The sequence below is a fragment of the Amaranthus tricolor genome, chromosome 5 (assembly GCF_026212465.1).
Source record: "Amaranthus tricolor cultivar Red isolate AtriRed21 chromosome 5, ASM2621246v1, whole genome shotgun sequence".
NCBI lineage: Eukaryota > Viridiplantae > Streptophyta > Magnoliopsida > Caryophyllales > Amaranthaceae > Amaranthus > Amaranthus tricolor.
The window spans coordinates 21,832,985-21,905,073 of NC_080051.1; the positions used below are offsets into that span (position 1 = coordinate 21,832,985).

General features: G+C 31.2%; 2 protein-coding genes and 3 non-coding genes across 5 annotated transcripts in view; 3 read left to right on the top strand and 2 right to left on the bottom strand.

Moving 5' to 3' along the window:
• The first annotated feature begins 16,424 nt into the window (after positions 1-16,424).
• Positions 16,425-16,539, top strand: LOC130814366 (U5 spliceosomal RNA). Its single transcript, XR_009042393.1, has one exon. It is a non-coding gene; the product is annotated as a U5 spliceosomal RNA (small nuclear RNA).
• A 12,711-nt stretch (positions 16,540-29,250) lies between these two features.
• On the top strand, positions 29,251-29,365 carry LOC130814368 (U5 spliceosomal RNA). Its single transcript, XR_009042395.1, has one exon. It is a non-coding gene; the product is annotated as a U5 spliceosomal RNA (small nuclear RNA).
• A 13,185-nt stretch (positions 29,366-42,550) lies between these two features.
• Positions 42,551-42,665, top strand: LOC130814363 (U5 spliceosomal RNA). The gene has a single exon (XR_009042390.1). It is a non-coding gene; the product is annotated as a U5 spliceosomal RNA (small nuclear RNA).
• Positions 42,666-51,621: 8,956 nt separating this feature from the next.
• LOC130813734 (nuclear transcription factor Y subunit A-3) lies at positions 51,622-60,976 on the bottom strand. The gene is made up of 6 exons (XM_057679591.1): positions 60,473-60,976; positions 58,026-58,268; positions 57,158-57,270; positions 57,010-57,081; positions 53,019-53,174; positions 51,622-52,437 (listed from the first exon to the last, which is right to left on the bottom strand). Exons 2-6 carry the CDS (start codon positions 58,186-58,188, stop codon positions 52,093-52,095), a joined length of 849 nt encoding a protein of 282 aa, XP_057535574.1. The 5' UTR covers positions 58,189-58,268; positions 60,473-60,976; the 3' UTR covers positions 51,622-52,092.
• Positions 60,977-69,529: 8,553 nt separating this feature from the next.
• Positions 69,530-72,089, bottom strand: part of LOC130813735 (phospholipid:diacylglycerol acyltransferase 1-like) — a 14,019-nt gene continuing 11,459 nt past the window's right edge. Inside the window, exons 5-6 of the mRNA XM_057679592.1 lie at positions 70,488-70,747; positions 69,530-70,395 (exon numbers count right to left, since the gene is read on the bottom strand). Of these exons, the coding sequence (XP_057535575.1) occupies positions 69,912-70,395; positions 70,488-70,747 (744 nt within the window). The 3' untranslated portion in view covers positions 69,530-69,911. The remainder of the gene's footprint in view (positions 70,396-70,487; positions 70,748-72,089) is intronic.

Consider the following 72,089-nt stretch of genomic DNA (forward strand, 5'->3'; position numbering starts at 1 on the left):
TATTTATTTTAAAATATTTCGTGTCGATTTCGATCCTAAGAAAATTAATTATTCATGTACAAAATTTAAAAATAAGTTATTAAGAAAATAATAAAGCATAATTGAAATTTATCTATAAATAAATACTAAAGGCCCATTTTAGTTTTGATTTAGTTTAATAAATGAATATTTATATGCAAGATGTTATGAATTTATTTCTATTGTATGGTATTATAATGTTGCATTTATATGAAAACAGTAACATAATAATAAAAAGGCTTGATAGTAAGGAAATGCCGAACCATGCTTCCGGCATGTAAAAAACATACCCCACCCTAAACCCCTATCCTACCCCACCCTAAACCCCTACCCTATCCTACCCTAAACCCCTATTCTATCCTACCCTACCCTAAATCCCTATTCTATCCTACCCTAGCCTAAACCCCTATTCTATCCTACCCTAGCCTAAACCCCTATTCTATCCTACCCTAGCCTAAACCCCTATCCTATCCTACCCCACCCTAAACCCCTATCCTATCCTACCCTAACCCTCCCCTAAGCACTATCCTAACCTAAACATATACCTTCTATTCTAAGCCCCTACCCTATCCTACCCTAAGTTAGTCCCCCTCCCTTATGGCTCTAAAGCCTTCTATCCTAATCCTAACCCCTCACCCGACCCTAGAAACCCAAACCTCCCTACACACTATTCTATAGTATGCCCATATAGCCCAACCTTCTAAAGTAAGAAGATAGCCAATGGGAACACTTAAGCAAAACCATTGGAATTCACATGAGACTATTTATAAGAAAGTAGGAGCTTCCCATCTTTCATTTTAGGATGTGGGATCGGATGTGTTGCAATTCACCCATGAATTGAAATGTTTCATACATGCTATCCCACATCGCCTTTGTAACAGACCGTTTTTCTTAATCTTAAATATTTTGACAAATTCAATAATCGTTTCGTTTTATTATTTTCTTTTTAATGCCGTTTCGAAATTTTATTCCAATCGTTTTTAAGTTCTCGTTTTTCTTTTATATATAATTTATTTCTCTTAAAATAAATTATCTAAATATTAAGTCTAGCTAAATCTTTTTATTTCCCATATTAATTTATTAAAAATAAAGATATATATTATAATAATAATTAAAAAAAAAAGGTAAAATTCTAAAAAGTTGGCGGCAAGACTAAAACTAGGTGACAAAAAATTTTAATGTAGTCTTATCCTTATGATAAAATATCTTGGAGTAATTATATTTGCTTGCACATGAAGAAAAATTAAAACAACAAAAAAATTACAATCCTTAGCCTATAAATAGAACAAGCATACCGTGGGTAAAAGGAAAGGAGGAGAAAAAAAAATCAGAAAATTTATTCCTAAAAGCAAATTTCTAAAGAAAAATTCTAAAAACCCTAGAAAAATTCCTAAAAATTCTCAAAAATTTTCTAATAATAGTATTTAGTGTTAATTATAGAAATTCAAGGGGAGGAAGCTAATTTTGTGGTTAGAAATTCTACAACAAAGGGAATTAATTAATAGTGATATTAGTAAAGGTATAAATTCTTACATATATTTATTTACATGAAATTATGCCCATAAATTTTTATATGTGTTCATTATATTTAAATTTCATTTTCTGCAAATTTTGGTGAATTAATTCGTTGTAATTTAATTTATATGATTTATTCTTTGAAATTGCCAAAAACCGCAAAATCTGAAATAATTTGAATTAAAATAGTAAATATTAATATTTTTAAAAGAAATTTTTTCTGTACATATATATATATATGAGATATAGATTTTGTATTAATTTCGTGAAATATTGTTAAGTATAAATATTATTATTAAGTTTTTTCTAAAAAAAAACAAACCGCAAAATCTGAAATAATTTTAATTATAATAGTAAATATTAATATTTTTAAACGAAACTTTTTCTGTATATATAAAAGTATGAGACATGAGTTGTGTATTAATTTCGTGAATAATTGTTGAATATAAATATTATTATTAATTTGTTTTTGCTAAAAAACGCATAAAATAAGGAAATTCATAAATTTGGGTTAAAAATAATTAATTCTGGAAAAAAATAATTTATTTTAGTGTTACTGTATTTTCATTTCATTTAAATTATTTTTGTGAAATTTTATGATATTTAATTTTTAAAGAAATAAATTAATAAATTAAATGGTTATTGTAGGCAAAAAGAATAAAAATGAAAGAAATAATTAAAATTAATTTATTTTGGTGAATAAGAATATATGCCAACTCATTTAATAAATTATTTATTTTAAAATATTTCGTGTCGATTTCGATCCTAAGAAAATTAATTATTCATGTACAAAATTTAAAAATAAGTTATTAAGAAAATAATAAAGCATAATTGAAATTTATCTATAAATAAATACTAAAGGCCCATTTTAGTTTTGATTTAGTTTAATAAATGAATATTTATATGCAAGATGTTATGAATTTATTTCTATTGTATGGTATTATAATGTTGCATTTATATGAAAACAGTAACATAATAATAAAAAGGCTTGATAGTAAGGAAATGCCGAACCATGCTTCCGGCATGTAAAAAACATACCCCACCCTAAACCCCTATCCTACCCCACCCTAAACCCCTACCCTATCCTACCCTAAACCCCTATTCTATCCTACCCTACCCTAAATCCCTATTCTATCCTACCCTAGCCTAAACCCCTATTCTATCCTACCCTAGCCTAAACCCCTATTCTATCCTACCCTAGCCTAAACCCCTATCCTATCCTACCCCACCCTAAACCCCTATCCTATCCTACCCTAACCCTCCCCTAAGCACTATCCTAACCTAAACATATACCTTCTATTCTAAGCCCCTACCCTATCCTACCCTAAGTTAGTCCCCCTCCCTTATGGCTCTAAAGCCTTCTATCCTAATCCTAACCCCTCACCCGACCCTAGAAACCCAAACCTCCCTACACACTATTCTATAGTATGCCCATATAGCCCAACCTTCTAAAGTAAGAAGATAGCCAATGGGAACACTTAAGCAAAACCATTGGAATTCACATGAGACTATTTATAAGAAAGTAGGAGCTTCCCATCTTTCATTTTAGGATGTGGGATCGGATGTGTTGCAATTCACCCATGAATTGAAATGTTTCATACATGCTATCCCACATCGCCTTTGTAACAGACCGTTTTTCTTAATCTTAAATATTTTGACAAATTCAATAATCGTTTCGTTTTATTATTTTCTTTTTAATGCCGTTTCGAAATTTTATTCCAATCGTTTTTAAGTTCTCGTTTTTCTTTTATATATAATTTATTTCTCTTAAAATAAATTATCTAAATATTAAGTCTAGCTAAATCTTTTTATTTCCCATATTAATTTATTAAAAATAAAGATATATATTATAATAATAATTAAAAAAAAAAGGTAAAATTCTAAAAAGTTGGCGGCAAGACTAAAACTAGGTGACAAAAAATTTTAATGTAGTCTTATCCTTATGATAAAATATCTTGGAGTAATTATATTTGCTTGCACATGAAGAAAAATTAAAACAACAAAAAAATTACAATCCTTAGCCTATAAATAGAACAAGCATACCGTGGGTAAAAGGAAAGGAGGAGAAAAAAAAATCAGAAAATTTATTCCTAAAAGCAAATTTCTAAAGAAAAATTCTAAAAACCCTAGAAAAATTCCTAAAAATTCTCAAAAATTTTCTAATAATAGTATTTAGTGTTAATTATAGAAATTCAAGGGGAGGAAGCTAATTTTGTGGTTAGAAATTCTACAACAAAGGGAATTAATTAATAGTGATATTAGTAAAGGTATAAATTCTTACATATATTTATTTACATGAAATTATGCCCATAAATTTTTATATGTGTTCATTATATTTAAATTTCATTTTCTGCAAATTTTGGTGAATTAATTCGTTGTAATTTAATTTATATGATTTATTCTTTGAAATTGCCAAAAACCGCAAAATCTGAAATAATTTGAATTAAAATAGTAAATATTAATATTTTTAAAAGAAATTTTTTCTGTACATATATATATATATGAGATATAGATTTTGTATTAATTTCGTGAAATATTGTTAAGTATAAATATTATTATTAAGTTTTTTCTAAAAAAAAACAAACCGCAAAATCTGAAATAATTTTAATTATAATAGTAAATATTAATATTTTTAAACGAAACTTTTTCTGTATATATAAAAGTATGAGACATGAGTTGTGTATTAATTTCGTGAATAATTGTTGAATATAAATATTATTATTAATTTGTTTTTGCTAAAAAACGCATAAAATAAGGAAATTCATAAATTTGGGTTAAAAATAATTAATTCTGGAAAAAAATAATTTATTTTAGTGTTACTGTATTTTCATTTCATTTAAATTATTTTTGTGAAATTTTATGATATTTAATTTTTAAAGAAATAAATTAATAAATTAAATGGTTATTGTAGGCAAAAAGAATAAAAATGAAAGAAATAATTAAAATTAATTTATTTTGGTGAATAAGAATATATGCCAACTCATTTAATAAATTATTTATTTTAAAATATTTCGTGTCGATTTCGATCCTAAGAAAATTAATTATTCATGTACAAAATTTAAAAATAAGTTATTAAGAAAATAATAAAGCATAATTGAAATTTATCTATAAATAAATACTAAAGGCCCATTTTAGTTTTGATTTAGTTTAATAAATGAATATTTATATGCAAGATGTTATGAATTTATTTCTATTGTATGGTATTATAATGTTGCATTTATATGAAAACAGTAACATAATAATAAAAAGGCTTGATAGTAAGGAAATGCCGAACCATGCTTCCGGCATGTAAAAAACATACCCCACCCTAAACCCCTATCCTACCCCACCCTAAACCCCTACCCTATCCTACCCTAAACCCCTATTCTATCCTACCCTACCCTAAATCCCTATTCTATCCTACCCTAGCCTAAACCCCTATTCTATCCTACCCTAGCCTAAACCCCTATTCTATCCTACCCTAGCCTAAACCCCTATCCTATCCTACCCCACCCTAAACCCCTATCCTATCCTACCCTAACCCTCCCCTAAGCACTATCCTAACCTAAACATATACCTTCTATTCTAAGCCCCTACCCTATCCTACCCTAAGTTAGTCCCCCTCCCTTATGGCTCTAAAGCCTTCTATCCTAATCCTAACCCCTCACCCGACCCTAGAAACCCAAACCTCCCTACACACTATTCTATAGTATGCCCATATAGCCCAACCTTCTAAAGTAAGAAGATAGCCAATGGGAACACTTAAGCAAAACCATTGGAATTCACATGAGACTATTTATAAGAAAGTAGGAGCTTCCCATCTTTCATTTTAGGATGTGGGATCGGATGTGTTGCAATTCACCCATGAATTGAAATGTTTCATACATGCTATCCCACATCGCCTTTGTAACAGACCGTTTTTCTTAATCTTAAATATTTTGACAAATTCAATAATCGTTTCGTTTTATTATTTTCTTTTTAATGCCGTTTCGAAATTTTATTCCAATCGTTTTTAAGTTCTCGTTTTTCTTTTATATATAATTTATTTCTCTTAAAATAAATTATCTAAATATTAAGTCTAGCTAAATCTTTTTATTTCCCATATTAATTTATTAAAAATAAAGATATATATTATAATAATAATTAAAAAAAAAAGGTAAAATTCTAAAAAGTTGGCGGCAAGACTAAAACTAGGTGACAAAAAATTTTAATGTAGTCTTATCCTTATGATAAAATATCTTGGAGTAATTATATTTGCTTGCACATGAAGAAAAATTAAAACAACAAAAAAATTACAATCCTTAGCCTATAAATAGAACAAGCATACCGTGGGTAAAAGGAAAGGAGGAGAAAAAAAAATCAGAAAATTTATTCCTAAAAGCAAATTTCTAAAGAAAAATTCTAAAAACCCTAGAAAAATTCCTAAAAATTCTCAAAAATTTTCTAATAATAGTATTTAGTGTTAATTATAGAAATTCAAGGGGAGGAAGCTAATTTTGTGGTTAGAAATTCTACAACAAAGGGAATTAATTAATAGTGATATTAGTAAAGGTATAAATTCTTACATATATTTATTTACATGAAATTATGCCCATAAATTTTTATATGTGTTCATTATATTTAAATTTCATTTTCTGCAAATTTTGGTGAATTAATTCGTTGTAATTTAATTTATATGATTTATTCTTTGAAATTGCCAAAAACCGCAAAATCTGAAATAATTTGAATTAAAATAGTAAATATTAATATTTTTAAAAGAAATTTTTTCTGTACATATATATATATATGAGATATAGATTTTGTATTAATTTCGTGAAATATTGTTAAGTATAAATATTATTATTAAGTTTTTTCTAAAAAAAAACAAACCGCAAAATCTGAAATAATTTTAATTATAATAGTAAATATTAATATTTTTAAACGAAACTTTTTCTGTATATATAAAAGTATGAGACATGAGTTGTGTATTAATTTCGTGAATAATTGTTGAATATAAATATTATTATTAATTTGTTTTTGCTAAAAAACGCATAAAATAAGGAAATTCATAAATTTGGGTTAAAAATAATTAATTCTGGAAAAAAATAATTTATTTTAGTGTTACTGTATTTTCATTTCATTTAAATTATTTTTGTGAAATTTTATGATATTTAATTTTTAAAGAAATAAATTAATAAATTAAATGGTTATTGTAGGCAAAAAGAATAAAAATGAAAGAAATAATTAAAATTAATTTATTTTGGTGAATAAGAATATATGCCAACTCATTTAATAAATTATTTATTTTAAAATATTTCGTGTCGATTTCGATCCTAAGAAAATTAATTATTCATGTACAAAATTTAAAAATAAGTTATTAAGAAAATAATAAAGCATAATTGAAATTTATCTATAAATAAATACTAAAGGCCCATTTTAGTTTTGATTTAGTTTAATAAATGAATATTTATATGCAAGATGTTATGAATTTATTTCTATTGTATGGTATTATAATGTTGCATTTATATGAAAACAGTAACATAATAATAAAAAGGCTTGATAGTAAGGAAATGCCGAACCATGCTTCCGGCATGTAAAAAACATACCCCACCCTAAACCCCTATCCTACCCCACCCTAAACCCCTACCCTATCCTACCCTAAACCCCTATTCTATCCTACCCTACCCTAAATCCCTATTCTATCCTACCCTAGCCTAAACCCCTATTCTATCCTACCCTAGCCTAAACCCCTATTCTATCCTACCCTAGCCTAAACCCCTATCCTATCCTACCCCACCCTAAACCCCTATCCTATCCTACCCTAACCCTCCCCTAAGCACTATCCTAACCTAAACATATACCTTCTATTCTAAGCCCCTACCCTATCCTACCCTAAGTTAGTCCCCCTCCCTTATGGCTCTAAAGCCTTCTATCCTAATCCTAACCCCTCACCCGACCCTAGAAACCCAAACCTCCCTACACACTATTCTATAGTATGCCCATATAGCCCAACCTTCTAAAGTAAGAAGATAGCCAATGGGAACACTTAAGCAAAACCATTGGAATTCACATGAGACTATTTATAAGAAAGTAGGAGCTTCCCATCTTTCATTTTAGGATGTGGGATCGGATGTGTTGCAATTCACCCATGAATTGAAATGTTTCATACATGCTATCCCACATCGCCTTTGTAACAGACCGTTTTTCTTAATCTTAAATATTTTGACAAATTCAATAATCGTTTCGTTTTATTATTTTCTTTTTAATGCCGTTTCGAAATTTTATTCCAATCGTTTTTAAGTTCTCGTTTTTCTTTTATATATAATTTATTTCTCTTAAAATAAATTATCTAAATATTAAGTCTAGCTAAATCTTTTTATTTCCCATATTAATTTATTAAAAATAAAGATATATATTATAATAATAATTAAAAAAAAAAGGTAAAATTCTAAAAAGTTGGCGGCAAGACTAAAACTAGGTGACAAAAAATTTTAATGTAGTCTTATCCTTATGATAAAATATCTTGGAGTAATTATATTTGCTTGCACATGAAGAAAAATTAAAACAACAAAAAAATTACAATCCTTAGCCTATAAATAGAACAAGCATACCGTGGGTAAAAGGAAAGGAGGAGAAAAAAAAATCAGAAAATTTATTCCTAAAAGCAAATTTCTAAAGAAAAATTCTAAAAACCCTAGAAAAATTCCTAAAAATTCTCAAAAATTTTCTAATAATAGTATTTAGTGTTAATTATAGAAATTCAAGGGGAGGAAGCTAATTTTGTGGTTAGAAATTCTACAACAAAGGGAATTAATTAATAGTGATATTAGTAAAGGTATAAATTCTTACATATATTTATTTACATGAAATTATGCCCATAAATTTTTATATGTGTTCATTATATTTAAATTTCATTTTCTGCAAATTTTGGTGAATTAATTCGTTGTAATTTAATTTATATGATTTATTCTTTGAAATTGCCAAAAACCGCAAAATCTGAAATAATTTGAATTAAAATAGTAAATATTAATATTTTTAAAAGAAATTTTTTCTGTACATATATATATATATGAGATATAGATTTTGTATTAATTTCGTGAAATATTGTTAAGTATAAATATTATTATTAAGTTTTTTCTAAAAAAAAACAAACCGCAAAATCTGAAATAATTTTAATTATAATAGTAAATATTAATATTTTTAAACGAAACTTTTTCTGTATATATAAAAGTATGAGACATGAGTTGTGTATTAATTTCGTGAATAATTGTTGAATATAAATATTATTATTAATTTGTTTTTGCTAAAAAACGCATAAAATAAGGAAATTCATAAATTTGGGTTAAAAATAATTAATTCTGGAAAAAAATAATTTATTTTAGTGTTACTGTATTTTCATTTCATTTAAATTATTTTTGTGAAATTTTATGATATTTAATTTTTAAAGAAATAAATTAATAAATTAAATGGTTATTGTAGGCAAAAAGAATAAAAATGAAAGAAATAATTAAAATTAATTTATTTTGGTGAATAAGAATATATGCCAACTCATTTAATAAATTATTTATTTTAAATATTTCGTGTCGATTTCGATCCTAAGAAAATTAATTATTCATGTACAAAATTTAAAAATAAGTTATTAAGAAAATAATAAAGCATAATTGAAATTTATCTATAAATAAATACTAAAGGCCCATTTTAGTTTTGATTTAGTTTAATAAATGAATATTTATATGCAAGATGTTATGAATTTATTTCTATTGTATGTTATTGTAATGTTGCATTTATATGAAAACAGTAACATAATAATAAAAAGGCTTGATAGTAAGGAAATGCCGAACCATGCTTCCGGCATGTAAAAAACGTGGGACGTGTTTTCCGGCACGTAAAATACGGCAAACACAGTAAGGTTGTTTAACCTGACCTGTGGCTCGAGCAATATTGTACTGGAGGAGTGACGACTCCCACTAAGTTAGGGGTTTTGGTTTACCTCACCCTAACAAGCCCTTACATATATCAAACAAAGATCATATGTGTTGCATTGATTAAATAAGTAGTCGGATTCCACGCCCTAACACTCAAGCAGAAGTGTTAGTAAATCACGCCCTGGTACTCAAGCAGAAGGACCAGAAGTTATATATATATAAATGAATCTAATATAAAAATGAGTTCCCTATAATACATAAGATACCTTGCATATTATTTATTGCAATGCACTTATTTTTGCTTATTACTTAATTGTCGTGCATATACTATCCATACTTGTATAGTTGCGGTAAGTTTTTATACTCGGTTTTTTTTAAAGCTGACCGATTTCCATCGGCTGTTCCCATATTTCGGGAGCAGATGCTGCAGGTAACTTTACATGAAGTTATTAAGAAGATATTGTATTGTTTATGTGAGATTAGGATATAATATGTATATAGTTTATATTATGGACGATAATTATGTATTATAGAAAGATGTAATACGTAAAATTATATTTTAATGATTTAAGTTTTCTTTGTTTTTATTGAAAATTCTGTTTTGTCTTATTTGTTTTTCGCAATAATCACGGTACGATAGACTTCCGCTTAGCATTACCTACTATTATATTATTATAAACCTAAATTCGAAAAGAACGCTCTGTTACTGCCTTTTAATAGACATAACCTGCAACATTGTGTAGATGATATCACTTGAATTTTCTAATGAAACAAAGGGAGTCTTTTTTTGTTGTTGTTTTTTTTTTTGATTTGAAATGATGAAATGATGAAACAAGGGAGTTTAATTTGGTTTATAATAAAATTGTGTAAAGGTAATGTATTAACGGTTGTCAAAATTACTTATTATCTTTTTAAATAAATTTTAATTAATAATATTTAATTTATTTTATGATAAATTTTAAAATTTTAAAATACTAAGAAAATACATATGTTACAACAAAATTTAAGATTGAAATTGATTATTAATATGAAGCAAGTAATTTTTTGTAGACATGTATTTCAACTCATATATTTAGATCACAAGGATTGTTTAACTTTTTTTAGAGGGAAGTTATGATAAAACAAAACTTTTTGTAATGAGAAACATTTTGTCAACAAAACTTGATCAGGCCGTGCACAACGTGGGTAGATTCCGAATCTTGTGTCTATGGATCCTCGTTCACCATGCTCCTTTATGACGCTATCATCCTTTAAATCCAGACACCGCGCCATGGCTTTCAGCATAATTAATAAGATTACTGTCAAATTCAATGAGAACTCATCCAGAACTTCTCTGTAAGCTCACAAGAACTCGTTTTTCTTAATAAAATCCACTAAATGCATATGAAAAACAATCACTATAAACCCATCAAAAATCAGTTCAAGTCAGCTCATATCAATTGAAATTTGTAATCAACTGATAGATAGATGTATATGCTATGATGTGACAATTCGTCACATAATCACCCAATGAACCCACTCATGTGGACCCACCAACATGGCACCCATGGGCTCAAACCCACAAACCCATTGACTTGCATACAAAACATGATGAGTTTCACTCTTTTTCAAAACCAAACGGTATTAAGAGGATTACACATCAAGCATTATATACAAGTCTATAATTCACTATTTTAGTGATTTGAGATCTTCACATGTGAAATAGTTTCAACAGTATACTTTCAAATTTAATTACCTTGATGCCAGGCTTCACTTTGACTTCCGCTTGTGAGGGGTGGGGTTTTGGGTAGGATGTACGCACTACGCAACCTTACACTTCGTGAAAATAATAGATTTATTATTTTAAAGTATTCAAGGTCACTAATAAGTATAAATACATAATAGCATATAAAATGGTTATGATTACTTGATTAATCTAATTCACTTTATTATATATAATAAGTTTCAATTATCAAACTTAGAAATACAATCGATTATTAGTGTAATAGAGTAATGTATATTCTAATAGCTTATACTCCCTCTAATTAAAAACAAACGTCTCATTTGGAATTTGCATAAATTCTCCCTCTAGTAATATATTCTAAATTTCTAATAATTTAATTACAACCCTAAAAAGAAATCGAGATAATTACTCTGAATTGGAGAGACTATTAGTTTAGCCTTTAGAGTACTCAATAAAGCTAATAAGTCTAAGTACGTAACTAATAGCTTATGAGATAGTTTAGATTATTCTTATTCATTCAAACAAATCGAGTTTCGATTATCGAGTTTTAATATTCAATCAATTATCAAAAGTAGCAACATGATGCATTATTAAATAATAGTCTCAAATATATATATATATATATATATATATATATATATATATATATATATATATATATATATATATATATATATATATATATATATATATATATATATATATATATATATATATATAAACTAATTGAAATAAATTGATCTGCCATAAAATGAGCATACATCAATTAAAAACCGGACTATTAACTTATTTCGATATTGACCCGATCAATAGTTGTCCGTAACCGATAACTACTCGAAAAATAAAGCTCGAACTCGATTTGTGCCCGAAAAAACCAAACTAATGTAAGACCGATGACAACCCGAGCTCGATTGACACGCGACTCGAATTTCAACCGATAACAAACCGGTTTGAACCTGATAATGCGAACAACCGTTGTTAAACCGACCCGTAACTAACCGATCTGACCCGAGTATGACCCGTTGTTGTGTACAACCGAAAATTTACCGATTCGAAAACCAATCGAGCCGAATTACTTCCGTCCGAAACCGACCCGATGACCCGAATGAACACCTCTATGAAAGATGATCAATGGTTCAAGGTTCCTGTCATCCCTGGTGCACTTTTTGTTAATCTTGGTGATTTTTTGGAGAGGTAAATCATTAATCACTCCTACCATGCATGCTTTTAAACATCAATACTCGTTAGTTGGTTTGCATTTTAAGATCAACGATCTGATTGAAGAAATTTGAGAGGAAGTTTGAATAAATTTGTTTTCTCTTTGGTAGTTAGTGGGGTGGGTTTTATGCTGAGCATTTCCATGAAATTCTATTTTTTCTAAAGAAAAATTTGGAGTGAAATAATTTTCTTTTAATAGCCCAAGTGTTACGTACTTCGAAAATTTGAAAAAAATGAGATTATTTATCTACTTAATTCCAAATATAAGATTGGGGAAAACTTATGTCCCAAAATAAGCTTCCGTACATTCAATCTTAGCTTCGGGTAGAGTCGCTTTTAGTAACAGCGAAAGTGAAAAAAAAAAAAAAAATTAAAAGCCCAAAGTCGCTGTTAGTAACAGTGACCTAAAAAAAAAAATTAAAAGCCCAAAGTCGCTGTTACTAACAGCGACTAAAAAAAAAATTTTATTTTTTTTATAATTTAAGTCGCTGTTAGTAGTAATAAAAAAAAAAGAGTATGGGTTTCTTTTTTTTCTATCCGAATCTGACACTTAGACTTGTGGCCATGGCCAATTATGGTTGTTGAATCTTTGTAACAATTACATACACCGATACCTCTACCAATCTTCCCTTCCCCTGACTGTACTCTGTTGATTGCTTCTAGCTCTGATAGCCACCATCCTCTCTAGCGCTCATCGCACTGCCTTGCCCTACATTTTCTTTATCCTTCCCGTTTTCTTTTTTTATCCTATCAACATGATTAAGGCCTTTTGGGGGGTTTTAAAGTACATTTTTTAGGAGTAGCAATGTCAATTTCCTTCTCTTTAGGTATTAAAGGTCTAAATTAAGGAGCTTCTAAGGTTCATAACTCCTACAATCTTTATTGGCTTTGAATTCTCTTATTTTATACTTACAAGTACTCTGCTTATACATCATACTGATCAGTGTTGACAATTATCTCTTAAAGTGTCTTGTCTCTTGCTATCATTGTATTTTAGATCCAAAATACTACTCATAGTCAGGTTAAATCCAAAATTTAATGTTAAGGTTACTACTAACAGCGACTTAAATTAAAAAAAAAAAAATTTTTTTTAGTCGCTGTTAGTAACAGCGACTTTGGCCTTTTAATTTTTTTTTTTAGGTCGCTGTTACTAACAGCGACTTTGGGCTTTTAATTTTTTTTTTTTTCACTTTCGCTGTTACTAACAGCGACTCTACCCGAAGCTAGGTTTAGGTGTACGGAAGCTTATTTTGGGACATAAGTTTTCCCCAATCTTATATTTAGAATTAAGTAGATAAATAATCTCATTTTTTTCAATCTTTCTACGTACTACTATATAAAAGTTGCGCAAGTCTTATATGAACATATCACTCTAAAACTATAAAAAATAATCGCTTATAATAAGTGATCATTTAAGATAATAAGTACACATTGGATAATCTCAATAAAGATGTTCTCACTGTGAGATCATCTCATTTGAATATCAACAAGTCTTGCAAGCAATCGTCTCATATTAAGCCCAATAGGTCAACTATATATAATTAATCATTTTAATGTTTGTATTGATCATTTTAATTTTTAACGTTGAAATTGAATACTTTAAAAAAATTGATTTTTTTAAGGTTATAAACTTATAGGTAGAAATTAATCACTTTAATGTCAAAATTGATCACTTTTAGATCAACATTGAAATTTTTTTTATTGATTGCTTTTAAACAAGGTTTTTTGGATCGAGATTTTGCGTAGGATCGTTGAGGAAGTAGGATCGAAATCGTTAGAATTGGATCGTGGAATCGTGTGATCTTACAAATATGCATTAATATGCTTTAGATAACTAATTATCAAATATATTTGTTTATTTTTAAAGTTTTAAAGTGTAAATAAAAACTCATTTGACTTGAATTATTAGGTTTGAAATTTAAATAAAAATACTTTTAATAATAATTTTAAATTACGAATAAAAAAAACTTGAATTTGGGCTAGCCTATTAATACCCACCTCATAATAAGGTGGTGAGGCAATCTTTTGTGAGGTTTTGCGAAGTAATATATTGACTATAGTTTTTAAATAACAAAAACTAATATTGTTATGCTTAACTTGTGCAAATAAACAATGTCATACATTCATAAATAAGTTACATAGATGTGTAATTCACATGTTTCTAAGAGTTTTCAGATAAGTCATACTTCTATATGAACAACTCTAATAATATAAAATAATTATAATTTTTATATGTCTTGCATGGCACATACATATAAGTAGTAGTTAGAGATGAAAAAAATAAAATTATTTGAGTTTCCATCAAATATGGGTATGAATTATTGTGTAACGGGTAGATATGCGTATGAATTTGGTGAGTAGTGAGTGGATATGGGTATAAAAAGTTTAACTTGCCATGGGTAATGGATAAGTGGTGGGTATGAAATCTTACCGGCTTCTACAGGTGTTCATTCGGGTCATCGGGTCGGTTTCCGACGGGAGTAATTCGGCTCGGTTGGTTTTCGAATCGGTAAATTTTCGGTTGTATACAACAACGGGTCATACTCGGGTCAGATCAGTTAGTTACGGGTCGGTTTAACAACGGTTGTTCGCATTATCGGGTTCAAACCGGTTTGTTATCGGTTGAAATTCGAGTCGCGTGTCAATCGAGCTCGGGTTGTCATCGGTCTTACATTAGTTCGGTTTTTTCGGGCACAAATCGGGTTCGAGCTTTATTTTTCGAGTAGTTATCGGTTACGGACAACTGTTGATCGGGTCAATATCGAAATAAGTTAATAGTCGGGTTTTTAATTGATGTATGCTCATTTTATGGCAGATCAATTTATTTCAATTAGTATATATATATATATATATATATATATATATATATATATATATATATATATATATATATATATATATATATATATATATTATATATATATATATATATATATATATATATATATGAGACTATTATTTAATAATGCATCATGTTGCTACTTTTGATAATTGATTGAATATTAAAACTCGATTTGTTTGAATGAATAAGAATAATCTAAACTATCTCATAGGCTATTAGTTACGTACTTAGACTTATTAGCTTTATTGAGTACTCTAAAGGCTAAACTAATAGTCTCTCCAATTCAGAGTAATTATCTCGATTTCTTTTTAGGCTTGTAATTAACTTATTAGAAATTTAGAATATATTACTAGAGGGAGAATTTATGCAAATTCCAAATGAGACATTTGTTTTTAATTAGAGGGAGTATAAGCTATTAGAATATACATTACTCTATTACACTAATAATCGATTGTATTTCTAAGTTTGATAATTAAAACTTATTATATATAATAAAGTGAATTAGATTAATCAAGTAATCATAACCATTTTATATGATATCATGTATTTATACTTATCAGTGACCTTGAATACTTTAAAATAATAAATCTATTACACTAATAATTGATCGTATTTAATTTAAAGCTTAATAATGTTCGGAACTAGACCTATTGGAGTGAATGAAACTAATACAAACTATCTTATAGAGTTATAGAGTTATAGTTACAGACTATCATTGACAGTTAACTCAATGTTATTACTGATCTTAGGGCTGGCAAAAGCTGACCCAACCTGCTAACCTGATCTGAAACTGATCCAAAATTAGCGGGTTTGGGTTTAGATTTTTGACCCAATTAATTAAATGGGTCAACCCAACTTGATCTGTTTATTAAATGGGTTAGGTTAAGGTTGAATATTTAAACCCGAAAAAAACCTGTTTAACCCATTTATTAAATTGGTCAATCAGGTCAGGTCGACCAATATTTTAACCCATTTATTAACCCATTGAAAATTTTGTAAATTCAGTTTTATTACTACTCATCCTAACTTACTCTAATGTAAAGATCAGTTAACAAGGGATTTCTTATTTCTAATTCTCAAAATACTACATTTTTGGAGTACTTTCCAAAAAAAAACATTGTTGTAGAGATTAGTGAAAGCACAATATCCCACATCGGTCAAGAAAAAAGTGCAAGGTAATGCTATGCATATAAATAACAAAACCTGCTTCTCTTTATTCTCACGCTACCATGCAGTGAGCACAAAGCGAACTATTCTTTCGCCTTTTACTAAAGAATACCATGTGCTCGCTTCATTAAGTGGCATACGTTTATTTCTGGAGGAAGCCTTTATAGGTTATTAATAATCGATCGTAATTCAAAGTTTATTTATTGTAATTTGATCTATTATAGTAAATGAAACTAGTACCCCATCTTTTTTGTTACTTTGAATTAAATAGCCTAAATTATACAATTTGATCAAATTCAATAATAAAAATATTTAATATTTGATATAAAATATTTATATACTCAAATAAATTATTTTAGATAACTAATTGTCCAATTTGATGAATATATTACTCAATTGATACATTACTTATTCTAAGTCGTTCATCTTTGTATATAGACGTGTGAGATCTTACTAATTGTCCAATTTTTGTAATGTGCTTATTAGTTTATAATTGATTTTAATATCATGGGGAATCTTATTTATTTATATATAATCTTGTTTACAATGTTTCAATATTAGAAATTAGTTTTCAAATATTCAAAAAATCATAATTAGAAAATTGAAATTGGACCTGTTGGCCTCTTAAGGTTTTGATGATGACTTTACTTTTAAATAAACAAACATATTTTAGAGATTGTTTTGTAGGTATATATCCGATTTAATGTGAATCGTTGATGAATCCTATGACTTGATTCGTGAAAGAAGTACATGTCTCAAATATCCAAGAAGTTGGGAAATTGCTCTTGAAGACAGTTTACTGTTCCTAGAGTTGAAGTTCTGACGAATGTTGTAGATGGAGACAGTGTGTTGTTCCTCACGATACAGGTCCGAAGAAGACATTGACTGGAAGATTACGAAAATTATATTTTCTGTTTTTGGTTAATGTAAAAGGTTAAAATTTAATTAGTTGCTTAATTAAATTTATTTATTAATTGGCAAAATATTTTTTAATTCGCCTAAAAACATGGAGAAGATCAATTCCTTGTTTATCTCCTATAAACTCGGATATCAAAGGGACTTGTTCTACACTTTGAATTTGTCTCCTACAATTTAGGATCTTCCTTAAACCATGATGTTTTTAACCGTACATGTGTACAGCAGTTACATTCCACTTCTAAACTTCAACTAACTTCCCGTTTTCTTTGGGAGCAAGTAAGTTTGTGGAAGTCGTGGGATATGTGCATTTCGTGGAGAACATGGGCTGAGTGCACTGTCTGCTGTTCCTCCTTATAAAAGAGGGAAATTACGGTTCAGTATGTATGGATGGTTAAATAAAAAATGTTGCATTGAGAGAGTCCATCTAAGGGAGAATTAATTGAGAAAAATATTCTAAGTTTTAAATGCCAATTAATTTATAATATTTTTCTTAAGCAACTATTTATTTTTGATCTTAATGAGAATTGGCCTTGTAAAGGGTAATTGAGTGTTTTGTTGTAATTAGACTTATGGGAAGTCTAAGGGAATAGAGAATAGAATCGAGAAAAGAGAAAGAGAAGGAGAGAAGAGAAGAGAAGAGAAGAGAAGAGAAGTAGGCCTAAGTAGAGAAGCTTTGAGTAAAGCGTTTAGAGAATTGAGAAGCTTCAAGTGAAGCAAAACATTGTTTTGTGTAATTGTAACTAATTGCCTAAACATAGTGAGAATTTTGAAATCCCGGGGGGTCGTGGTTTTTCCTTTTGATTAGGCCCAAAAGGTTTCCACGTAAAATTCTTGTCTCCTTTTATTATTCTTCGTTTCGTTTTTTAAAGGTTTAAGTTTTGTTCTTTACTCGATATAATTCCGCAAAAAGTTGAGCAAAAAATTCTTAAACTAACAACACAACAATTCACCCCCCCTCTTGTTGCATTCGATCATCCATTAGTATTTCTACAATTGGTATCAGAGCCCTGTTCCTCATTTAATCAGGAAACCCTGAGAGCAGTATCCTGTTCCCTGGAAAGATGTTGAAGATGAACGAGCGCATGGAAGAGGGGTACTCCACACAAAGGCCACCCATGTTCGATGGGAAATTCTATACTTACTGGAAAAATAGAATGGAAATCTTCATAAAGGCTGAAAACTACCAAGTATGGAGAGTTATCGAAATTGGAGACTTTGAGGTGACGACCATCAATTCCAATAACGAAGTAATTCCAAAGCCAATCACGGAATATGAAAAGGAAGATTTTCAAAAGATGGAGATGAACGCCCTTGCTATCAAGTTACTTCACTGTGGGCTTGGTCCAAATGAGCACAATCGAATTATGGGTTGCAAAACCGCAAAGCAGATTTGGGACCTGCTCGAAGTTACCCATGAAGGTACAAGTGAAGTAAAAAGATCCAAGATTGACTTGCTTATGTCGAAGTATGAAAGATTCGTCATGGAACCTAGGGAAAGCATTCAAGAAATGTTCACTAGGTTCACAAATATTACGAATGAGTTAGTCTCTCTTGGAAGAATTATTCCCGTTGATGAACAAGTAAGAAAAGTGCTTAGGAGTCTTCCTCAAGACGAACGCTGGAGAGCAAAGGTTACAGCCATCCAGGAGTCCAAAGATTTCACCAAGTTCAATTTGGAAGAGCTGGCTGGTTCCCTAATGACCCATGAATTGCATTTGGGAACAGCTGACAGTTCCCGAAACAAAGGACTGGCTCTAGCAGCTGATGATAGCGATGAATCAGAAACTGGTGAAGAGGAAGCAGCACTGTTGGCTCGAAAATTCAAAAAATTCTTCAGGAACAGAAGGTATGGTAATCAAAGGAATAACAAAGAGAAGGGAACACCGAACTTGAAGACAAACTTTGAATGCCATAAGTGTGGAAGCACTGAACACTTCATCAAGGATTGCCCTCAATGGAAAAATGAGAAGGGCAAGGGAAAAGCAAGAGAAGTTGGAAGACTATATAAGAAGGGAAACTTCAAAACAGATTTTAGAAAAGCAATGATAGCAGCTTGGGGAGATACGGAGAGCGAGGCTGAGACAGAAGCTACAATGGAAGAGGAAACAGCAAACCTATGTCTCATGGCATCTCATGAAGATTCTAAAGAAAAAGAGGTAACGTCTTCTGGTCCATCCCCTAAATATCAGTTCAACATAAGTAAGAATAAATTAATCAAATTACTGTTAGAGACACAAGACAAACTAGATGAAAAAGCAGCTAAGTGTCTCCAGTTAGAGAAAGATCTTAACTTAAGTAAAGATCATATCTCATATCTTAATTCCTTTAGAATCGATGTGCAAAGTAGATTTTTTGATTTATTAGATAAGAATATCATTTTAAAAGAACAGTTGGAAAAATTAAAACAGGAATTTGACACTCTTAATATTGAATTAAATCAAAGCAAATTGTTAGGATTAAAATCGGTTGAAAATGATAAAATCACTCATGAGTTTAGCACGAAAGTCCAAGAATTGAAATTAAAATTAGAATTAAGTGATAAGGAAAATAAATTCCTAAAAGATCAAATTAACTTAAGAGGAAAAGGGAAAATCAAAGAAATTCCCAAATGGATTCTTAATGCTAAAGCCAAGAGTAAAGAAGGACTAGGCTTTATTAAGAATGATAAAAAGAAAAAGGTATACGTAGATCTCCCTAGTAATAAAATCTGTTCCTTTTGTGGTAGAAGTGGACACCTAAAACACCAATGTATAAAAAGGGAACAGCATATCAAAGCAAATAAAAATTATGTCGAAAACATATGGATTGAGAAACATGATTCAAATGTAATCGACAGGGAACCCAAGGCTAACTGGGTTCCTGCACCTAACCATTAGTTTGCTTTGCAGGATCAAGTGAGGGGGAACAACTCATGGTATCTCGACAGTGGGTGTTCCAAGCACATGACGGGTGACAAATCAAAATTTCTCTCACTTGAAGCCTATGATGGGGGAACAGTAACCTTCGGTGACAACATGAAGGGTGAGATAATCGCCAAAGGAAAGGTTGGAAGGTCTAGTTCCCATGCCATTGATAATGTATTTTTAGTCGAGAATTTAAAACACAATTTGTTAAGTATTTCTCAATTTTGTGACAAAGGTAACTCTGTTAAGTTTACTTCTGAAAAATGTATAATTTCTAGGAACAGCACAGGAGACCCTGTGCTGGAGGGAATCAGAAAAGGGAACACCTATGTTGTGGACCTGGACACTGTTCCCAGAAACAGTCTAACGTGTTTAAGTGTTATTGAAGAAGACCCACTTCTTTGGCACAAGCGTCTAGGTCATGCTAGCTATTCATTGATTAACACTTTAAGATCAAAAGACCTAGTAAGAGGATTACCTGCAATAAAATTTCTTAAAAATGAAGTTTGTGATCCTTGTGCTAAAGGGAAACAAGTGAGGTCATCCTTTAAATCTAAAAACGTTGTGACTACCACTAGACCATTAGAATTAATTCATATGGATTTATGTGGACCAATGAGAACACAAAGCCGTAGTGGCAAAAAGTATGTATTTGTTGTTGTTGATGATTATAGTAGATTCACGTGGACCTTATTTTTGGCAAGCAAAGATGAAGCTTTTGATGAGTTTGTTTCCTTTGCTAATAAAACACAAAAATCTACTAATAATCAAATCGTTCACATTAGGTCTGATCATGGAAAAGAGTTTGAAAATTCAAACTTCATGAATTATTGCAATGAACATGGCATAAATCACAATTTTTCCGCACCTAGAACACCACAACAAAATGGTGTGGTAGAAAGGAAAAATAGGACCTTAGAAGAAATGGCAAGGACCATGTTGATTGCTAGTGGTCTACCTAGGAATTTTTGGGCAGAAGCCGTTAATACTGCATGCTATATATTGAATCGTGTTCTTATAAGACCAATCACTTCAAAGACACCTTATGAATTGCTCAAAGGTGTTAAACCAAATATTTCCTATTTTCGTATATTTGGATGCAAATGTTTTGTACATGTGAATGGAAAACGAAACATAGGTAAATTTGATGAAAGAAGTGATGAGGCAGTATTTCTAGGTTATTCATCACAAAGCAAAGCTTACAGAGTTTACAATAAGAGAACAATGTGTGTAGAGGAGTCTGTTCACATAATCTTTGATGAAACTAACTTTTCAACAAGTGAACAGGAAACAAGTAATATTAAAATAGGTCTTGCAAACTTGGAAGATGATGATGAAGGAATTAAAGTGCAAGATCATGGAACAGCGAGTGAACAGTCGATGCAAGAAGAGGCAGAAGAAACTGATCAAATCCAGGAACTGCCAGTACAACAGGATCAGCAGACTGTTCCCAATCCAGCTGTTCCCACAGATGAACAGAATGATCCAGCAGATGAACAGAATGTCAATCAAGTTGCTGAACAAGAACATGCTACTGTTCCTTCAAGAGAATTTGTGCCTAAACCTTGGAAATATCAAAGATATCATCCTCTTGACTCAATTGTAAGTGATATAAATAAGGGAACACAAACTAGATCTCAATTGAGAAACTTTTGTGCACACTTTGCGTTCCTTTCATCACTTGAACCTAAAAATCACGAGGAAGCTTTGAAGGATTCCGATTGGATAGTTGCCATGCAAGATGAATTAAATGAGTTTGAAAGAAATAAAGTATGGCACTTGGAACCCAAACCGAAAAACAAGAAAGTTATTGGTTTGAAATGGGTATTTCGGAACAAGCTTGATGAGCATGGAATAATTGTTAGAAATAAAGCTAGACTCGTGGTTAAAGGTTATAATCAACAAGAAGGTATTGATTACACTGAGACTTTTGCTCCAGTAGCAAGGTTAGAGGCTATCCGAATCTTAATTTCTTTTGCTGCATTTATGAATTTTAAATTATATCAAATGGATGTGAAATGTGCTTTTTTGAATGGTTATCTTGATGAAGAAGTTTTTGTGGAACAACCCCCAGGTTTTGAAAATACCTCTTGTCCTAATCATGTCTACAAGCTTGACAAAGCCCTATATGGCTTGAAGCAAGCTCCTAGACAATGGTACGAAAGACTTTCAAAGTTTTTGATTCAAAATAACTTTGTAAGAGGAAAAATCGACAAAACCTTGTTCTTTAAGAATAAAGGTTCTAATATTTTAGTTGTTCAAATTTATGTTGATGATATTATTTTTGGTGCTACTAATGATCTGTTATGTAAAGAATTTGCTAACCTTATGGGTACAGAATTTGAAATGAGCATGATGGGAGAATTAAATTTCTTTCTTGGTTTGCAAATTAAACAAACTGAAAATGGTATTTTTATTCATCAACAAAAATACATTAAAGAACTTCTTAAGAAATATGGACTAAATAATGCAAAAACCAATCATACACCTATGGCTACCAATGTTAGACTAGATGAAGACCGAAATGGAACTAACATAGATCAAACAATGTATAGAGGCATGATAGGTTCTTTATTGTATCTAACTGCAAGTAGACCTGATATTTCTTTTAGTGTTGGTTTATGTGCTAGATTTCAATCAAGTCCTAAAGAATCACATCTCACGGCAGTAAAGAGAATTTTGAGATATTTGAAGGGAACAGACGACTTGTCCCTATTTTATCCTAAAAGTGATGTTTATGATTTAAAACGTTTTAGTGATGCAGATTATGCAGGTGATCTTGTTAATAGAAAAAGTACATCAGGTATGGTACAATATCTTGGCTCATGTTTAGTTTCATGGAGTTCCAAGAAACAAAACACAGTTGCATTATCCACTGCAGAAGCTGAATACGTAGCAGCAGCAGCCTGCTGTTCCCAAATGCTTTGGATAAAACAGCAACTTAGAGATTTTGGTATTAAAGTAGAATGCATTCCTATTTATTGTGATAATACTAGTGCCATATGTATATCTAAAGATCCAGTGCATCATTCACGTGTTAAACATATACATATTAGACATCATTTTCTTAAGGATAATGTGGAACACAAAAACATTGTATTAAAGCATGTTAACACTAATGAACAAGTTGCAGATATTCTGACCAAACCACTTCCTAGGGAACAATATGAAAAAATGAGATTGGAACTTGGTATGATCAAGCTCCACTAAAGTTAGTTGCATATATTTCCCATTGAAGCATCATGAAAATGAAGAGGTCAGGAATCAATCTCAATATCTTGATTGAAAATCAATTATTGCATGGATCAGGTAAACACATAATAAAGTTTGTACTATGAATGTTCTTACGTTTGCATGTTGTTAATTCGAACAGACCAAAGCAATATGTTCATTATTTTCTTCATAATAATTCATAAAATCATAATTAATTTCCTTATTTCCTATTTTATATTTTATCCATATTCAATATTTTTATACGGCCAAACCGTTTGACAACTTTTGGGAAAACGGTTCCTCTTCAAGTAATGCAAAGCAATAAAGAGATGGGACTTGGAGGAGTAACCGTCACTTCAATCATTTAAAAACCCCTGCCTCACGTCACCTTCTCAAACCTTCTCTCAAAAATCAGGCAAGAAAACTCCAAAATCCTGTATGCCCGATCAACCAAAACCACTAAGGGTAGTACTTCCACCTCCATTACTGCAGGACGCACCACCAACACCAACTGAAACTACACAAGAATCACAAAAATGTCAACAGGTGGTTCATCTTCTAGAGTAGTTAAGCGATCGAAGCATGTTGATCCAAATAGCGCAGAAGAAGTTTCAAAGGAGATGACTGTAGGGTTCGGGTTGGACAAATATTGGTATGATTCTACAAACTTTCCTAGATTGCATGAGATTTTACAGTATCAAGAATGGGAATTGTTAATGTCAAATTTCAGTTGCAATTCAATTTTTCCAAACCTAATGAGAGAATTTATTGTAAATTTCTCTAATGATGGCGGTATGTGTACTAGTGTTGTTAAAACTGTTAAAATTGAATTTAACAGCGCATTATTAGGGGAATGGTTTAATGTTCCCAATGTTGGTTTTGATACATATCATATTGGGTCAAAGATTGCATTTTCTGGCATTAATGAACGCACAATTTTAAAATTTTTAGGAGTTGATCAAAAGGGGAAGATCAGTCACAATGTTCTGTCCCCTATGCATAAATTGTTGTACAATGTTGCTCGCAGATTTATTTTACCACGAAACTCAAAACGTAGTCAAGTGAGTTTGCGTGATGCCACCTTGATTTACTGCATGGAAAAACATATTAAAATAAATTTTCCTTCATTGATGATCTCTCATTTATCAGACTGCATTGAAAAGAAAAGTTTCATTGGTTATGGAGGGTTGTTAACATGGATTTTTAGGAAGTTTGAGGTCCCATTGGAAGGGTTGGAGTTCCCAATGGGTCCCAATATGAAAATTGGTGCTAAATGTTTACAAAATTTGCATTTGAAATTGAATGATGAGGGAGTATTGATGCATGAGGGGGTTGTAGAAGTTGAATCTGAAGATGAAGGGGCTGAAGAGGTTGAAGAAGAAAAGGAGGCAGAGGAGAAAAAGGAGGAAAAAGAGAATGAGGAAGAAAAGGAACAAGATCCTGTTCCCTCTGAAAATATTGAAAAATCTGAGAAAGAGGAACAGGATGGAGCTGTAAGTAAGGGGGAAAAGGAAAAGAAAAAGGAAGCCTTGGATGAAAATGTCCCTCACAATCTATGTAGTGATTCCAGCGATGAAGAGATTGTGTTGGCTATGAGGAAAAAGGCTAAGTCAATGCAAAGGAAGAGTAGGAGGTTGGCTTCGAAACGCAAGGCTACTTTGGTTGATGAAACACCATCTGACACCATCCCTGAGCCCACACCTGATGAACCTACCTCTCCCAAGCCAGCCAATTCACCACCACATCAAATTCCATCACCACCACCATCACCTATCCCGTGTACACCACCACCACAATCACACACTTCACCCAATATTGGCTGTACTAACTTTGACTCTGTTCCTGCAGTTTCCTTACATTCCATACTCTCCAAGCTCCTTGATCTACAGTCTCATTTCATTGCTTTTCAAGCTGAAATTCGTGTCTCACTTGCTTCTATTGTGGATCAGCTAAACCAAATGGAACAACGCCTTGGTGCCAAGCTGGACACAGTGGAGGTGCAGACTGAATTCATTGATGAAGAAGAGACTGACCCTTGATCCCTCTGCTCAAAAATTTAATGATTTGTTGGCTGTATGACTTAACAAACAATTTCTCTTTTTGCCTTGTACCATCTGCGGTACATGGTTATTGTAACTTTGAACAATTGCTACTTTTCTTTGTTTTTTATTTTTATGGTCTGTGACAATTAACTCTATGCAGGTTTAATCATTGTTCATAGCACTTGCTTTTATTATTGTTGTTTGTTGTTTTCATCACTAACAAATCTATATGGTTTGTGCTGAGATTTGATAACTCCCACTTCTTTTTGATTGATGACAAAAGGGGGAAGATTATGCACAAACTTAACAGGAGCAGTGAATACACAGTTACATATCTTGTTGATTTATATTGATTCTTATGAATGATATGTGTGCTGCTGTGTTTATGCTAGTTTAGTGATCATCTGTGTTGCTAAGTTTGTTGAAGTTCTCATGAAGTCCTCATGAATATTTGATTCTGTGAAAATACTTAATGAGTTATGTTTATTATTATTAGGTTTATTATAGTTCTATTATGTTAGCTTATATTATGTTAGTTTTATTATATTAGGTTATTATGTTATGTTAGTCTTTATCTATTTCCGTTTAACTTAGTTTATTTCATTTAGGTTTTAAGTTAATTTATTTTGAAAACTTTTGAAAAATATTTGATATGTTAGAGTAAACTGTTTGTTTATGAATGCTTGGTAAATTATATTCTAACAAGTTGATTTGCTAAGTTAATTAGAGTTACTTTAATCTCTAGTATGCTCTATGAATTTTGTTTTACTCTATTTCACTTAAGTTTGTTTATAAAGTTTGCCATCATCAAAAAGGGGGAATTTGTTGGCCTCTTAAGGTTTTGATGATGACTTTACTTTTAAATAAACAAACATATTTTAGAGATTGTTTTGTAGGTATATATCCGATTTAATGTGAATCGTTGATGAAGCCTATGACTTGATTCGTGAAAGAAGTACATGTCTCAAATATCCAAGAAGTTGGGAAATTGCTCTTGAAGACAGTTTACTGTTCCTAGAGTTGAAGTTCTGACGAATGTTGTAGATGGAGACAGTGTGTTGTTCCTCACGATACAGGTCCGAAGAAGACATTGACTGGAAGATTACGAAAATTATATTTTCTGTTTTTGGTTAATGTAAAAGGTTAAAATTTAATTAGTTGCTTAATTAAATTTATTTATTAATTGGCAAAATATTTTTTAATTCGCCTAAAAACATGGAGAAGATCAATTCCTTGTTTATCTCCTATAAACTCGGATATCAAAGGGACTTGTTCTACACTTTGAATTTGTCTCCTACAATTTAGGATCTTCCTTAAACCATGATGTTTTTAACCGTACATGTGTACAGCAGTTACATTCCACTTCTAAACTTCAACTAACTTCCCGTTTTCTTTGGGAGCAAGTAAGTTTGTGGAAGTCGTGGGATATGTGCATTTCGTGGAGAACATGGGCTGAGTGCACTGTCTGCTGTTCCTCCTTATAAAAGAGGGAAATTACGGTTCAGTATGTATGGATGGTTAAATAAAAAATGTTGCATTGAGAGAGTCCATCTAAGGGAGAATTAATTGAGAAAAATATTCTAAGTTTTAAATGCCAATTAATTTATAATATTTTTCTTAAGCAACTATTTATTTTTGATCTTAATGAGAATTGGCCTTGTAAAGGGTAATTGAGTGTTTTGTTGTAATTAGACTTATGGGAAGTCTAAGGGAATAGAGAATAGAATCGAGAAAAGAGAAAGAGAAGGAGAGAAGAGAAGAGAAGAGAAGAGAAGAGAAGTAGGCCTAAGTAGAGAAGCTTTGAGTAAAGCGTTTAGAGAATTGAGAAGCTTCAAGTGAAGCAAAACATTGTTTTGTGTAATTGTAACTAATTGCCTAAACATAGTGAGAATTTTGAAATCCCGGGGGGTCGTGGTTTTTCCTTTTGATTAGGCCCAAAAGGTTTCCACGTAAAATTCTTGTCTCCTTTTATTATTCTTCGTTTCGTTTTTTAAAGGTTTAAGTTTTGTTCTTTACTCGATATAATTCCGCAAAAAGTTGAGCAAAAAATTCTTAAACTAACAACACAACAATTCACCCCCCCTCTTGTTGCATTCGATCATCCATTAGTATTTCTACAGGACCTAATTTGCTGAAATTAGGTGAAAAATTGATTCGGATTTATAACAGTTCGATTAACAATCGGTTCGGGTTTGTATCAGTTCGGATTAAAAACATTTCGATTAATAATCGATTCGGGTTTGTATCAGTTCGATCTTAATCGGTTTTAGTCAGGTTGCATTCGGTTACGAGCATAGTTCGGGTCGGATTTGACTCGGGTCGATCACTGTTGAGTTCGGGTAACATCAGTTAACGTTTATATGTCGGTTATAAAATTCGGTTGCAGTTCGAGTTCGATTTTGCCCTTTTCGGTTATCAAACGATTCGAGTGCAGTATCGGTTCGGATAATTCCAGTTCGGTAAACCTAAAAAATTAACATTTTTTCGAGTCGGATAATTTTCAATTTCGGGTCGGATTTTCGGGTCGGGTTTGTTTTGAACAACTCTCTCTCTCTTTCTCTCTCTCTCTCTCTCTCTCTCTCTCTCTCTATATATATATATATATATATATATATATATATATATATATATATATATATATATATATATATATATATATATATATATATATATATATATATATATATGAGACTATTATTTAATAATGCATCATGTTGCTACTTTTAATAATTGATTGAATATTAAAACTCGATAATCGAAACTCGATTTGTTTGAATGAATAAGAATAATCTAAACTATCTCATAGGCTATTAGTTACGTACTTAGACTTATTAGCTTTATTGAGTACTCTAAAGGCTAAACTAATAGTCTCTCCAATTCAGAGTAATTATCTCGATTTCTTTTTAGGCTTGTAATTAACTTATTAGAAATTTAGAATATATTACTAGAGGGAGAATTTATGCAAATTCCAAATGAGACATTTGTTTTTAATTAGAGGGAGTATAAGCTATTAGAATATACATTACTCTATTACACTAATAATCGATTGTATTTCTAAGTTTGATAATTAAAACTTTTATATATAATAAAGTGAATTAGATTAATCAAGTAATCATAACCATTTTATATGATATCATGTATTTATACTTATTAGTGACCTTTAATACTTTAAAATAATAAATCTATTACACTAATAATTGATCGTATTTATTTAAAGCTTAATAATGTTCGGAACTAGACCTATTGGAGTGAATGAAACTAATACAAACTATCTTATAGAGTTATAGAGTTATAGTTACAGACTATCATTGACAGTTAACTCAATGTTATTACTGATCTTAGGGCTGGCAAAAGCTGATCCAACCTGCTAACCTGATCTGTTTATTAGCGGGTTTGGGTTTAGATTTTTGACCCAATTAATTAAATGGGTTAACCCAACTTGATCTGTTTATTAAATGGGTTAGGTTAAGGTTGAATATTTAAACCCGAAAAAAACCTGTTTAACCCATTTATTAAATTGGTCAATCAGGTCAGGTCGACCAATATTTTAACCCATTTATTAACCCATTGAAAATTTTGTAAATTCAGTTTTATTACTACTCATCCTAACTTACTCTAATGTAAAGATCAGTTAACAAGGGATTTCTTATTTCTAATTCTCAAAATACTACATTTTTGGAGTACTTTCCAAAAAAAAACATTGTTGTAGAGATTAGTGAAAGCACAATATCCCACATCGGTCAAGAAAAAAGAGCAAGGTAATGCTATGCATATAAATAACAAAACCTGCTTCTCTTTATTCTCACGCTACCATGCAGTGAGCATAAAGCGAACTATTCTTTCGCCTTTTACTAAAGAATACCATGTGCTTGCTGCATTAAGTGGCATACGTTTATTTTTTACTTGAGTTATCGACTATATAGCATTATATTTAAAGCTTCAGGTATTTTCTTAAGCTTAAGCTGATTTGTCAAAGTCTCAAGATTAGTAAGAAGGGGTATGAGTAGGATTCGAATAGGGTCTAGCAAACTGAGATTTACACCTTATTTTTTGTAGGACTCAAATCCTTTGAAGTTGAAAATTTAGGACTCATATCCTAGATTTATAGGGTCCAAAAAAAGAGTGAGACCCTCAAATTAGGGTCGACTCTGGGTCTAGACACATACACATCTATACTCCATGTAAATAATATATGTATATCTAGTCTATGATGAGTTCTTAACCTGATTGTAGTCTTAAATGATGGCTTTAAAATGCAGTTGATGAGTAATGGGATATTCAAGAGTGTAATACACAGGGTGATTCCAAATTCAAAGAAGGAAAGGTTTACAGTGGCAGCATTTTATTTTCCAAACCCAGATGGTGAAGTGGGACCTGTCAATGAACTGATATGCAACAATGAACCACAGTTGTATAAAAGAGTGTCCACTCAAACATACAGAAACCTCTTCTTTGAGACATACCCTACAGGCAAAAGGGTCATTGATGTTCTCAAAATCTAGTTTAATTTGTATTCTTAATTTCTTCATACTTTTGTCTGCATCATCAACTTTCTTTACTCAAACTATCCCTTCTTCTAAATGTTGTACTTTGATGTGGAGTGTTTTTTTTTTCTTCTAAATGTGATGAAAATGTTATCATTATAAGTTTCTCTAAAGGAAATCGTCCATTTGGGTATTATCGCAAACACACGTATTGTACGCGTAGCTAAGGGTTTAAACACACTGGAGTTAGACTAATTAAATTTACCTTATTTCAATTGCCACATACTAGATTTAAAATATATTTATTTCGTTTCTTTTTAAATATCCTATTTGTTTTTTGGACATTATTCATCGATCACTCTTACGGCCCGTTTGGTACATGGTATTAGAGGGCGGTAATGGTAATAAATTAAGTAATAAAAAATTTGGTTGTTTGGATGCCTTCAATGGTAATGGATGGTAATAAAATAAGGTAATGAAATTACCAAAAAGGACCATTTTTGTTACCATCAAACAACCTGATATTAGGCTGTAATGGTAATGAAGTATTACTGTGGTAATAAAATAAGGTAATGTTGTTTCGAGTTGAAGAAAAAAAATAATGAAGAAAAAAAGGTAATGTATGTAATTATCCAAAAAAATATTATTATTAAAAAAGAATCATTAGATAGAATAATTTAGATACAATAATGCTTTTAGATACAAATATACAATAATAAAACTAACTACTCACCAAATATGATAATAAAAAAAAATAGAAATAATAAATTTGAATGGAGTATGAAACTAGACATGAATACAAAATTAATGAATGTTAATTTTCACGTTTTAACTTTTAACTAATAGAGATTGTAAAATACTCTATTATCATTAAATATACTCTTAATTTTTTATTTTAATAAGACAATCTCATATAATCATATACACAAGTTGACTGAAAAAAACATACACAACGCCTAAACCAAAATGGCGTTAATTAATACTTTGTGTTAGTTATTCCGGAGGCACATGTAGAATGCTTTTAGGCGCTTCTGTTTTTTGCTTTCTAATTTCAAATACTCTGCTCATTAGTCATTACTATCAAATTTGTGCTATAGATATCTAATTTCAAGCGTAAGATTAAAAAAAGTCTTAAGGGGTCGGGTTCAAACCGATGGCCCGGTCCGTTAATATTTTGATCCGATCCGTTGAACGCCTCTAAATATGCGATAGTATTTAAATACTAAAAAAATAAAATAAATTAATATTTTATAGGAAAAAGTGGTAAAATGCGAGATAAAAAAAATTAGTCATAACTAAAAATAAAAACACAAATTCTTGTGAGAGACCATCTCTAATCGGGTCGGCCCAATATATAATTTTTTAAATATTGTAAGTAAGCATTAAAAATGATGTAAGTAGGCATTTAAGATACTGTGAGTAGGTATTAAGAATACGTTAAGTAGGCATTAAGAATAATATAAGTAGGCATTAAGGATAATGTAAGTAGATATTAAGTTTTAATGGGCTGGGCATAATAGACATCTCTCAAAGAGACGGTCTCTCAAAAGAGTAGCTGAAATAAAAATGGCTTAAAGTTACTGAAACAGACAAAAAGATGAGAGGCAACTTTTGGGCACTAATTATCTATTTTTAAATTTCGTTTTTCAAGTTGGTGATTGTAGATCCATATTTTAATATTTCTTTCAATTCAGTATTAGGGGGTGTTTGGTATGGGAATATAAAATGTAATGGAAACGAAAATGATAAAGAGGAGTAAGAGTAAGGGTATGGGTTGTAGTTATATGTTGTTTGATATGAAAATATAAGAAAAACACTTAATTGATCATAAAAAAGGAATTTGTTACTTGACATAAATGGATGGTAACACAGTAAGGGTATCCATTACCCTCAAGAAAGGGATTGGGTTAACCTAATATCATACCAAACAAATATGTGGAGTAATGGTAATTGAATCCCTTACTCAGTATTAAAAAGTTCATACCAAACATCCCCCTAATGTTTTATTTGTTTTATACACTCTATCCAATGCGCTTATTCAATTCTTAATATTTCTAATTGTGCGTAATTAAAAATTATGAAAAGTTGATATAAATAATCCTTGCATTGAGATGAATCAAACAAGATCCCACTTGACTATGTTTTAACTTATAGATTAATAATAAAATACAAATTAAGAGTAAGAGATGAATAATGTCCAAAAAGAAAATGGGACATTTCTTTTTACCAAGTTGTTGCCCCTTGAAGGATGTCGATAATTAATTTATATATTGCTTAATTTTATTTTACAATTTTTTTTCAATGTATAAAAAAAAATAGTCAACTGAAATTTTATTTAATTCTTTCTAATATATATTTTTATAATATCAACTTATTATAATTTTTTGTTATAATACTTGAGAATATTTAATGCCAAAAGAGTCTATTGTATGTAGTCATCAAAAAACAGTGGAAATTATTACTTTCTCTGTTTCAAAATTACTTAGAAATATTGTACAATTCATTTGTTACTCTTAATCTGTGATTAGTTTTTAATCTATAAATTAAAAAAATAGTCAAGTGAGATGTTGTTTGATTCGTCTGTTATATGATTCGTCTCGATGAAATAAATTTACATAGATATACTCCCTAGTCCCTCCAATTTACTATTAGCATCTCATTTGTTTTATGCACTTTATTCAATAAACTTATTCAATTCTTAATATCTCTAATTGTACATAATTAAAAATTATGAAAAATTTATATGAATAATCTTTAGATTGATCAAATAAAATCCCACTTGACTGAATTTTAATTTATAAATTAATAATAAAATAAAAATTAAGAGTAAGAGATAAATAGTATCCAAAAAGCAAATAAAACACCGACCGAGTCACATATAATTAAATTATTTGACATAGTAGTACGTTATAAGTCATAACCATTGGATAAGAGCTTTGATCTACAGAAAGCTAAAAGATTAAGCAAGTGAAAGTGAGAAACTGAGAACCCTATAAGTGTTGAAATGGATGAATCAAGGAAAGAAGATATAGCATCAAGATTAGTACAGGAGAAATCCCAGAAAAATACATCCTTAAAAATGAAGTTATACTTCCTGCCATTGATGCTTCCCCAACTTTATGGAATCAATCTTTATTCATTGATTTTTCTCCTCTTTCTGTTTATGATCCTTCTACTGCTGCTCAAAATGAACTCACCAAACTTCACTCTGCTTAACAAGATTGGGGTTGCTTCCAGGTTTTTATTTTTTTATTTTTTTCTTTGATTCTTTACTTATTTTGTCATGAGACCGAAAAATACCCCTCACGTAAGAGTCTCTTTGAGCTTAAAGTATGGACGTAACATAGATTCTCTCCATATCTGAGGTTATATATTTTCTTATCTTAAAAAATTATCTGAGCTTATATATTTTCTTATCTTAAAAAATTAGATAAGAGGTAGGATTTGAACATGTGACCTCTTATAATGCTGACTTTTGATATTATTTCAAGAAATCAACTCAACCAAAAACTTAAGTCGATGATAGTAGGCTTGAGGCCTTAGGATATTTATATACTCCAACATGTTTATTACACTTATGATCAAAAAAATCATTAAGTAATTTGTCTTATTATTGATAGATTGTAAATCATGGGATGACAATTTCATTTCTGAATGATTTGATTGAGGTTACTAGACAATTTTTTGGACTTCCATTAGAGTAGAGACTAAAATGCTCAATAGCTGAAGATTTCTTTAATGGATATGGGAATGCTGCAACTATTGTAGGGAATAAGTCTCTGAATTGGAATGATAGACTCTTTCTTAATGTTTATCCTGAAGATCAAAGAAAGCTCCAACTTTGGCCTCAAAAGCCTCAAAAGTTTAGGTACATTATCAATTATCAACCCTTTAGAATTCTGATTTTTATTCTATTGTTTAAGCTAACTCCTCCCCTAGGTCCCAAGCCCGAATAAAAGAGGTAGGTAAGCGGTAAGTTAGTGACAACCAGCTCAGTAAAATTTAGGCACATCCATGAACATGTACCAAAAATCTCACATGGGCGTTTATGTAGACGACTCAATCTTTTGGGATTTAGGCTTTGGCATTGTTGTTGATTCTATTGTTGAATTGATCTTTGTCAATTTCTAGTGTTCCCCTCATATTCATATTCATCCTAGTTATTCCTAATAGGCCGATGTTCAATATTTCTTTGCTTCAGGTCATAATGAGCAAAATGGCTCATCAAATCATGTGTAATTTTTAGTAATGCAAACATACACATAATATTTGGTAAACAACCTATTATTTTCACGAAGTGTAAGGTTGCGTAGTGCGTACATCCTACCCAAAACCCCACCCCTCACAAGCGGAAGTCAAAGTGAAGCCTGGCATCAAGGTAATTAAATTTGAAAGTATACTGTTGAAACTATTTCACATGTGAAGATCTCAAATCACTAAAATAGTGAATTATAAACTTGTATATAATGCTTGATGTGTAATCCTCTTAATACCGTATGGTTTTGGAAAAGAGTGAAACTCATCATGTTTTGTATGCAAGTCAATGGGTTTGTGGGTTTGAGCCCATGGGTGCCATGTTGGTGGGTCCACATGAGTGGGCTCATGGGGTGATTATGTGACGAATTGTCACATCATAGCATATACATCTATCTATCAGTTGATTACAAATTTCAATTGATATGAGTTGACTAGAACTGATTTTTGATGGGTTTATAGTGATTGTTTTTCATATGTATTTAGTGGATTTTATTAAGAAAAACGAGTTCTTGTGAGCTTGCAGAGAAGTTCTAGATGAGTTCTCATTGAATTTGACAGTAATCTTATTAATTATGCTGAAAGCCATGGCGCGGTGTCTGGATTTAAAGGATGATAGCGTCATAAAGGAGCATGGTGAACGAGGATCCATAGACACAAGATTCGGAATCTACCCACGTTGTGCACGGCCTGATCAAGTTTTGTTGACAAAATGTTTCTCATTACAAAAAGTTTTGTTTTATCATAACTTCCCTCTAAAAAAAGTTAAACAATCCTTGTGATCTAAATATATGAGTTGAAATACATGTCTACAAAAAATTACTTGCTTCATATTAATAATCAATTTCAATCTTAAATTTTGTTGTAACATATGTATTTTCTTAGTATTTTAAAATTTTAAAATTTATCATAAAATAAATTAAATATTATTAATTAAAATTTATTTAAAAAGATAATAAGTAATTTTGACAACCGTTAATACATTACCTTTACACAATTTTATTATAAACCAAATTAAACTCCCTTGTTTCATCATTTCATCATTTCAAATCAAAAAAAAAAAAACAACAACAAAAAAAGACTCCCTTTGTTTCATTAGAAAATTCAAGTGATATCATCTACACAATGTTGCAGGTTATGTCTATTAAAAGGCAGTAACAGAGCGTTCTTTTCGAATTTAGGTTTATAATAATATAATAGTAGGTAATGCTAAGCGGAAGTCTATCGTACCGTGATTATTGCGAAAAACAAATAAGACAAAACAGAATTTTCAATAAAAACAAAGAAAACTTAAATCATTAAAATATAATTTTACGTATTACATCTTTCTATAATACATAATTATCGTCCATAATATAAACTATATACATATTATATCCTAATCTCACATAAACAATACAATATCTTCTTAATAACTTCATGTAAAGTTACCTGCAGCATCTGCTCCCGAAATATGGGAACAGCCGATGGAAATCGGTCAGCTTTAAAAAAAACCGAGTATAAAAACTTACCGCAACTATACAAGTATGGATAGTATATGCACGACAATTAAGTAATAAGCAAAAATAAGTGCATTGCAATAAATAATATGCAAGGTATCTTATGTATTATAGGGAACTCATTTTTATATTAGATTCATTTATATATATATAACTTCTGGTCCTTCTGCTTGAGTACCAGGGCGTGATTTACTAACACTTCTGCTTGAGTGTTAGGGCGTGGAATCCGACTACTTATTTAATCAATGCAACACATATGATCTTTGTTTGATATATGTAAGGGCTTGTTAGGGTGAGGTAAACCAAAACCCCTAACTTAGTGGGAGTCGTCACTCCTCCAGTACAATATTGCTCGAGCCACAGGTCAGGTTAAACAACCTTACTGTGTTTGCCGTATTTTACGTGCCGGAAAACACGTCCCACGTTTTTTACATGCCGGAAGCATGGTTCGGCATTTCCTTACTATCAAGCCTTTTTATTATCATGTTACTGTTTTCATATAAATGCAACATTACAATAACATACAATAGAAATAAATTCATAACATCTTGCATATAAATATTCATTTATTATTAAACTAAATCAAAACTAAAATGGGTCTTTAGTATTTATTTATAGATAAATTTCAATTATGCTTTATTATTTTCTTAATAACTTATTTTTAAATTTTGTACATGAATAATTAATTTTCTTAGGATCGAAATCGACACGAAATATTTAAAATAAATAATTTATTAAATGAGTTGGCATATATTCTTATTCACCAAAATAAATTAATTTTAATTATTTCTTTCATTTTTATTCTTTTTGCCTACAATAACCATTTAATTTATTAATTTATTTCTTTAAAAATTAAATATCATAAAATTTCACAAAAATAATTTAAATGAAATGAAAATACAGTAACACTAAAATAAATTATTTTTTTCCAGAATTAATTATTTTTAACCCAAATTTATGAATTTCCTTATTTTATGCGTTTTTTAGCAAAAACAAATTAATAATAATATTTATATTCAACAATTATTCACGAAATTAATACACAACTCATGTCTCATACTTTTATATATACAGAAAAAGTTTCGTTTAAAAATATTAATATTTACTATTATAATTAAAATTATTTCAGATTTTGCGGTTTGTTTTTTTTTAGAAAAAACTTAATAATAATATTTATACTTAACAATATTTCACGAAATTAATACAAAATCTATATCTCATATATATATATATGTACAGAAAAAATTTCTTTTAAAAATATTAATATTTACTATTTTAATTCAAATTATTTCAGATTTTGCGGTTTTTGGCAATTTCAAAGAATAAATCATATAAATTAAATTACAACGAATTAATTCACCAAAATTTGCAGAAAATGAAATTTAAATATAATGAACACATATAAAAATTTATGGGCATAATTTCATGTAAATAAATATATGTAAGAATTTATACCTTTACTAATATCACTATTAATTAATTCCCTTTGTTGTAGAATTTCTAACCACAAAATTAGCTTCCTCCCCTTGAATTTCTATAATTAACACTAAATACTATTATTAGAAAATTTTTGAGAATTTTTAGGAATTTTTCTAGGGTTTTTAGAATTTTTCTTTAGAAATTTGCTTTTAGGAATAAATTTTCTGATTTTTTTTTCTCCTCCTTTCCTTTTACCCACGGTATGCTTGTTCTATTTATAGGCTAAGGATTGTAATTTTTTTGTTGTTTTAATTTTTCTTCATGTGCAAGCAAATATAATTACTCCAAGATATTTTATCATAAGGATAAGACTACATTAAAATTTTTTGTCACCTAGTTTTAGTCTTGCCGCCAACTTTTTAGAATTTTACCTTTTTTTTTTAATTATTATTATAATATATATCTTTATTTTTAATAAATTAATATGGGAAATAAAAAGATTTAGCTAGACTTAATATTTAGATAATTTATTTTAAGAGAAATAAATTATATATAAAAGAAAAACGAGAACTTAAAAACGATTGGAATAAAATTTCGAAACGGCATTAAAAAGAAAATAATAAAACGAAACGATTATTGAATTTGTCAAAATATTTAAGATTAAGAAAAACGGTCTGTTACAAAGGCGATGTGGGATAGCATGTATGAAACATTTCAATTCATGGGTGAATTGCAACACATCCGATCCCACATCCTAAAATGAAAGATGGGAAGCTCCTACTTTCTTATAAATAGTCTCATGTGAATTCCAATGGTTTTGCTTAAGTGTTCCCATTGGCTATCTTCTTACTTTAGAAGGTTGGGCTATATGGGCATACTATAGAATAGTGTGTAGGGAGGTTTGGGTTTCTAGGGTCGGGTGAGGGGTTAGGATTAGGATAGAAGGCTTTAGAGCCATAAGGGAGGGGGACTAACTTAGGGTAGGATAGGATAGGGTAGGGGCTTAGAATAGAAGGTATATGTTTAGGTTAGGATAGTGCCTAGGGGAGGGTTAGGGTAGGATAAGATAGGGGCTTAAGGTAGGGTATGATAGGATAAGGTAGGGGTTTAGGGTTGGGTAGGATAGGATAGGGGTTTAGGCTAGGGTAGGATAGAATAGGGGTTTAGGGTAGGATAGGATAGTGGTTTAGGGTAGGGTAGGATAGAATAGGGGTTTAGGGTAGGGTAGGATAGAATAGGGGTTTAGGGTGGGGTAGGATAGGGGTTTAGGGTGGGGTAGGATAGGAGTTTAGGGTGGGGTAGGATAGGATAGGGGTTTAGGGTAGGATAGGATAGGGGTTTAGGGTGGGGTGTAGGATAGTAAAAATGTTACACACATGAATTGTGTTGGTCTAAATTGATGGTTTTGAAAATTTCTCGAGTTTTTGTGTTAATTCTTATGGTCTTCAATGTGATATTATATTTTATCGATCATTTCACTAAAATTTTTTCATTATTTTCCCCTTCCCATAAAATTAAATTCTTGAAATACTTTATATTTTGGAGTATCAAAACATGAGAAGTTGTGATAATTCTATGGAGTGAGCAAGGCAGAATGTAAACAACATCATAAGCTTGAGCGAGCAATCAAGTCGCTCAGGGGTGCCGAGCAAGCATATAAATCTCAATTCTTTCTAGAGACGTTTAAAACTGAATCCAACTTAACTCGACTTTAAAGTGAATTTAAAATAATGTAAAAATCAATGTGAATACAAGAACCGATTTTAAAATAATTCAAATTGATCCAATGATGCAAATAAACACCCTCCTTTCTTCATTTATTTCATTAGTTGAGCTCCCTATCAACAATTTTAACAAATTCTCAAATGTTCCTTCACCTAATTTATTGACATTGTTTGTTTACTTAACCTTGAAAATATCCTTAGTTTAACATTTTTTGATGTATATAGTCCTTATATATTTTTCAATGACTTTATATAAATATAAAATGAGGTATTAAATAAGTTGATATCTTCTTAATGTGGCGGCCGACTCATGAGTCATGACTTTTGTGTTATTGAAAATGATTATCATTCACTCTGTCTATATTGGTGCTTTTGACTATTTATTTAACTTAGATTCGACTCAAACTTTTCTTAAACTTAATTTATGATCCAACCATGTTAAAAAAGGTAAAATAAATGATTAAATACAATCCATCTATAAGTCATTAGGTACACTTTTAAAATCCTAAACCCATTAAACTCGATAGGTTTGAATTCAAATATGAAGTATAAGACTTTGGTTGTGGATTTGAACTTGAGTCTGAGTTTGAGTCACACGGTTTACACCAGACCAGAATATATTATGGTTTTTCGGTCCGGTCTGGTCTAAAATTTTTAAAACTTAGATCGGATCGGAAACTGTAATTTAAAAAAAACAGATCAGGCCATTTAGACCGTAGACTAAACCAAATACTTAAATTACGGTTTGATCCGATTTGATTTACAATTTAAATCAAACTTTGATCGGCCCTAGTCAAAATAAGCATAGATGACATCCTAATCATTTAAAGGAGTAGGCTAAGAAGACAACCACACATCATACAATTACTTTTCACATCATAATATCTCTCCTCATTTCATAATTGATATTTTTTTCTCTTTCAAAATTAATATTTCTACATCTATTTCTTTTAAAATTAATTTAAAAACATTATATACCACCTTTGTGTCATAATGTTTGCTATATTTTTAATTACATCAGTTTCACAATATATGCTGTATTGCTATATATTCACTCCTATCATGATTAAATGTTAATTTTATTAATATTTAACTTTTACTCATTCCATTTTCATATGTAATTTACGAATTTTAGTGTTAAATTTTGACTATGATTTTCAATCGATCTATAAGAAAAAACATATTCATGTGGTATCTTGTTAGATTTGTTTCAAAATATATACTTTTAAATATCAACTTTTTAGAATTTTTAAAAACTTACAATTTACATTATTTGATTTAAAGTTTACATTGAGATATACGAAAAAAGCGAATGAGAAGAACATTTAAAAATAGAGGGAGTATAGTTTTTAAAGAAGCATGATTAGAGATATTTACGATCTAAAAATCGATAAGTGTGCAAAACTAAATGAAACATTTCACATTTGGTTAGAATATTATATGAGGGAGCATGTCATAATAAAGGAAGTAACTTATAAATTGTCTTATTTATTTTATTTTATCTTACTTCATATTTTATTAATTTTTATATTTTTGTCATCATTAACTTTTATTCTATTTTACTATCAGTTCTTAATACTTGGTACAATGTCAAAATGATGTAATTATCATGTAATGGGTCTAGTATAAAAAAAAATACAACCTATCTTTTGAGAGATCTTCTTTGTGGGAAACATCTCTTAAGTTCAATCTATTAAAGCTTAACTCACCCAATTAGTCAAAAAAAAATATGTGAAACAAATAAGTCGTAGAAATTTGAGCAAATGCGTATCATGTTGTATTCTTATTCATCATACCATCATCATTTGTTTGCAATCTTTTAGTTATTCATAAAGGCACGTGACTGCCAACTTAGATTGAAAGCTACTCATGTACTCATAACACATCTAACTTTACCAAGACTTAATTCAGCTGCCATATATTCTCATTTCTATTTAATTTGCATTTAATTTTTGTTTTGACTCCTCATAAATATTTATATTCTCTTATTTTATTTACGGTCCATTTGATAGATGATAATAGAGGGTGGTATTGGAAATGAAAAATTAATATAATTTTAGTTGAAAAATCTTTTGGCTACCTTAAAGGTCATACTTGTCCAACTTTAATCATCTTATTTTCTTTATAAAATTCATTTCAATGCATTATCATTGGGAGATGTGATATTAGGTGGTAATGGAAATTTGTAAACAAAAAAACTTTTTTGTGATCAAAGTTTCATTACCATGGAAATGCTATGGAACTTTTGATGAATTTTTACACTATAAATCATTCTCATTACCACCATTTAGTACCATTAACCAAACAGTCTATTAATATTTGTCTTATCCACACACTGCAATAGCATATGTTCCAAAATCATGAGGACATATAGAGTAGCAAAAATTTGTATCAATTTTCAATTTATTTTGTTCTACTTATTTTAAATTATTTTCTTTTTTGGAAATTAACCCCACTAAGCCTTGCTGAATAGCATGAACACCATGAGTTGTGATTCAGGGCCTCATCTTAGAATTGTCCATCATTAGAGCCATTATGCTGCATTGAATAAAAGTACTTGTATTGTACAATGTTTTAATATTATTATTGATAGTGTTATTGACCATTCATTTGTTGTTTATAATTCATCCATAAAATGATAAATTAATAATCCCTCCGTTCTTTTTTGATCTTCCACATTACTATAACGGGTAGTTTCAAAAGTTCTTCCACTTTAGAATACATTCTATTTTTAGAAAGTTTTTATCCCACTTTTACCCCTTAAAACCCCCCTTTTCTTTTAATGTACCCCTTTTCTTTTATTTATAATTATTTTCTCTCTCATACTTTCAATACAATTATTACTTCACACTACTATATAATTAAAATAATTCCCACTACAACCTCATACTTCCAATACAATCATTACTTCACACTACTATTTAATTAAAATAATACCCACTACAACCCAAAGATTATATCTTCCTTAATATGTGTGAAAAACTCAAAGTGGAAGATCAAAAAAGAACGGACGGAGTATCTTACTATTGTCTAACAAAATCAAAATGAGGGATTAATTCGTGTGGTAATTATTGATTAGGTGATAAATCATGGGATGACGAGTTCATTCTTGGATGAATTGCTAAATGTTTCCAAGCAATTTTTTGGGCTTCCTTTAGATGAGAAACTGAAATATTGCCCAATTCCATCGAGTTCGAGCTTTATTTTTCGAGTAGTTATCGGTTACGGACAGTTAACTCAATGTTATTACTGATCTTAGGGCTGGCAAAAGCTGACCCAACCTGCTAACCTGATCTTAAACCGATCCAAAATTGCAGGTTTGGGTTTAGATTTTTGACCCAATCAATTAAATGGGTCAACCCAACCTGATCTGTTTATTAAATGGGTTAGGTTCAGGTTGAATATTTAAACCCGAAAAAACCTGTTTAACCCATTTATTAAATTGGTCAATCAGGTCAGGTCGACCCATATTTTAACCCATTTATTAACCCATTGAAAATTTTGTAAATTCAGTTTTATTACTACTCATCCTAACTTACTCTAATGTAAATATGAGTTAACAAGGGATTTCTTATTTCTAATTCTCAAAATACTACATTAGTACTTTCCAAAAAAAAACATTTTTGTAGAGATTAGTGAAAGCACAATATCCCACATCGGTCAAGAAAAAAGAGCAAGGTAATGCTATGCATATAAATAACAAAACCTGCTTCTCTTTATTCTCACGCTACCATGCAGTGAGCACAAAGCGAACTATTCTTTCGCCTTTTACTAAAGAATACCATGTGCTCGCTTCATTAAGTGGCATACGTTTATTTCTGGAGGAAGCCTTTATAGGCTATTAATAAATTATAGGCTATTAATAATCGATCGTAATTCAAAGTTTATTTATTGTAATTTGATCTATTATAGAAAATGAAACTAGTACCTCATCTTTTTTGTTACTTTGAATTAAATAGCCTAAATTATGCAATTTGATCAAATTCAATGATAAAAATATTTAATATTTGATATAAAATATTTATATACTCAAATAAATTATTTTAGATAACTAATTGTCCAATTTGATGAATATATTACTCAATTGATACATTACTTATTCTAAGTCGTTGATCTTTGTATATAGACGTGTGAGATCTTACTAATTGTCCAATTTTTGTAATGTGCTTATTGGTTTATAATTGATTTTAATATCATGGGGAATCTTATTTATTTATATATAATCTTGTTTACAATGTTTCAATATTAGAAATTAGTTTTCAAATATTCAAAAAATCATAATTAGAAAATTGAAATTGGACCTAATTTGCTGAAATTAGGTGAAAAATTGATTCGGATTTATAACAGTTCGATTAACAATCGGTTCGGGTTTGTATCAGTTCGGATTAAAAACATTTCGATTAATAATCGATTCGGGTTTGTATCAGTTCGATCTTAATCGGTTTTAGTCAGGTTGCATTCGGTTACGTGCATAGTTCGGGTCGGATTTGACTCGGGTCGATCACTATTGAGTTCGGGTAACATCGGTTAACGTTTATATGTCGGTTATAAAATTCGGTTGCAGTCCGAGTTCGATTTTGCCCTTTTCGGTTATCAAACGATTCGAGTGCAGTATCGGTTCGGATAATTCCGGTTCGGTAAACCTAAAAATTTAACATTTTTTCGGGTCGGATAATTTTCAATTCCTGGTCGGGTTTGTTTTGAACAACTCTAATCTTTCATGATATCTAAGCCTTCAGATACTTCCTTATCTGGTAGAAGTGCCGTAATAACTGATCCATCAGAATGTGGATGAACTCCATAAACACGATCAGGACACGAACAACGAGGATACATTGCAAATCTTGTTGCTATGGCTCCTTCATCCATCTCATTCAACAAACTATCTTCATCTATTTTTATAGACCTTGACATGGCTTTAAGGAGGACTCCCAGCATCATTTTTAACCTCAAATTGTATTCCTTGACCAATTCTCTGCATCATAATTGATTACCAGTTTTTCATTTGTAGATAACAATAACACATTTAAGTAAATACTCAACTTTACTTAATTATTTTACCCGATCTGTCTAAACTAAATCCAATTCAATTTCTTCACAATCTTCTTCCTCTACTTTTTAATCAAAATCAAAATTAAATTGAAAAAGAAATTGAAGATGAGAAAGAAGAGTTTTCGATTTTGACCAGTTAACCGTAGAAAACGTTACTTGGTACTCATTGAAACAGAAAAAAATTTATTAGGAATTTTTTGACAAAACTTTTTCTATAGAGTACAAAACTTTTTCTATAGAGTACCTTTTGGGAAAAAAAATTTATGTAGTACTTTTTAACAATTTTTATTTTAAAAATAGCGTTTTATTAATTTATAACTGGATAACTAACTCAATAACTAAACGAGTTATTTAGTTTGAGGTGAAAAGATATTTGTTTGATATGCCAAGCTAAATTATTATTTAAAATTCAAGTTTTTTTTATTCGTAATTTAAAATTATTATTAAAAGTATTTTTATTTAAATTTCAAACCTAATAATTCAAGTCAAATGAGTTTTTATTTACACCTTAAAACTTTAAAAATAAACAAATATATTTGATAATTAGTTATCTAAAGCATATTAATGCATATTTGTAAGATCACACGATTCCATGATCCAATTCTAACGATTTCGATCCTACTTCCTCAACGATCCTACGCAAAATCTCGATCCAAAAAACCTTGTTTAAAAGCAATCAATAAAAAAAATTTCAATGTTGATCTAAAAGTGATCAATTTTGACATTAAAGTGATTAATTTCTACCTATAAGTTTATAACCTTAAATAAATCAATTTTTTTAAAGTATTCAATTTTAACGTTAAAAATTAAAATGATCAATACAAACATTAAAATGATTAATTATATATAGTTGACCTATTGGGCTTAATATGAGACGATTGCTTGCAAGACTTGTTGATATTCAAATGAGATGATCTCACAGTGAGAACATCTTTATTGAGATTATCTAATGTGTACTTATTATCTTAAATGATCACTTATTATAAGCGATTATTTTTAATAGTTTTAGAGTGATATGTTCATATAAGACTTTTGCAACTTTTATATAGTAGTACGTAGGAAGATTGAAAAAAAATGAGATTATTTATCTACTTAATTCTAAATATAAGATTGGGGAAAACTTATGTCCCAAAATAAGCTTCCGTACATCTAATCTTAGCTTCGGGTAGAGTCGCTGTGAGTAACAGCGAAAGTGAAAAAAAAAAAAATTAAAAGCCCAAAGTCGCTGTTAGTAACAGCGACCTAAAAAAAAATTAAAAGGCCAAAGTCGCTGTTACTAACAGCGACTAAAAAAATAATTTTTTTTTTTAATTTAAGTCGCTGTTAGTAGTAACCTTAACATTAAATTTTGGATTTAACCTGACTATGAGTAGTATTTTGGATCTGAAATACAATGATAGCAAGACATAAGACACTTTAAGAGATAATTGTCAACACTGATCAGTATGATGTATAAGCAGAGTACTTGTAAGTATAAAATAAGGGAATTCAAAGCCAATAAAGATTGTAGGAGTTATGAACCATAGAAGCTACTTAATTTAGACCTTTAATACCTAAAGAGAAGGAAATTGACATTGCTACTCCTAAAAAATGTACTTTAAAACCCCCCAAAAGGCCTCAATCATATTGACAGGATAAAAAAAGAAAACGGGAAGGATAAAGAAAATGTAGGGCAAGGCAGTGCGATGAGCGCTAGAGAGGATGGTGGCTATCAGAGCTAGAAGCAATCAACAGAGTACAGTCAGGGGAATGGAAGATTGGTAGAGGTATCGGTGTATGTAATTGTTACAAAGATTCAACAACCATAATTGGCCATGGCCACAAGTCTAAGTGTCAGATTCGGATAGAAAAAAAAGAAACCCATACTCTTTTTTTTTTATTACTACTAACAGCGACTTAAATTAAAAAAAAAAAAATTTTTTTTTTAGCCACTGTTAGTAACAGCGACTTTGGGCTTTTAATTTTTTATTTTTTTTTAGGTCGCTGTTACTAACAGCGACTTTGGGCTTTTAATTTTTTTTTTTTTCACTTTTGCTGTTACTAAAAGCGACTCTACCCGAAGCTAGGATTGGATGTACGGAAGCTTATTTTGGGACATAAGTTTTCCCCAATCTTATATTTAGAATTAAGTAGATAAATAATCTCATTTTTTTCAAATTTTCGAAGTACGTAACACTTGGGCTATTAAAAGAAAATTATTTCACTCCAAATTTTTCTTTAGTAAAAGTTAAATATTAATAAAATTAACATTTAATCATGATAGGAGTGAATATATAGCAACACAGCATATATTGTGAAACTGATGTAATTAAAAATATAGCAAACATTATGACACAAAGGTGGTATATAATGTTTTTAAATTAATTTTAAAAGAAATAGATGTAGAAATATTAATTTTGAAAGAGAAAAAAATATCAATTATGAAATGAGGAGGGATATTATGATGTGAAAAGTAATTGTATGATGTGATTGGTTGTCTTCTTAGCCTACTCCTTTAAATGATTAGGATGTCAACTATGCTTATTTTGACTAGGGCCGATCAAAGTTTGATTTAAATTGTAAATTAAATCGGATCAAATCGTAATTTAAGTATTTGGTTTAGTCTACGGTCTAAATGGCCTGATCTGTTTTTTTTAAATTACAGTTTCCGATCCGATCTAAGTTTTAAAAATTTTAGACCAGACCGGACCGAAAAACCATAATATATTCTGGTCTGGTGTAAACCGTGTGACTCAAACTCAGACTCAAGTTCAAATCCACAACCAAAGTCTTATACTTCATATTTGAATTCAAACCTATCGAGTTTAATGGGTTTAGGATTTTAAAAGTGTACCTAATGACTTATAGATGGATTGTATTTAATCATTTATTTTACCTTTTTTAACATGGTTGGATCATAAATTAAGTTTAAGAAAAGTTTGAGTCGAATCTAAGTTAAATAAATAGTCAAAAGCACCAATATAGACAGAGTGAATGATAATCATTTTCAATAACACAAAAGTCATGACTCATGAGTCGGCCGCCACATTAAGAAGATATCAACTTATTTAATACCTAATTTTATATTTATATAAAGTCATTGAAAAATATATAAGGACTATATACATCAAAAAATGTTAAACTAAGGATATTTTCAAGGTTAAGTAAACAAACAATGTCAATAAATTAGGTGAAGGAACATTTGAGAATTTGTTAAAATTGTTGATAGGGAGCTCAACTAATGAAATAAATGAAGAAAGGAGGGTGTTTATTTGCATCATTGGATCAATTTGAATTATTTTAAAATCGGTTCTTGTATTCACATTGATTTTTACATTATTTTAAATTCACTTTAGAGTCGAGTTAAGTTGGATTCAGTTTTAAACGTCTCTAGAAAGAATTAAGATTTATATGCTTGCTCGGCACCCCTGAGCGACTTGATTGCTCGCTCAAGCTTATGATGATGTTTACAAGAATTATCACAACTTCTCATGTTTTGATACTCCAAAATATAAAGTATTTCAAGAATTTAATTTTATGGGAAGGGGAAAATAATGAAAAAATTTTAGTGAAATGATCGATAAAATATAATATCACATTGAAGACAATAAGAATTAACACAAAAACACGAGAAAATTTCAAAACCATCAATTTAGACCAACACAATTCATGTATGTATCATTTTTACTATCCTACCCTACCCTAAACCCCTATCCTAACCTACCCTAAACCTCTATCCTATCCTACCCCACCCTAAGCCCCTATCCTAACCTACCTTAAACCCCTATCCTAACCTACCCTAAACCCCTACCCTATCCTACCCCACCCTAAACCCCTATTCTATCCTACCCCACCCTAAACCCCTATCCTAACCTACCCTAAACCCCTATCCTAACCTACCCTAAACCCCTATCCTAACCTACCCTAAACCCCTATCCTATCCTACCCCACCTTAAACCCCTATTCTATCCTACCCTACCCTAAACCCCTATTCTATCCTACCCTACCCTAAACCCCTATTCTATCCTACCCTACCCTAAACCCCTATCCTATCCTACCCTAAACCCCTATTCTATCCTTCCCTAGCCTAAACCCCTATCCTATCCTACCCCACCCTAAACCCCTACCCTATCCTATCATACCCTACCTTAAGCCACTATCCTATCCTACCCTAACCCTCCCCTAGGCACTATCCTAACCTAAACATATACCTTCTATTCTAAGCCCCTACCCTATCCTATCCTACCCTAAGTTAGTCCCCCTCCCTTATGGCTCTAAAGCCTTATATCCTAATCCTAACCCCTCACCCGACCCTAGAAACCCAAACCTCCCTACACACTATTCTATACTATGCCCATATAGCCCAACCTTCTAAAGTAAGAAGATAGCCAATGGGAACACTTAAGCAAAACCATTGGAATTCACATGAGATTATTTATAAGAAAGTAGGAGCTTCCCATCTTTCATTTTAGGATGTAGGATCGGATGTGTTGCAATTCACCCATGAATTGAAATGTTTCATACATGCTATCCCACATCGCCTTTGTAACAGACCGTTTTTCTTAATCTTAAATATTTTGACAAATTCAATAATCGTTTCGTTTTATTATTTTCTTTTTAATGCCGTTTCGAAATTTATTCCAATCGTTTTTAAGTTCTCGTTTTTCTTTTATATATAATTTATTTCTCTTAAAATAAATAATCTAAATATTAAGTCTAGCTAAATTAACTACAATAAGTTAATCTTTTTATTGCCCATATTAATTTATTAAAAATAAAGATATATATTATAATAATAATTAAAAAAAAAAGGTAAAATTCTAAAAAGTTGGCGGCAAGACTAAAACTAGGTGACAAAAAATTTTAATGTAGTCTTATCCTTATGATAAAAAATCTTGGAGTAATTATATTTGCTTGCACATGAAGGAAAATTAAAACAACAAAAAAATTACAATCCTTAGCCTATAAATAGAACAAGCATACCGTGGGTAAAAGGAAAGGAGGAGAAAAAAAAAATCAGAAAATTTATTCCTAAAAGCAAATTTCTAAAGAAAAATTCTAAAAACCCTAGAAAAATTCCTAAAAATTCTCAAAAATTTTCTAATAATAGTATTTAGTGTTAATTATAGAAATTCAAGGGGAGGAAGCTAATTTTGTGGCTAGAAATTCTACAACAAAGGGAATTAATTAATAGTGATATTAGTAAAGGTATAAATTCTTACATATATTTATTTACATGAAATTATGCCCATAAATTTTTATATGTGTTCATTATATTTAAATTTCATTTTCTGAAAATTTTGGTGAATTAATTCGTTGTAATTTAATTTATATGATTTATTCTTTGAAATTGCCAAAAACCGCAAAATCTGAAATAATTTAAATTAAAATAGTAAATAATAATATTTTTAAACTAAATTTTTTCTGTACATATATATATATGAGATATAGATTTTGTATTAATTTCGTGAAGTATTGTTGAGTATAAATATTATTATTACTTTTTTTCTAAAAAAAAACAAACCGCAAAATCTGAAATAATTTTAATTATAATAGTAAATATTAATATTTTTAAACGAAACTTTTTCTGTATATATATAAATATGAGACATGAGTTGTGTATTAATTTCGTGAATAATTGTTGAATATAAATATTATTATTAATTTTTTTTGCTAAAAAACGCATAAAATAAGGAAATCCATAAATTTGGGTTAAAAATAATTAATTCTGGAAAAAAAATAAATTTTTTTAGTGTTACTGTATTTTCATTTCATTTAAATTATTTTTGTGAAATTTTATGATATTTAAATTTTAAAGAAATAAATTAATAAATTAAATGGTTATTGTAGGCAAAAAGAATAAAAATGAAAGAAATAATTAAAATTAATTTATTTTGGTGAATAAGAATATATGCGAACTCATTTAATAAATTATTTATTTTAAAATATTTCGTGTCGATTTCGATCCTAAGAAAATTAATTATTCATGTACAAAATTTAAAAATAAGTTATTAAGAAAATAATAAAGCATAATTGAAATTTATCTATAAATAAATACTAAAGGCCCATTTTAGTTTTGATTTAGTTTAATAAATGAATATTTATATGCAAGATGTTATGAATTTATTTCTATTGTATGGTATTATAATGTTGCATTTATATGAAAACAGTAACATAATAATAAAAAGGCTTGATAGTAAGGAAATGCCGAACCATGCTTCCGGCATGTAAAAAACATACCCCACCCTAAACCCCTATCCTACCCCACCCTAAACCCCTACCCTATCCTACCCTAAACCCCTATTCTATCCTACCCTACCCTAAATCTCTATTCTATCCTACCCTAGCCTAAACCCCTATTCTATCCTATCCTAGCCTAAACCCCTATTCTATCCTACCCTAGCCTAAACCCCTATCCTATCCTACCCCACCCTAAACCCCTATCCTATCCTACCCTAACCCTCCCCTAAGCACTATCCTAACCTAAACATATACCTTCTATTCTAAGCCCCTACCCTATCCTACCCTAAGTTAGTCCCCCTCCCTTATGGCTCTAAAGCCTTCTATCCTAATCCTAACCCCTCACCCGACCCTAGAAACCCAAACCTCCCTACACACTATTCTATAGTATGCCCATATAGCCCAACCTTCTAAAGTAAGAAGATAGCCAATGGGAACACTTAAGCAAAACCATTGGAATTCACATGAGACTATTTATAAGAAAGTAGGAGCTTCCCATCTTTCATTTTAGGATGTGGGATCGGATGTGTTGCAATTCACCCATGAATTGAAATGTTTCATACATGCTATCCCACATCGCCTTTTAATAGACATAACCTGCAACATTGTGTAGATGATATCACTTGAATTTTCTAATGAAACAAAGGGAGTCTTTTTTTTTTTGTTTTTTTTTTTTTGATTTGAAATGATGAATGATGAAGCAAGGGATTTAATTTGGTTTATAATAAAATTGTGTAAAGGTAATGTATTAACGGTTGTCAAAATTACTTATTATCTTTTTAAATAAATTTTAATTAATAATATTTAATTTATTTTATGATAAATTTTAAAATTTTAAAATACTAAGAAAATACATATGTTACAACAAAATTTAAGATTGAAATTGATTATTAAAAAAAAAAAATTTTTTTTTTTAAGTCGCTGTTAGTAACAGCGACTTTGGGCTTTTAATTTTTTTTTTTTTTTCACTTTCGCTGTTACTAACAGCGACTCTACCTGAAGCTAGAATTGGATGTACGGAAGCTTATTTTGGGACATAAGTTTTCCCCAATCTTATATTTGGAATTAAGTAGATAAATAATCTCATTTTTTTCAAATTTTCGTAGTACGTAACACTTGGGCTATTAAAAGAAAATTATTTTACTCCAAATTTTTCTTTAGAAAAAATAGAATTTCATGGAAATGCTCAGCATAAAACCCACCCCACTAACTACCAAAAAGAAAACAAATTTATTCAAACTTTCTCTCAAACCAGAAGGGATAAATAAAAGGAAAAAGATAATACCATCTTTCGTTAATATCCCTATAATAATATTAAACTTTTGATTAACTATGGATAATATCATCTTTCATTAATTTCCCTATAATAATATTAAACTTTTGATTAACTATGAATAATACCATCTTTCATTAATTTCCCTACAATATAGGGGTTTCAACTTTACTAAATTATCTTATTTGCCAAATTTTTTTGTTCACATAATCTCCTATAGGTTAATTTCTAACATGTTAGGGGATATTCTAGAAAAACACCCCTTAAATTGGTATTATTTATAGTTAATTAAAAATTAGTATTATTATAAAAATAAGCAAAAATTTGTATTATTTCTGTTAAAATAAAATAAAATAAAATATTTCCTAAATAAAAAAGTGGTAGAAATGATTTGTTGACCTTTCCACATCTAGTTAGTGGCTTAGTGCTACTGCTACAATACCAAGTTTCTAAGGACTGAATTTATTTCAATTTTCCATAAATCCACAACTCAAAACTAAATAGTAATTGGACAAAAAAAAGTGGTCTATCAACTTAGTAATCAAACCATCATTTTACACAAATCACAATCATATTTAGTTAATAATCAAATTCACAACAATTATCTGCTTTCTTCCACCCACATACTCTTTTTTACATAATAATCAAATTAACAGACAAAACCGAAAGTAATTGAGCCAAGGATGACTTCCCTATTAAGGAATGACAAGTAACCGAAATCACCTCTCAATAGTTCCCTCGGCCACTGCCGCCTTGTGCGGATACTCCAAAGCCACATGAGTAGCCAGAAAACGTAAATTCGAGTGGATGGTAGATATCATCACTGGTCGAGGTACTAGTGACATCGGAGCAAGAAGTCGTGGAGGCGCCTTCCCTATAGAATTCTTGCTGATGAACTTCAGATTCTGAAGTTTTTGCATACAAATGGAGTGAAATTGAGCCTGAATCTTTACGGTCTTCAGTCGCTGAAGCAGGCCTCGATTCTTGGAGCTTTTTCAGGTTCAGAAACCGTCCACCGGATCCCCTAACCCGCTTCAGTGCGTGTTGATGCCGAGATTCATGAAGATATGGCTGAAAAGTTTCCAATACAATATTAGGCCTTTAAAGTTGCTAGATTCTGCTCAACAATGCCCAACAGAACATGTAGAAAACCAACCAAATACTAACATTTGTGTTAACGACTCATCATCGTCATCGTCGTCATCATCATCATACCTAGTTAGGGTCTGGGGATAGTTGGATGACGACAAACCATACCCTTATTAAAAGAAATAAGGAGGTTACGACTAGTAAGACTCTCAGGTCGAGAAACCAAAGTCTACATGTCATAGAATGCCAACATACCTTAATTCTGATATGTTTATTTAAGCCGTGACAATTTGTCACATTATCACCCTATGGGTCCACTTGTGTGGACACACCCATGGGGCACCTGTGGGCTTGGGCCCACAAACTCACGAGTAGTGAGCTTTGCATAAAACACATGATGAGTTTTACTATTTCCTAAAACCATATCCATATGGTATTAGAAGGATAACTCATCAAGCATTATGTGCAAGTCCACAACCCAATATTTTAACGATGTGGATCTTTCTCACATGTGAAGTATTTTCAAAAGTTTAATCGGTAGAAATATAGGCAAGTTGAAGTACCTTTCGATTCTTGGCAAGTTTGTTTTGAGCCTCAAGCTTAGCACGATGCTGTCTCCTTCGTAAGATACCATGGTACTGCTTGGCATTGACATAAATGGGTTCGGTTGCAGAAAGATCGAGAGGGAGTGGAACTCGAGAAGGCATGATACCCATCATCTGAGGATAAGAAAGTAACCCAATATGTTTCATAGGTAAGTACCTCATGATAGGATAAGAGGAAGGGTTCTTTTTGATTTAAATAAAAGTGCTGGTTGGATGACTTAATCAGGGCATCAACATTTTAAAATCAGAAGTTGAAGAATCTACAGAGTGGAAACCATGAGGGTATAATATATTATTGATTTGAGCAACTTTATGTTCTATACTACTAAATATAGTAATTAGATTACATAGTATCATATCTTTCAGCAATTTGAGTGATCTACCCTACTATATATAAGTAACTAGCATTAATGTCAACAACGTTCCGTACCTCCATATAAAATCCTCCATTAAATAATAGGCAGGTAAACATGAAGTCAAGAATAAGCAAAAACAAGAAATAATGCAAAACAATTTCCTGATAGGAACTATAGCATATAATGTGCAGGCCACTTCAACTAAATTACAATAAAAGTCGCCAACACGGTTTATCGATGGAATCGAAGAGAAGAGAAGTAAAATATATAGAATTCATTTAAGCAAAAATTGATATTAATAATCCAACCTTTTACCTAACTACTGTGAATCCCACCTTTGAATTATTTTCTAATAATCTAACATTTGCGATACATTTACCTACAACATACCATATTACTAATAATGGGTAATAATAGAGTATGCTGCTAGCAAACTATGGTAAAAGTTAGATTATTCATAGCGAAGTAGGGGAAAATAATTTAAAATTGGAATTATTCACAGTGGGCGAGCAAAAGTTTAAATTATTAATGTCAATTTTTCCATCATTTATTTAGACATATAAAATATACAGACCCGAGCCGAGGAGAAACCAATGTGTGGGTTAAGATGATCAAACCGAGTTAATAAATTGGTGAACATAAGGTTGACATTTGCAGCATAGATGTTACTTGTTTTGGTACTTTATGGATACAAATACAAACCCAACTCAACAGCACGTATTTGCAAATTACCATCACATAGTTAGAACCCCATACAGATAACAGACACCATCTTAAAACAGGTACAGGAAGGAAAAAGACAATAAGAAAAGGTGAAACTATAGTTACATGCAACCTGGTACGTATCCATGTTCCGCGATCCAAGAACATTCGTCCTCAGTTATCACGAAACGCGATCCAAATCGCTTAAGATGATGTCCCGGTATAGAAGACCTTTCTTAAAATGTATTTTAGCCTTCATTTACAAATTAAAAAAAAAATGAGGAATAAACGAGATGAAACCTAGAAAACTATAAATTTCTACTTAAAAACAATTTCTTAAAGCAATAAAAACCATTTTAAATTATTTTTGTTTTCAAATATATTTTTTATACATAATATATCTCGTACCCAATCGTTCCCGAGTCAATCTAGGTTGCGTTTCATGTTCTCATTTCTGTTTCCATTCCCTGTTCCAAATCAAATGTTGTTCCAGGTGACAATAGGTAAATACTTAAAGTAGCTTTTGCAAAAGTTCATAAAACACTAAGATTGTCAATGTTACTTTTTTTGGTAACTCAGTGAAGATCCAAGAATTATTCCCAGGTCATGGAACACTTAAATAGCAATGGACGATTTATATAATTTTTCTTATTAAAATCAGTTATTCCCTCCATAGAAATTAAGCAACATGGTGGACTAAACTTTAGCAACCCATTGCCAAATATATAACATTGACAACAAACTTATTCGTATTCGACTTCATATCCGACAGAAAAGGTTTAATAGGACCACTGATTGCTGATTTAAACCAGAGCTAAAACCAAACTGGCACATATAAGTGACAATAATGTAACCCACTATACTACTAATGCAGAAATCATGTTTGGACCACAAATTACTTTTCCTGGCATCCTCTTTTAGCTCAGGGAAACATATTCACAGCTAGCTATCCATTAAAAATCATAAAATACTAGACAAGGCATTGTGTTAGTGTTATCATAAAAAACTGTTCATTGCAACTTTTCAGTTTTCTGTCTACTTTCTTTCAGAATGTGTGTTATCCAAAATAAAACAATTGCACCTCTGTGGCTCTATCCCCTTGAGATTGCTCCGGGTTTGCACACAACAAGAAAAGGAGAATTGGGTTTTTTAGTGGGGTATGTAGATGAAAATTTGAATAAAATAAGATTATTTAACAACTTAATTCCAAAAATAAGTTTCGTGAAAACTTAATTCCCAAAATAAGCGTCCGTACATCCAAACCTAGCTTTGAAGTAAATCGCTGTTAGTTGTTACTAACAGCGAAAGACAAAAAAAAATAAAAAAAATAAAAGCCATAAGTCGCTATTACTAACAGCGACTTAGGGAGTTGACCAGTCAACTCCTTAAGTCGTTGTTAGTAACAACGACTTTAAGGTTAACTAGTCAACTCCTTAATCTCGTAGGTTGGAATGAGGAAGCAACTGAGAACTGGAAACTTAAAACACATTAAGTCGCTGTTACTAACAGCGACTTAAAAAAATAAAAAAATAATTTTTTTTTTAAGTTGCTTTTAGTAAGAGCGACTTACTCCAAAGCTAGGTTTGGATGTACGGACGCTTATTTTGGGAATTAAGTTTTCACAAAGCTTATTTTTGGAATTAAGTTGTTAAAACATCTTATTTTATTCAAATTTTCGTATGTAGATTAGGGGTGTTTAATGGCCCGATACGAGCTGGGCTTAAGCAAATATGAGCCAGATAGGATAAGGGCCTTTTAAACTTAATATGGGCTTTATAAGTTCGGCCTGGCCCAACCCAACCTGTTTTTATTACTAAAAATTATTATATTCCCCATTGATCAATTTATAATAATTAAATTGTAGAAACATAAATAATCCCCATTGGCATTGTCGTTTATAATACTCCCTCCTATTCATCTTAAGTGTCCCATTTACTTTATGCACTCTATCCAATGCACTTATTCAATCCTTAATAAATCGAGTTATGTATAATTAAAAATTATAAAAAGTTGATATTAATAATCTTTACATCAAAACGAATCAAATAAGATCTCACATGACTATGTTTTAACTTATAGATTAATAATAAAATGCAATTTAAGAGTGACAAATGAACAGTGTCTCAAAAGTAAATGGGACACCTAAGTTGAATAGGAGGGAGTAATTAAATTATTTATCAATTATGCTATTTACAAAGGCCTATTTCCGACCCTTGTTAAGCCCTTTTATATCCGCTTCATTTTAATTATAGTGAAGCTCATTTTTGGCCTGACCCATTTTCAACTCAGCCCTTATAAAACCCTTCTAAAAACGGATGGAATAAGGGCACAAAAAGGGGTCCGGCCTGTTGAACTCCCGCAATGTATACATCCTCTAGTGAATTAAATATGCGTTTTATATAGGAGAGAAATAAATTTTAGGTTTTAGCGGGATATCTAAGGCGGGGTCATTTCAAAAAGGAGTAATGGGCTAATCATATGGGAGACAAAGTAATTTATGGAGCAAAACCAAGTGAACAAAGGGAGTATATGATCGTAGCCTGCGTAGTTTGTTTACAAATACAAGATAAATGATAAGTTTGTTATTGGGCTTGTAAATAATAAAATCCGCATAAGAGGAAAGTTGACTAAACACAAACCCGATAGATTCCATCCTAAAACTAATTGGTAATGGAGTAGTATTTTTCTGTGTGATCACATGTGGTTTATTTTTCCAGCAATAAACAATCAGGCTTAGTTGTGAATTGTGATGATAGTAAAGATCACCAACTCAAAAGAGAAATTAGTTTGTTCTTATTTCCCTGTATCGTTTGCGATCACTATAACTAGCGGGATTTTCATTGATAAAGTCGACTGATACGCCCTATAAACTATAAAGAGTGAGGTCTTACCATAGCTTGCGGACCATATGTTGACATTACACTACTGAAGTGTTGATCAGGAAAAGTGACAGCAAATTGAGGCTGAAACAGAAAAATAGGAGCCATGAGTATTCTTAAGATAGATGGATGGAAACACTAAATAATATTAAACACTCACAAAGGCTTGGTTATAATCAGGTTGTAGAGGAGCTAAGAGGTAGTTCTGAGTTCCCATTGACGAGGTGAACTTATTCTCGTCACCTTCATGTTTTCCATGAGTTGCAATAGAACCTGGATCAAAAGGCACATATAAGTAACCCAGAATCAAACCTAGGACGTTACCTGGTAAAATGATACTTACTCTCCAACCGAAATAAAACCTGATTCTCTCCATTTTTATATTAAAATAGGCTATTGGATTAGATGCACCTCCGTTTTCCACAATCATCATAACAAAATCAGACATTGGGGGTAAAAAAATCACAACTTCAAATCCATTAGTAGTGAAGTGAAAACCTTCATAGCAATTTGCAAGTATTTTTGTACATTATCTACTGATAGTCCTCATCATGCCGTAACGAAAGAAAGGGGTCAAAGTCGATTGTTTGTTGTTTGTCTATAGAAGTAAAAGGGAGTATTTTCTGCACATCTTCTTTCCCTTTGCAACCCATTTTATGTTCTTAGTATTTAATACTTCATTATATGAAGGTTCAAATAAAATAAGAAAGTAAAACTACCACGAACTTTGACGCTGCTCAGTGTAACATAATTCGCTAGCTAATACGCTTTTTGAATTCGTGATTAGCGCCCAAATTTTCCTAAGAATAGCTCAAAACTGTCCAAAACTCGCTTTGTTCGATTCGTGATTCGCGAGGATATTAGCGAATCATGTGACACTGACGCAGCTACCTAAACTCAATTCCTCGCATTCCTTGTGACAAGAACGTACACAGAATATCATGAGCAAAAACAATTAGTTAATGAAATCAACAAGGAAGTTGCTTAAACTAAATACAAAAGTGCATTGATGCATCAGTCTTTATTACCTGATTGTGCAAAACACATGCTTCGCGTGTTGAGGTCATTTTCTCCAAAACTACCAGTGCTGGTATAAGATTGGCCGGTTGATTGAGTTGAACATGAATCCTGTTCTTGCAATGAAAAATCTAACAACTTTGAACCCTGATAACGTTGAGCGGGAACTCCCATTTTCAAACTTGAATTCTTGGTTCAATGGATGACAAACCTAAATTTGATTCCTTCAATAATCCGATACTTTTTGTTTAGAACTGTAACAGAAGCTTGATTGTGTCAATACAAAAGGAAAACATTCACCAAAAAATGGCTTCTTAATAGATAAAACATTGGAACAATTACAGTAAGCAGGAGACAGGTGTCAAGGGTATACACAGATTTATCATAAACAGGAAAGTGATTTGTTTGCTTGCTGATATATTCCTCACATTCAATCAATATCCAAACTAAAAACACTTTTACCGATGATTACAAGTTGCAACGCTCCTTACCTTAAGGATCTTATCCATAGCTATCACGATTACTAGTAACCGGAATAAACCATCGATTAGCTCAGATTTCATTACTACTAACATTACATGCACTATCACAGTGATATTTCAATTTTCGTCATTTAAGTTCTCATTTCCTTCTCGATTATTGTAATTTCCATATTTCTAGTTCATCATAGATGATCAAATGGTCAAAACCCTTGCCCATCTTCATCATCCGGGATGCATAAGTGTATGTGTTCATAAAGCGATATTGAGTCTAGATCTAGCCAGCAACAATAACTTCATAATGAGATATTTGTTGACAGTTCACAAAGCATTTTCTTTCATTGTTAAGCCTTCAACTTCATATTTAGGATTTCAATATGAGCCTAGTTTTTACACCAAAAGTCCATAACCAGAAGTACCAACCACAAAAGCTCTTTTTAAGCACACTTGTGCCAAAGCAAACTAAGGTCTACATCCACAAAACTCCAATCTAGATCATATTAATGTCCAACAACATGCATATAGGCCTCACTCTTAGTTTGTGAAAATTTTCAAACTTCCTCAAATCAGGACAACTCAACCACATTTTCACCCCCTTTCTCTTTTACTATCTAGCACTTTTAGCAAGTTCAAAAAGAGTCCACAATTTGATAGAATACATGCCAGATTCTATTTAGATGTCGTCAATTATTATGCTTACTAGGGATATAGTGTAGAGTAATTAAACGACACTAAACATCTGAAAAGCCACTGTATACACAAGCTCATTAACATTTCAAAATCAAGTATTTGCGACATCAAGACCGAGCCAACTGGTTCCAGAGTGTCACACTAACAAAAACATTTGGCATATGAGCCAACACACGCATTTATATACAATCAAACTCGAGATTATGTAATTAATCACATACATACCCCGACTCTTACACTATGTTTTGATAGAGCGAAATGGAGAGAAAGGAAGGGGAGGGATTACAAAGGATGGAAGATCCCTTGTTTGGATAATAAAAAGGAGGGGAGGGTTTGGAAGGAAAACATGGACAAATTTTGTAAGAATGCAATATCTCCTAAAATATAAAGATTTGGATAGAAAAAACTCATTTTTCTTCTTTTTCTCCTCCCTTCCTTTCTAAACAATTAGATTCACTCTCCCTCCTTACGCCTCCCGTTCCTTTCCCTTCCTTACCTTCCCCTTCCTTTCTTTGCTCTTCTAATTTGCTATCCAAACATACTGTTAAGGATCCTTATCATTTCCATAAATAGCCATAACACTGGTAAGGAGGAGCAAACCAAATAACAATATACTAGTAGTACTTATTTAAATTATTATTTATCATCTAAAAGAACGGTTGAATGGATGATGGATCTGTCCTCTTTTAGGAAATTGAGTAACAATACCAATTTGATTATTTGAAGAACCAAATCAACACCAAGAAAAGAAAGTCAACGCCATATCCAAAGAACTTATAGGCCAAATCAGATACTCAGTAACTCAACTCATCAAGACCCATGAAAATCTATACACCGAAATCCTAAAATAGAATCCAAATTATAGTAATAAAGGAGTAAATTTTACATGGAATAGGCAAAAGGTAACATTAGCTGGTACCCAAAATAACCATTAATTTGCTAGATAAAACAAATCAAGAATTAGAACAGTCCATTCAGATAACCAAATCCAGAAATAGAAAGTTATTAATTCAACACCCACATAGCAGAAACTCAGGTTTAGCACAACTACTACAGTTTTCAAACCATAAAAACAGGTGAATTAACAGAAAAATTGAAGCTTTTCAATCAATGGCATTCAACCCATATCCAAATACATGATTAACACCATTAAACCCAAATTATCAAAAATGAAAACTCAAAAGAATAGTAATATAATAAGTACACTTATAAAGATTGAAAATTAAAATAAGTACAAAACCCATAAATCTAAACAATGAAATAAATCAAAAAAGGGTTCAAAAAAGGACCTTTAGATGAGAACATGAAACATCTGGAGGAGTACAACAGTGGAAAAGCTTTTGGGCATTTTGTCTACCTTAAAAAATAAAACAAACCCAAGAATTCTCTCACAAGTAAATCAATCTTATTCTGAAAAAAAATCTTGGGTTTTACTGCAAAGACAAAGTTAATAGGCTAAGAACTCCAAAAAGGGAGGGATTCTTGGGTGTTTGAAAGCTATAAAAAAGATAAATATATAACCCACTTTCTCCTCAAAAGGCTAAAATGCTTAGTTTCACATGTAATCACCATCATCATCCCACCACAGTCTCCTTTTTTCTATACATTTTAATATTGTTAATGAGTATAGGATATACTCAGGGAACTGTAGAACTATGAATAAAATATGGTTAATGTTGCCTTGTTAAATGTTAGTGTTGGTTAACAAAAAGACAAGAGAGTAGAAAATGAGGAGAGGGATGGATTGGTTGTACTCCTTTCCTCACTAAGACATTGCCAACATTAAAAATTAGCATAATTACTTGGAAAATGTTGGGGAGTAGCCTACTAAAGTTTTGATTAAAAATTTATAGGAATTAAGAAAAATTGAATATTTTAGTGGTGGAGATATTATTTTATTGAATAATAAATTTGATAAAGGAAAAGTATGAATTATAAATAGTAAAAATTATTAAAAGAAAATAGGTAGTAAAAATATAAGGACTACAACTAATAAAAAAATATTTTTATAAAATTAGTGAAAAACGTGTGGGGACTATAAAAAATATAAACATGTTAAAATGAAATTAGCAGAAGATATGTGAGGACCATAAACACTATTAAAATATTAAAATGAGAGTGAGCAAGGTTATTTTTGTCCAAAAATAAATAAAAAAATTTTTATGGGACAACAAATGCAACATCCTAAAATGAAAATTGGAAACTTAGAAAATGAGTGAATATGTGTAGATAAAATACGTGTGTTCTTAAATACTCGCATCTAATTGTAATAAATATAATGGAATGGAGATAATATTAAAAATGTGATTAAATTAGTGAGATACAACTTAAAATAAAAATGTTAAAAAGTTAAATGAGCGGACTAAAATGTGAAAATTCCTCTAGAACAAACGAGTAATTAAACAGAAAATTTTGTGTGGATTTGGTCTATATTATTTTAGTATGTACCAAAAGCGCTTGTGGCTCAATGGATAGAACATCTGCATATGAAGTAAAAGATTTGGGATTCGACCCCTACTAGGCGCATGTGTTAGTTGGAGGTTTCTTGACTGCGCGCATCTCTCTAAAAACCCCCCACCCAAACCCTGCCTTGTGCGGAATACTGGAGTGTTTTTTTTATGTTCTTCCACTTGACAAGTACAATCATTTGCGTAAATAAATTAAATTTTCTTTGTTTTTTCTTCCTGTTTACTTTTTGAACGGTTTTCAAAGTAAATTTTAGGTTTTAATATATCTAAATAAGCATTACGAAAAATATTTTAATAAAAAATATACATTTAGACGAATCCAAAAAGATGATTGGTGGTTACCTTCAGCCGCCCCCGAGTTTGAGGATGTCAAAACTCAAAACAAATCTTGTCTCTATCATACACCAATTCAGTCACAATATTTGAGTATGAGGCCACAAAAGACAAAGGTCAAAGTGACCCCAAGCTTAACGGGTACACTCCATCTTTCAATGGATTGTACGGACGTATTGTGTTGATTACTCTGCAACTCAATATTTATAATTTTTTTTACAAAAATTCTAATTTAAGGCCTATATAAATTATAATAGATTAAATAGTTCAATTTAATTAAAATACTCACGTATATTATTTAACATGTCATTTTAAATGTTAATATAAATACTTTATTTGTTAAAACACTAGCTTTAGTTACGTAAAAGAAGTACTAAAAATTTGTTACACCATAAAAGGATCTTATATAGTTTTTCTTTTAAAGAAATTGTAAGTTGGTTGATTTTTATTTGTGTTTGGTAAAATATTGGTAAGTAAATAGAACTTTTGTATTCAATTTTAAGAAGTTTCTATTTAGTATTTTGTTTGTTTAACAAAATAATTAGAAATTATAGAAATAGGAATTTAGAATTTCCAGAAAGTCGTATATTTTCTATAAAATGTAGGAATTAAATAACCAATTTGGTCATTATAAATTTGTATCAATTATAAATTCTCATGGTCAGCCAACCAAGCAATGTAGTAGAAATACAAATCATATGAAATTAGTAAGGAAAATAACCTCCCATAAATTATGGATTATCACGGAAATTTATTCCAATTGAAACAACTTAAAGAAAACATATATTTTCTATGTCGACTGATTTACAACCGTTTCTTACATAACCTCTGTAATCGACCCAATACATGTTAGAAGTTGTGACTAAAATCACAAGCAAAAAAGAATGTAGATGCTTTATCATAGCAGATTAGTTGCACGAAGAAACTAGAAAACATACCCTCGATGACTCGTCAAAGTGATACTTTTCTTGTAGGCTTGGAGATTGAAGGGTCGACGACCCACCGAGCACGTGACTTTGTGCTTGTTGAGTTTCTTTTGGATTGCACGGTTATGTTAAAAAGTCTTATTATCTTTTGAATTTAAATCTTTTTGTAACGGGTTCTTTGACATTGGAGAGTTAATCATTTCGAGATTCGTTCTTTAGATTTTGGAGTAGATCAAATACTCTCTTCAGTATTCAACTCTTCATTTGATAGCGAATATTATTCTCGGACTTGGTGGGCATTGCTAGCTACCACATCGATAATGAATAATCTAAATCTGTGACTTCATTCTTTATTGTTGATTAATGCTTTTATCGTTCCTTATGATCTAGTTCTGTTTCGCTTTTGCTTTTCGCATAGCAGTACATTTGCGTCAAGCTTACCTGCATCGATCAACAATAGACGTAAACAATCCATATAATCTATACAAAAGCCTTATTTTACTAGTGTATACCTAAAGTGTTGAAATGAATTATTTTATTTATAGTTGAAACAATATCACATAAGAGACTACCACTAAATTGTACTTTAGGGTTGAATATATATTTAATGTACACAAATTTATTCTTGATTGTGCAAAAAAATTATTTCGGATTGCCTAGTAGCAGACATCAACGTACTCGGTATATCTCACTTATATAAGTTTTGATAAAGTTTAAAAAGGAATAAAAGACAACAGATTATAACCTTATTAAAAGAAGTTACGCTCAGACCCCTCACCTCAAGAGCTAAGAGGGACGTCATATTATCAGAAAGTCTTGTATGAGACCGTCTCACCGTGAGACGGGCCCATACAAGTAGCCCAAAATGTTAAACTGCTATAATTTTAGAGAAAAAATATTAATAAAACTGAAAATATAACCAACACTTTTAGCTTTAAGTCAGCTCATATTAAGTCGTATCACGATGAAACGGTATTAATAAAAAATTTATCTTTAAGAAAGATAAACACCATCATTATTCCATGAATCATGAATATAGGTTTTCATAGCTTGTTATTGATAAACAAATTTTGGACTCCCTCTTTCTCCAATTATTTAAAACCTAATTAAGCTATTGTCCAAATATTTGCAACCATAACTCCCCTTGTCTTGATAAATGGACACATTCACGGGAAAGGAATCATATCTAAATTGATTAATTATTAAATTAATAAATTAGTAATTTAGTAATATAATATTAATTTAAAGTTAGTCTAAAGGCATGACCAATTCTCATGAAATCGACCAAGCAACAACTCTGCTTCCTTTTAGCTATTGTGTTCTTCTCATTTGAAATATAAAAATTAAAAATAATAATAATAAATTAATAAGGGATAAATTTTATATTTACAATACTCCTCAATTTCATTGGATTTGCATCATTTTTCATTTTGGTTCATTCCACTTAATTTGCATCATTTATATTTGTGAACAATGACCTACTTTCTTTTAATCTCATCCATACATTTTAACTCTCTTTTAATTTCGTCTACACAATTAATTTTCTCTCTTCATTTATTACCACTTTTTTAAAACTTATCCACTTTCTCTTTGATGCAATTTAAAGAGGACAAATCATCATCATCCTACCCAGTGTATCTCGCTCATAGAAAAATTATGTACAGGGTCTGGGGAAGGAAGGACGGCGGCAACTCATACCCATAAATAAGAGTGCGGCCAAAGGAATCCCCCGACTCGAGAAAGATAAGGATACATAACTACACGGAAAAGATAAATTAAATGTCTATAAATAAAACAAATAAGTAGAACCAACTACAAAATAAAGGAAAAAAAACTAATAATAAAGAAACGAGAGAAGCAAGAGGGCAAGAACACCAAAAGGTATTCTAAAAGAACATCAGTAGTCTAAAACATGGATATGGCGCCTCCAACTACCCCTATCCCTAGTCAGACCCTCGGAGAGGTTTAATTCATGCAAGTCAACTTTTATTTGCTCATTCCAAGTTCTCCTAGGTCTTCCTCGAATCCTCCTACCATCTACTAAAATGCTTTCTACCCTCCTCACAGGGGCGTCAAAAGTCTTTCTCTGCACATGTTCAAACCACCTCAATCTATTTTCGTACGTTTTTTCAGAAATAGGGGCTACCCCTAGTTTGTCCCCAAACTCTTGGTTCCTAATTCGATCCATCAATGTGTGCTCACACATCCACCTAAGCATACGCTTTTCTGTAACTTTCATCTTATGTTCAAAAATCTTCTTTACAGGCCAACATTCGGTCCCATATAGCAGAGCAGGTCTGATTGCCGCCCAGTAGAATTTTCCTTTTAACTTGCTTGGGAATTTCTTATCACATAGCACTGCGGTGGCTGCTCGCCACTTGAGCCAACACGCATGTATAAGATGATTTACATCTCCGTCAATCTTACCATCCCTTTGAATGATCGATCCCAAATAATTGTATTTGGTCGTACTTTTAACAACTGCTTCATCAATGGACACCTCTGGTTCACCTACCGGTGATATCCCACTAAAGTCATGCCGCAAATACTCGATCTTCGTACGACCAATACGCAACCCTTTACCTTCTAAAGCTTTTCTGCACTCATCCAATTTATTACTAACCTCCTTTCTAGTTTCTGCTACTAGCACTACATCATCAGCAAATAGCATGCAACACGGTACCGTCTCCCAAATAGATTTAGAAATCTCTTCCATAATAACAGTAAAAATGAAAGGGCTTAGAGCCGATCCCTGACGTAGTCCAACTTTAACCGAAAAAGGCTCTGTTATCCCTATCGGTGTTTGAATGTTAGTCGAAACTCTGTCATACATATCCCGTATATTATCAATGTACACTAAAAAAATACCTTTAGCCTTGAGGCTATCCCAGATGACACGTCGTGGTATGCTATCATACGCTTTCTTCAAGTTAATGAACACCATATGCAGATCCTTCTTTCGCTCCCTATATTTCTCCATTAGTCTCCTCAAAACATGAATTGCCTCAATGGTTGACCTTCCTGGCATAAAACCGAATTGGTTATCTCTAATCACTGTTTCTTGTCTAATTCTCCTCTCTATCACTCTTTCCCACAATTTCATTGTGTGGCTTAGAAGTTTGATACCTCTATAGTTCCCGCATACTTGCACATCGCTTTTGTTTTTAAACAGAGGTATTAGTGTGCTATTCATCCATTCTTCTGGCATCTTATGTGTCCTCAAAATAATATTAAAGAGGTTAGTCAGCCAACGAATGCCCTCTTCTCCTAAACCTCTCCACACCTTAATCGGGATGTTATTTGGCCCGACTGCCTTTATTCTCCCCATCTTTTTGAGAGTTTTTCCTACTTCTTCTGTGGTAATATCACTTGTTGACCCATATTCCAGTGGTCGTTGGATGACAGAAATTTGATTATCCGCCTCCTTTTGTAATACCCCAGATTTAGCTTGAAAAAGGATTGATAGACTATTCATATCAACAAGATGCATCTTCTTTTCTAGGGAGCCCATTTGCTAAGAACTCCACAGTTAAGCGTGCTTGGTGGAGAGCAATCTTAGGATGGGCGACCTCCTGGGAATTTTTCCCGGGTGCGCACGAGTAAGGCCAAAGTGCGCTGAAAAGACTTGTGTTGGTTTGTGGGGCCAGTCTACAGTCTCCATGAGTAGTCACCAGCGGTCCGAGGGGCCGGGGTGTTACACCTTTAGCCCCCCAGATTCTGTGAGTAGCTGAGAGAAATATTGGAGCCATCTGGTTTTGATGTCCTCTTGTCTCAAGAGAACTCTTCCTCCCTCCTCCTTGATGTATCTCACTGCCTCTAAGTTTTGCCGCTGCCTAGAACTAGTTCTTGCCAACTTAAAAATTTGTTTCTCCCTTTTGGTATCAAGCTTCCGATACAAGTCCTCATAACCACGGTTTTGCTTCCGTTACCGCTTTCTTTGCCGCCCACTTTGCTTCTTTATAGCTCACTCTCTTTTCTATCCTATCCTCCTCTTCCATGCATGCCATAAGTTCCTTAAATCTCTTGTTTTTATCCTTTATCTTATTTTCCACCTCATCGTTCCACCACCACGACTCTTTGAACACTTTTGGTTTACCCGACGACACCCCCAAGGTCTCTTTTGCCACTGTTCTAATGGTTTTTGCCATGTTCACCCACATTTTATTCGCATTCTCTGACTGACTCGGAAAGCCCAATGAACTTATCTTGCTTGACAGGATTGTGACCATATCCCCTTTAAGTCTCCCCTACATGATGTTTACCTTGGACTCGACCTTCTTCTCTACGATTTTCTTCCTCATCCTGAAAACCAGTACTAAAAGTCTGTGTTGGGTGGGCATCTCTGTACCCAACACCACCTTAAAATCCAAGCATGAGGCCTGATCTACCTTGCGCACCACGAAATAGTCAACTTGGGTTGCATGTCCGTCGCTATTATATGTGATCAAATGCTCATCTTTCTTTCTAAAGAGGACAAATGAGTAATTATTAATTGAAACAAGTAACTATTATTGTTGCTTGAAATTATAAGGACTAATGAGGGAAGGTGTATCACACTATCATTAATAGGAAACTTTGTCCAAAATAATCCCTCTTATTGTCCATCTGCTGTAAATAATTTCTACTATTGATTATTTCTAAATAATCCAACCTTTGTATATTATTTGCTGACAACACCTATTTCTACATTTTAACCAGCTATTATAGGTATTTACCACCAAAGAAGAGTAGAGTAAGACCAACAAAGAAGTATAAGAAGGAAGAAGAAGTGATCGTAACGGCTAATAGATAACTACAGTAGCTGGTTAAAATGTGAAAAGGGGTGTTATCAATAAATAATATAAAAAGGTTAGATTATTTAGAAAAAATCAATAGTAGGGATTATTCACACCAGATGAGTAATAGTAGGGATTTTTCCTCTATAATATGAAAGAATCAAATTTAGTGATGTTATTAATTATTGTTGTTGCTTGATATTATGAGGACTAGCGAGGTTTATTTGTAAAAAAAAGATGTCTCACAATAAAAAATCATAGGAAAGAATTTTGTGAATTTATCATTTTAGAAAAATGAGATTAACAAATATGAACAAAGGGAGTGATTTTTTCTTTATTTTCTTTATGTATGCTTTTTCAACTTATCATTAATTAAACACGTTTTTCTTTAATAATACATTGTTTATTTTAAAAAATATAATAACTTTTGAAAAATTAGTAATAAGAAGTAAATTTAATTATGTAAGCACTTGACATTAAATTCAACCATAAATAATTTTTTTAAAAATTAAGTAATATTAACCTCGATTTCACCCGACTTCAAAAATGAATTTATAATTGTGTAAAAAGTAATATGGACACAAAACTCAATTTTAAATCAATTCAAAACACATAATTTAAAATTAATCTAACAACCCCGAATGAACATCTATAGTTGGCGGATGTAATAGTATATGAGTGATTTCCATGTGTTAAGTTGTTGTCCTTTGCAATGTTGGTGCCTTGGTGGAGATGGCTTATTCAACGTTAGACATTATCAATAATTCTTAGTTTTGGAGTTATTATTACACGCACATGAAAAGATAGAGAGTATATAGAATCAAATTGTGGTTAGATTACTCTAGTTTTGTCCCCATATGTTTATCTTCTATTTCATCCTTATTCCCACACATTTAATTGCAAGATCTCTATCATATTATTGGATCTTTTTCCTCATTAAGCAAATTATTTACATGAGATTATGTTGGTAGAAAATAATTGTTTCATAGTATTATGATGGGTCTAATTCTAACGCTAGGACCTTATTAACATGCTCCTTCTGTTATAAAATATAGAGCTAGTTTTTTATTGGATTCCGATAAATATAAGATAAATAAATTAAGAAAGTATCGGTTTGGGTGGGACTTATTGGAATGATAATGATATTAATGATGAAATTAAGAAAGTATCGATGAAATAAGATTTAATATTTGTTCAATAGGAGTATATATCTGAGAATGATAAGATAGTAAAATTATAAACTGTAGCAAATTTAAAAAAACAAAAGAACAATAATTTTAAGATTCTTAAAACTTTTAATAGTCTTTATTTCATATAATGTTCCAATATAATAAGGTTAAAATTAATTTGTTTTTCCTAACAATTACGAGGTCATTGTTTAAGAGTTTAACTTAAATAAGAGTACAAAGTTAAAATACAAGTTTTTGTTATTACATGAAAAATTTAAAACTATGTTAGCACTTAGCTCTAACATTTGCTTTTATATATAGCTAAGAGAGCAGTCCTAGTTTATAAATTAAGCTCTGAATATTGTTTGGTTGATTATAAGAAGTTCAATATTTTGTAGTAAGATCTATGTATATGAGGACTAGATGTACAACTTTATGTGTGTCGAAGTATAATTTTATGTGTATATATTAGTTAAACACCTGTATAGTTACATTTTTTTATCTTTCTCGAGCCGGGGGACTCTTTTGGCTGCGCTCTTCTGTATGGGTATGAGTGGCCGTCGTCCTTTCCCTGGACAGAATGAGCGGGATATATTGGATAGGATGATGATGATAATATTAGTTAAACACCAAACTAACCAATAACCATCGGTTGCACAAGTAAATATGAACGTGTACGAATGTACCAAATACATTTCAATCAGCTTTCACATAAATGCATGATATAGCCAATCAAGCAATTCTTGTCCAAAGAACTACACATAGGCTATAACTATATTGCAATGTTTGAAATTTCATTTATTATGTTAAATAATTAATTAGGCCATAACATTAGAACACCAACATGATAACAACAATTCTACCTCAGAAAAGAATAGGTTCAGAAATGACGTAGTCCAATAAAAAATATCCTATACAATGGACAGCACGAATGGGTTACTATAGGGCTTGCTCGCTCGCTCGCTCGCTCTCTGCCTGCCAAATTCACAAGATCCTTCGCAGTCTTCACCTAAACCATGAAGGAGAGGTATGAGGCTCACCACATTTCGTTTATTTGTTATAACTTCAAGTTAATTTTCTCCGCCCATTTGAAGATGTCGGAATAAACACGATCTCCTCCAAGGTCTTTACCATTCTGTCCGGCAGCTACTCTCATAATATCTTCTATTAATGCAAAGTTGCCCATAATATCAACATGTGCGCCACTCTGAGTTCCGCGGCCTTCCAAAAAGTTAGACGGAGGAGCATGATCATACTCCCTTATGTAAGTTTGGATGCCTGAAGGATTATACTTGGTTTTTCCACGCCAACCTTTCGCACACATATAACCCGAGCTCAAAACTGGTACTGTCTCATCTCCGTCAACTAAGAACACTCCATCTCGCAAACAACTAGTTTCTTCTTCCCCATTTGCTGATATATCTATCTGAAACGGGATATTACAGTCTGCAGATGGGGCAACTCGGTACACATATGCTCTTTCGGTTGGGATGCCAACGCCATAAAGGGAAAAGATTTCCATTTCGGGTGCATCTGGCAATCTGAGAGTTAAAATAGAAACCGTTAGCAAATCGACCAAGAACCAAGAGAAGTTTTGATAGATGACATAGGTGTGATAAGCAAAGAGCAATACTTGGTTTCTAAGGGGTTAGACCAGTATTTGAAATGGTTATATTTCGGGTCATTTGGATCATCAGCAATGCCATACGTATACTGAGCATCACCCCGCGCCATCATCTTTGGAGCGACAAAATGAAGCAAGTCGACAATGTCGTCAGCTGTATATACTTTGTAGTCAGCAACAGCTTTTATTCCACCAACGCCCATGTCGTTGTATTCTGTCCAAACATCCCGACATGAAGTATTTGCAATATTACCACCCTTCACAGCACCCTAAAATCACCAACAGTTAGAAGTTTGATTCAGATGTTACTTGTTGTGTATGTAATACTGGTAAATGGTAATAGTTGCATCTAGTAGTTGGTTTAGCATTTCTTTTCGCCTTCGGTCTAATTAATGAAGATAAGGGTGTAGGGATGACAAATGGACAAACAGGTGCAGATACTCCTTCATACCCATGCCCAACTAAAATTCTCATATCATTTATCTGTAAATTAATATTTTAACTTTATATTCTAGAACATATGTTGAGGGAAATGCAAGATCAGAAACCCTAATTCAACACTAACAACTATGCAAAACTAATCAACAATATAGCAACACAAAGCAATTAACCTAATTCACCCAATATGGTTATTGATGAAAATAAAGCTTTCTTATATCTTCCAAGATGGTCTACAATGGTAATTTGTGTTTTGGAGAAGAGAGGGTTAGAGTATAGGATTACTGTTAGAGAGTAAGAGAGACTCGGAAGTATTAACATTGTTAATCTAATGTGTAATTAAGCTTTTTATAACACATAGCTTAATACACTTACAATAAATCCTTGAGCTAAACCTTATCATAAAAAATTGACTCTGAAGATCAAAGTCGAGTCGGCTTTCTTATGGCCAACCAAAAAAGTCGAGTCGGCTTTAAATGTTGACAAGAACTCAAAATTTTTCAATTAAATTCTAATAGGCTTTTTGGACCCTAAAGATAAATCGCACCAGATTTTAATTAAAGTCCAAAAACAACCAATTTTTATCTCTTCAAAAAAACCACTACAATGATCCTATCAATGTACTAAGCACATCCTTTATGTTAACTGCAAGGACTCAACCGGGTCAGCCCAATAAACCACCAATCGTATTCACATACACAAGGAAGAGGACAGCTAAGAATTAATTAATTAATATTTTTGAATATATTATGATGTCATTAATGTTGTGAATGATGTCAGCAGTTTGTTATTTCTGTTTTGTTTAAATACTTGAGGCATGCATTGTAAAGGGGTATCAAAAAGTTTGTTATTGAGCTTGCTCATTTTTGGAGAGCTCCTCCTCTCGAAGTGGGGTATTCTGTTTTGATCTTCTTCATTCACAGAAATATATATACAAACAATCTTACTGCTGCTTCTGGTAATCCTTGCTAATATATTCATACTTGCATATAGTGATTCTTTACAAACCTGGTATCAGAGCATCGTCGATCAGTGAGCAGAGAAGATGGCCCCTTCCACAGTAAATCAGAGAATCGAACAACTGGAACAAGGTGTGACGGAGATGCGTTCAATCGTGGCTGAGGAGATTGCAAATGCCCTAGCTAACTCGCGAGTTGAACAGCAGCAACAATT

Excerpts from the sequence above, each read along its gene's own strand:
- LOC130813734 (XM_057679591.1), bottom strand. The coding sequence starts at position 58,188 with ATGGGAGTTCCCGCTCAACGTTATCAGGGTTCAAAGTTGTTAGATTTT. Across the intron at positions 57,271-58,025 it reads CATGTGTTTTGCACAATCAG|GTTCTATTGCAACTCATGGA; the intron begins GTAATAAAGACT and ends CTTTTGATCCAG. Across the intron at positions 57,082-57,157 it reads CTGATTATAACCAAGCCTTT|CCTCAATTTGCTGTCACTTT; the intron begins GTGAGTGTTTAA and ends TTTCTGTTTCAG.